The 60,948-nt window shown below is 39.8% G+C and overlaps 3 protein-coding genes and 2 long non-coding RNA genes across 10 annotated transcripts in view; 4 read left to right on the top strand and 1 right to left on the bottom strand.

Moving 5' to 3' along the window:
- Positions 1-5,419: 5,419 nt before the first annotated feature.
- Positions 5,420-9,434, top strand: LOC309688640 (uncharacterized protein). 3 transcript variants are annotated; one of them, XR_014271134.1, is made up of 6 exons: positions 5,420-5,538; positions 5,826-6,167; positions 6,305-6,589; positions 7,052-8,021; positions 8,100-8,125; positions 8,745-9,434. XR_014271134.1 is itself a non-coding variant. In XM_082504517.1 (6 exons), the coding sequence occupies exons 1-6, from the start codon at positions 5,484-5,486 to the stop codon at positions 8,826-8,828; spliced, it is 696 nt and encodes a 231-aa protein (XP_082360643.1). In that variant the 5' UTR covers positions 5,424-5,483; the 3' UTR covers positions 8,829-9,420. The 3 variants fall into 3 exon arrangements, 2 of the variants coding, with proteins under 2 accessions (XP_082360643.1, XP_082360642.1); XM_082504517.1 differs by having other exon boundaries at positions 5,424-5,538; positions 6,305-6,397; positions 7,926-8,021; positions 8,745-9,420; XM_082504516.1 differs by having other exon boundaries at positions 5,424-5,538; positions 7,926-8,021; positions 8,745-9,420.
- Positions 9,435-11,456: 2,022 nt separating this feature from the next.
- LOC309690068 lies at positions 11,457-18,962 on the top strand. Its single transcript, XR_014271601.1, has 4 exons — positions 11,457-11,618; positions 11,852-12,109; positions 18,365-18,460; positions 18,542-18,962. It is a non-coding gene; the product is annotated as an uncharacterized lncRNA (long non-coding RNA).
- A 12,325-nt stretch (positions 18,963-31,287) lies between these two features.
- LOC309689314 lies at positions 31,288-36,453 on the top strand. The gene is made up of 4 exons (XR_014271332.1): positions 31,288-31,473; positions 31,665-31,823; positions 35,261-35,350; positions 36,041-36,453. It is a non-coding gene; the product is annotated as an uncharacterized lncRNA (long non-coding RNA).
- A 1,638-nt stretch (positions 36,454-38,091) lies between these two features.
- LOC309688543 (uncharacterized protein) lies at positions 38,092-41,274 on the top strand. The gene is made up of 9 exons (XM_082504326.1): positions 38,092-38,203; positions 38,346-38,692; positions 38,802-38,827; positions 38,995-39,071; positions 39,219-39,287; positions 40,133-40,219; positions 40,294-40,322; positions 40,823-40,885; positions 41,062-41,274. Exons 3-9 carry the CDS (start codon positions 38,811-38,813, stop codon positions 41,155-41,157), a joined length of 438 nt encoding a protein of 145 aa, XP_082360452.1. The 5' UTR covers positions 38,092-38,203; positions 38,346-38,692; positions 38,802-38,810; the 3' UTR covers positions 41,158-41,274.
- Positions 41,275-49,696: 8,422 nt separating this feature from the next.
- The window catches only part of LOC309688896 (uncharacterized protein), an 11,332-nt gene continuing 80 nt past the window's right edge, over positions 49,697-60,948 (bottom strand). Inside the window, exons 1-9 of one of the 4 annotated variants that reach the window (XM_082504973.1) lie at positions 55,960-60,948; positions 54,406-55,796; positions 52,891-53,229; positions 52,482-52,769; positions 52,251-52,337; positions 51,812-51,907; positions 51,705-51,733; positions 51,427-51,483; positions 49,697-50,299 (exon numbers count right to left, since the gene is read on the bottom strand). The exon at positions 55,960-60,948 is cut by the window's right edge and continues 80 nt beyond it. In XM_082504973.1, the coding sequence (XP_082361099.1) occupies positions 50,177-50,299; positions 51,427-51,483; positions 51,705-51,733; positions 51,812-51,907; positions 52,251-52,337; positions 52,482-52,769; positions 52,891-53,229; positions 54,406-54,466 (1,080 nt within the window). In that variant the 5' untranslated portion in view covers positions 54,467-55,796; positions 55,960-60,948 and the 3' untranslated portion in view covers positions 49,697-50,176. Of the gene's footprint in view, positions 50,300-51,426; positions 51,484-51,704; positions 51,734-51,811; positions 51,908-52,250; positions 52,338-52,481; positions 52,770-52,890; positions 53,230-54,405 lie in introns of all 4 variants that reach the window. The other 3 variants (XM_082504972.1, XM_082504970.1, XM_082504971.1) reach the window with 3 other exon arrangements.

Here is a 60,948-nt window from a genome sequence, read left to right as displayed (position 1 = left end):
GCTGGTCCTCAACACAGCAGCTCAGGTAGAGTCCTTTGAGGTGCCCAACTTGGCCCACCACTGTGCATCGTCCTTGGAGGGGGGCAGGAAGCTGGAGTGGTGGTCCCCTCGCTACACCGCTCCCTCCTCGTTTCCCTGAGGCTGCGTAGTTCTGGTCTTCGGGGCTGGTGCTGGGCAGTGACGCGCCACGTGGCCAGGCTCATCGCACCGGTAGCAGCGGTCGGTCGACGAGGACGCCTCCGGGGCACCGAGGGTTGCAGCTGGGAAATCTCGGCGACCTCCCCCTCCCCGTCGCAGTCTGCGGCTCTGATTTGGGGGTAGTTTGGGGGGGGGGGGGGGGGCACCTGCTGGTTAGGTCGCGAGGTGAGCACTGGCTCGGCCCTTTCAGCCTCAAGGAGCGCCTCACGGAGGGTCTGAGGCATGGCCAGGCGGACGTGTTGGTGTAGTCGCTCTGGGAAAAGTCCTCGCAGAAAAGCATGCAAGCTAAGCTCCTCACAGGTTGCTGCTGGAAACTCCGGGTAGCCACGACGAGCATACAGCAACACGTCTGCTGCAAAGGTGCCCAGGCCTCCCCCGGTCGACGGCTCTGGTTGGTCAGCTGCTCTCTGCTCTGATCAGTGGAGTGCCGCTGCCCGAATCGCCTCTCGAGTGTTGCGGTGAGGGCCTGGAGCTCATGCTGCTCTGCCGGGGCTAGGTCGAGGAGTATCTGCAGTGCATCTCCCTCTAATGCTAGCGCTAGGTGTGTAGCAGTCTCCTCTTCGCTCCAGCCACTATGTCTGGTGGCCAGCCGCACTTGTGAGAGGTAGGGCTCTAGCGGGGTTAGCCCGTTGTATTTCGGTACCTTAACTGGCGTGGTAGGCATAACTGCTCATGGCTGGGGGCTCGGCGTGCGGGTCGACAGAGGTAGCCCATGAAGCATTGCCCTAGCATCTGTCGCGATGGGCCGCCGCCGCAGTGCGCTCGCGCCATCGGGACATGTCGGGGGACTTACATGGCCGCTCACATACTCTCTCTTCAATCGCCAGTTTCCCAGGCGGGGAATGTTCTCCTCGACAGCTTGCTCCAGCCTCTGAATGTCTCTCTCCATTATGGCGAGGGTGAGCTATCCCAATTCTGACACCAATGTGGCGAGCTCAGAAAAGGAGGAGACGGAGGTGTCGTTCGGTCTTGCTTCCGTGAGCTAGCCAGGGAGCACAGCCATTTATTAACAATTCCAGAAAACACTGCCGCTAGCTAATGCTCAGCGCGGCCACAGCACAGCGAAAAACAACAACAACACAGGGCGCCCTCTGACCCCCGGAAGGACACACCTTCGCAGCAAGAGGGCGTCACCTGTCACCATGGCAACACAAACAAAACATCACTGTACAAACAGAACCCCGAACAGCCCCGACCCGCTACAATATCTACATGTATCCAAAAAACCATTCAGTTCTCTGTAGCTAAAATAGCAATAAAATAAAGATCTGTCTCTGTTCTGTAATCCATTTGCTTTCTTTATGGACGTATTTTGTGCTACTAAGGTCTTACTTCATTACATTGATTAGCCAAAACATTTAAACCACATTTGTAATATAGTGTAGGTTTGCTTTGTGCCTCCAAAATAGCTCTGAAATACAGCAGCATGAATATGAACATCTAAGGCTTTTCTTGGCGTTCGTGGGACCAGAATGAGCATTTGAGCTGTCAGAGCTTTAGCAGCACAAATGCTCAGTCAGGCTGGGAAATTGGAGTGAAAATTTAGAAATGCATCAAAAAAACAACAACAACTCAATCCAATTTTTGTTTTAGTTATGTCTCTAAAGACACAGATGCAGCTATATTTTAAAGATATTATTATGTTAAAAATGCTTCATATGTCTATGTTAAGTTTTCATTTGAAACTGACATTATTATTTTTTTATTTAAGGGAACAAAACGGTTTTATAAAATAACATCAGGTATCAAAAGATTGTGTTTCTGATATCTGTTGTTTACTAACAACTGTAGATCTGTCTGTCAGTCTTCTGCTCACTGTCCTCAAGACCTCAAGGTACTTAAATTCCTCCACTTGGCAGCAACTTGTCCCTGACCTGGAGTGGGCACTCCACCCTTGTCCAGTGGAGAAGCACGGTCTCGGACTTAGAGTTGCTAAATCTCATTCTGGCCACTTCACACTTCATCATCTGCAAAAAGCAGAGACGAGATTCTGAGGCCACCAAAGTGGAAGCCTCAAATCAGTCAGGACTCGGTGAGATCCCACAGTGTTAAAACCACTTCTTCTTTTATGTGTTTTCTAAATATAAATGTATGTGACTCATTGTGAGAGAGTGCAAATGATAGAGCATATACATTATAAAATAGTGGAACAGACATTGAGTGTCGAAACCTTACGTCACAGGTCAAAACACGTCATGATTTTCCACACATTTCTTTACAATCTAAAGATTGTGACACTTTCTGAATCACCACACCAACTACATATGCAACTGGCTTGATCATTTAGTGATATAAAAAATGCATTTACTAAAGGGCACATAGCTCCAACAGAGGCATTAATGAAGAAAAAATATAATTCAACTGCATCTTACACAGCATTAGAAAAAAGAAACATCTGAGTGGCAGAACAAGCCTCCCAAACACAAGAGAAACGGTGATGTTAACTAATTTACACAGTAGTATATTAGTAGTAGTATTCTAAAAAGCTAAATCAATACAAAAATATAATTAAATAAAGGCAATAAAATGTGCACATTTATCAAACATGGTGTATAGCTTAGTCTTACATCTGTCAGAGATAACTTAGAGTGTTAACCATTTATGCTTTTGATATTGTCTGCATGTTATTATAGAGTCACACCACCAGAGCTCTGATGCTTTTGCTGCCACATTCTGATGAAAATACCTCAACTTGGCCTCATCATAAAGACATTTCTAAAGATTAACAAGGATAATAACTCTAGATAATGATCATGTATAGCTAATATTAAGTAATGGCATTAAACTATCTAAACAAATCATCTCTAGGTGGGTGTTAACAAAAACTTGACTTCCTCGATAGAGACTGTTTTCTTCCAGATGTAAAAGGACTCTTCCTGTTATTCATGGACTGAGTTTAAACCCTACAGATGAGGACATGGTGAAATCACACACTGCACCCAGAAATCAAACCACTTCTTCTTTTATATGTTTTCTAAATATGAACGCATGAGACTCACAAAACATACAGATGTTAGATGATGCATCTGGATAACAGTGGGACAGACCATGAGTTGTAAAACCTCAGTTCAGAGGTCAAGCACTGTTTAGGAGACTTTGATACCATAAAGCGTTCACTGTATGAAGAGATGTTATTGCTACATGACAGTGTCACATGTTACTGATGAGTCACAATGCTCTTGCCTACTCTGTGTAGGTGGATCCTGAAGTTTTGCGCCATCCGCTACACAGCTCCTCCCACTAGTGTCATTTGCTCTATACAGTGGGGCAAAAAAGTATTTAGTCAGCTACTGATTGTGCAAGTTCCCCCACTTAAAATGATGACAGAGGTCAGTAATTTGCACCAGAGGTACACTTCAACTGTGAGAGACAGAATGTGAAAAAAAAATCCATGAATTCACAAGGTAGGATTTGTAAAGAATTTATTCGTAAATTAGGGTGGAAAATAAGTATTTGGTCACCTCAAACAAGGAAAATCTCTGGCTCTCACAGACCTGTAACGTCTTCTGTAAGAAGCTTTTCTGTCCCCCACTCGTTACCTGTATGAATGGCACCTGTTTGAACTCATCATCTGTATAAAAGACACCTGTCCACAGCCTCAAACAGTCAGACTCCAAACTCCGCCATGGCCAAGACCAAAGAGCTTTCGAAGGACACCAGGAAAAGTATTGTAGACCTGCACCAGACTGGGAAGAGTGAATCTACAATAGGCAAGCAGCTTGGTGTGAAAAAATCAACTGTGGGAGCAATCATCAGAAAATGGAAGACATACAAGACCACTGATAATCTCCCTCGATCTGGGGCTCCACGCAAGATCTCATCCCGTGGGGTCAAAATGATCATGAGAACGGTGAGCAAAGATCCCAGAACCACACGGGGGGACCTGGTGAATGACCTGCAGAGAGCTGGGACCAAAGTAACAAAGGTCACCATCAGTAACACACTACAACGGCAGGGAATCAAATCCCGCAGTGCCAGACGTGTTCCGCTGCTGAAGCCAGTGCATGTCCAGGCCCGTCTGAAGTTTGCCAGAGAGCACATGGATGATACAGCAGAGGATTGGGAGAATGTCATGTGGTCAGATGAAACCAAAGTAGAACTTTTTGGTATAAACTCAACTTGTCGTGTTTGGAGGAAGAAGAATACTGAGTTGCATCCCAAGAACACCATACCTACTGTGAAGCATGGGGGTGGAAACATCATGCTATGGGGCTGTTTTTCTGCCAAGGGGACAGGATGACTGATCCGTGTTAAGGACAGAATGAATGGGGCCATGTATCGTGAGATTTTGAGCCAAAACCTCCTTCCATCAGTGAGAACTTTGAAGATGAAACGAGGCTGGGTCTTCCAACATGACAATGATCCAAAACACACCGCCCGGGCAACAAAGGAGTGGCTCCGTAAGAAGCATTTGAAAGTCCTGGAGTGGCCTAGCCAGTCTCCAGACCTCAACCTCATAGAAAATCTGTGGCGGGAGTTGAAAGTCCGTGTTGCTCGGCGACAGCCCCAAAACATCACTGCTCTCGAGAAGATCTGCATGGAGGAATGGGCCAAAATACCAGCTACTGTGTGTGCAAACCTGGTAAAGACCTATAGTAAACGTTTGACCTCTGTTATTGCCAACAAAGGTTATGTTACAAAGTATTGAGTTGTATTTTTGTTATTGACCAAATACTTATTTTCCACCCTGATTTACGAATAAATTCTTTACAAATCCTACCATGTGGATTCATGGATTTTTTTTTTTCACATTCTGTCTCTCACAGTTGAAGTGTACCTCTGGTGCAAATTACTGACCTCTGTCATCATTTTAGGTGGGGAACTTGCACAATCGGTGGCTGACTAAATACTTTTTTGCCCCACTGTATATGTCCAGTTCTACTTTTTAACAGGTTGTTGTTTGTAAGTGCTTCTTTGTCAGTTTTACATTTATCAATAACATACTTAAAGACAGTCTGAGTATATCTGGGCCGTCCCTCCTGCTCTCCTCACACGGCTGTAAAAGAACACAACAGATTGTTCAAACTATTAAACAGGTTTTATACTGTCATATTTTCCCTCTTATACTGAACATATAAGTCATTGTTTGTTCATAATTTCCTTTTCTTCTTTTTGTTGTTCAATCTAAATAAAGAAAAAAAAGAACAAAAATAACAGAAATTGCACAAGTTATGATGAATTAGTGACACTTCACTATTCCAAGGAAACAAGTTTAAAGAGTCAACAGTTCAGAGGGTGTGACAGTCGAGATCGAGAACAAGAAAGAAGTGAGACAGAGAAGCACGATGGATGAATTCAGATGGATTCAAATGTTTTTATGTCTGATGATTCAGATTGCAGGTAAGAATACAGGAAACATTTTAAACAGAAGTAAAACTAAGTTTTGACTCTAGTGATCAAACCTTACTAATAAGGTTTGATCACTAGAATAATCATTAACCTTTACAGGTTAGCGATTATTACAATGAATAACCTTTACAGCAAATAAGAGAGCTGAGCATGCTCTGTTGTTTTAGAGGAGCATGGGACATATTTATAAACTTGTGTCTGAAATGATCTTCAGTCTGACTGTAAAAACTTCTGTATTCTAATTTATTTTTTATATTTCTCTTCAATCTTCTCAACAGTATCTGTAAATGAAACATCGATTTTTATGAAAGTTGGAGATGACGTCACTCTACTTTGTCTAAATGTGATAAATGAGCAGAATAACTGTGATGGGACTACGTGGATCTTTACTTCAACAAACAAACCAAGAACAGTAGAGCTGATCACACTTGGACAGATTGGTGAAGAAGCCAAAACTCAATCAGACAGACTGAGTGTTACAGTGAACTGTTCTCTGCTTATAAAGAAGCTCACAGTCGAGGATGTTGGTCTTTATTCCTGTCAACAATACAAAGTCAAAGAAACACCATCTCAACACACTCTGGTTCATCAGTCTTTTGTTCATGTCGCTGTTATTACCTGTGAGTATTTACATCAAAATGTTTTCAGCTCAAACTGTCTTAATAGCATTGATTAGGATAATTTTTTCTGATTTACTCTGTTTTTCTCTCCTTATAGTTCTTTTTTTTTCCCATTTTTCTCTCATTATATTCACCAGTGACTGAACATAAGGACATTGATAAGGGGACGCTAAACTGCTCTGTGCTGACACATGGAGAGTGTCATCAGACAGTGATGTGGCAAATTAAAGGTAAAGATGTAGACAAAAATAACAACCAAACAGTGACTTCACACACTGTTTGCTCCACCACGGTGTCCATTCCAGAGTCAAACTTTCTTTACTCATCAAGATATAACATACTGGCATGTGAAGTGACTGACACTAAAACAGGAAAAGTGCAGCTGTTTACCTTCACTTCTCAGCTCACAGGTGAAGAAACAGGTGAGTTTATGATCAACTGTTTAACCTCCTAAGACCCGAACTCATTCACGGCATGCATTTTTAATTTCTCTTTGATATTTGGGCATATTGGGACCTGATGAATGTAAAAACAAAGAATTACCAGATTTTTTTTTTTTTTACCTAATTTTTGTTTCTAGGAAAATGAGAGTCGCATATGAGGATTTGTTTAAAATTTTGATATAACAGTAACGGTATAATGTCCTCGTAAGTGGATATCAGGCCCTTGTAGAGCAAAATTGAGTATTTTGGTCTAAATAACCCAAAATGTGGTGTCCACATATGTGGATGCCAGGTCCTAGGAGGTTAATGTGATTAAAATCACATAAACATATATTTGACTGATTTTAAGTTTCTTTTTACCACAATGTTTTTTTTCTTATATTTATAACACAAAAACGTTTAGTTGTGTCTTTTTTTAAATTATATTATACATTTATTCAGGTGACACAAAATCAACAAAGACACCATCCAGAAAAACTGAAAGCAACACAAATTCAGAAACAACCACAACAATAATAATTCACAAGGTAGTCACCCATAAATATATTCTTTTATCATCATCAGTAATCCTTCTTTTATTCATTATTTTTCTGACACTTAATAATTTAGATTAAAATGTGCCAGACTTGATAAATGAAGAACCTAAACAAGCACTACATGAGGAGAAAAACTGAAAAAAAATATTTCATGAGGTGCAAAAACTTATGCAATCACAAACTTTCGATGTTTTTAAGTGCTTGGCATTTATCAACAAAAACAATAGCATCTGAATATTTTAAAATACTTTCAAGGGGTTAGGTAAACATTTGGATCTTTAAAAAGACCGAATTTAAAAGGAACAGAAAACTTTAAACAAATTATTTAATGTTAAGAAATAGAGAGATATTTTTAATGTGTATCTGCTCATTAGATTGTTTTATGTACTTTAATAATGAAGGCTTGTAGAGCAAGGCCACTTTTGACTCACAAACTAAGTGCTCAGCCAAACTGAAAAACAGGAAGTTTTAGTGCACAGGCATATTAATAGATAAGACACAGAAAAGAGGAATTTTGCCATATAAGCAATGTTTGAAACTGTGTGATGTGCAAAGTACAGAAATAACACCATATAAGACATATGTGGAGCTAAAACTGTTAGAGATCCTGCAACTGGCGTTTGGGCTGTGCAGAGGTCTCCCTCTTTCAGAAGATGATTGAATAAAAAGAAATATAAATGTTTTAACACACTATGAGTCAGTTTTTCTCTGTTCTATCATGGGGACAAAAGAATCGGGGTTAATATTTAATAAGTTGACATTTTTATTCTTTTTTTCAGATTCTTCTGTATCTTTGAGGTCCGTTATTGTCTCTGTGGGGTTAGCAGCAACTTTAATAACTGCTGTGTCAGTCAACATATGGACAAGAACTAAAGGCAAATTTAATAATGAGAACTTTGAATGATTTAGAAATTTTATTTTAGACTGAAATTGACTTCCTTTTCTCATTTTAGGGAACACGACCAAGATGGATAAAACAGTAAGTAAAAAAAACATAGTAATCCAACATAAAAGTCAAAAGTCCTAAAGGTTGTTTTATGACATTTGTTATTTACTAATAGCTGTAGTTCATGATGTTCATGAGATTATTATAAATTTCTTGAGTTAAATGTGGTACAGCAGAGGATTCACAAGTTGTGTTTCCTTATATTTAAAACTAGAGGGTTGTTGGTTAGAACGCCAGTGAATCTGCATGTGAGAGTTCATTTTGGGAAAGTTATTGATGCTCTCTTCTCCTTATAAATTTTTACTAAAGCTATATTTATCTCACAGCTGTGGTAGAATAGTTAAGCTGGACCCAGCAGCTGACAAACTTAAAGCAGACCGGCAGGTGGCAGAGCAAAAGAAGTTAAAATAGATATGACAACTAAACAAACACGGCTGCACAGCGGTAACAAAAACTCAAAAACACAGACACAAATGAGACATGACAAACTAACCTTCAAAATAAAACAAGAAGTAACCTGATGAAAAGCCAACTGAAAATAAGACATGCAGACAGACAAATAAAAAACCAGAGACAATACAGAAGCTATTAAAATGCACTTGTCTTAACTCGCATTACGAAATGTTTTATTTTGTTTGTTTGTGTCCCACAGATACATTATGATCAAGATGAAGATGATGTTACAATTAACTATGAAAACATCGGGGTTTCTGCTGCTTCAGTCAGATTCAACTGATCAACTTGGCTTTTATATTACCAGTATCATCTCATCCAGTTTTATAGATTAAATAGTATAAAATAGAGAAGTTTATTCAATGTAAGTCGTTCCCATTAAGTTGATTCAGCTCATCTGCGTGTTTTGCTTTCAGTGGGTGAAATGTGTCATCATTCATCCTTCTTTACTCTTCTTCAGTCACTCAGATATTTGACGAAACATGTTCCCCTCAAACCGCTATGATCTGATTGAGCATGTATCAAGATCATATACATAGTTGTTTTGTGTTTCAATATTCTGATTATGGATTTATATTATGGATATTCAGGTCTTGAACTTGTATGAGTTTTATTACATCCTGTTCAGACCTTCACTCACATCTTTGATTGAATAGACTTAGAAGAAGAGGAGTCGAGGATGTACAAACCGAGAAATAGGTAGCCAATAAACAAGTTTCACAATTAACTCTCTTCTATGTATACCTATTCTCTAGCTCCACTCTAAACCTATCTACCCATTTGACCTACTTGACCACAGTTTCTCTTTTACATTCGTTAATAAACCACATAAAGACTGTTTCTGTGCACGTGGATCTTTTTATGCTCTCCTAATATATTTGTGACACAATACTTCATGGTTCTGTAAATTACTGAAATGAAACAAGCTGAGACTTGAGGTGAGAGAACAGGAAGTTGTGTGGTGAGAGAGGCTGACAGAGAGACTAGCAGCTGGAGGTGGCTGAAGTACAGACATTCCTTACTTAAATCAAAGTGCAGATACATGTGTTATAGAACATCCTGGAAAATGTTGAAGTACTGACTCAACTTCTTTTAATCAAGTTAAATGGAAAAGGTGCAGCATTTTAAATGTACTCAGTAAACAGTAGCTGAAAAGTAGTTTGCTTACATTTCTACCAGCTATAATAAAATAATAATAGAAACGGGAATACAGTTAAAGGGAAAAATGAGGACAGCCATTTGGTTAAAGTGGGATTTGGCACATTGGGAAAATCTAGTACTAGTTGTAGAGGCTCAGTGTGAGGTAAAAGAATGACTCACAACTCCAGTAATCTTCTTTGTATAGGCTATTTATCCTGCACTAAACTGCTGATTGTTTTCACACAACCTTTAAATAAAAGTTAGTTTAACTCACTTTACATTTAAATATAACCATTGTTCTTTCTCTCCTTTCCAGTCTTTCTTACATCTTTCTCCATCTCTAAGTGAAGTGCTCTCTCCTTCAGGGAAATACGGCAGCTGTACCTTATCATTTCTCTTTATGGTAATTTCCACTTATTGCAAATTTCTTCATGAATTTCCCTTATATGGGTACATTATGAGCAAACCCACTCCAGGTTTACCACAGAAAACTGTCACAGGGCCACAAAGGTTAAAGAGATGTGGGGCCTGCATGGCCTAACCTTCAGTGTGGGGGGGGAGGGAATTTTGTGGATTAGGCAGCTTTTGGAGCACCAAGGGGAAAAACTACTGGGGGCCTGTTTTAGTCCACTGACCTGGGGCCAATGTGGGGTGTAGGTTTGCCTTTCCCAACCTACCCCACAGGGCACAGTTTCATTCTGTTTGAAGATTGGTAGAGATAATTTACTGATATGATCAGTGCTAACCTTTTTTTTATGGTCTCACACCTCTAGAGCTTTGCTGCTGTTGTAACCACATTCACACCAAATCGCTTCCTCTTCCCTTCTCTGAAATGAAGTACCTCAGATTAACAATAAATACACGAGTCTCAGACCACTAAAATAATTTATCTTGGTTTTACCTTGGTTAAAAGAGGACCTAAATGCAGGACTTCTGAATAAAGACAGTGGATTTATTTACAATGAAAAAAGACCAAAAAGCAGTGGCAACAATCCACAGTGTGTGTGTTCTTCACGCACCCCTGCCCAATTCCTGTGCGGTGATTTTCCTCTAAGGTCCGTGGTGTTTCTCCTCCTCGGTGATATGTACATTAGTGTTCTGATCCCTCCACATGTTTCTGCAATTCTCCTGGAAACAAGAGATGCAACAGTGAGTACATTCCCATCCACCGGCCGACAAAAACACCTTCACCATTCAGACAGGAGAGTCACTGAAAAACACGATCATATGTGCTGGAGAACTAACTGTGTTCTTAGTGTAACACGTACGCCACTGCTGTCACACACACAAATGTGTACAAAGGGAAACAAGGGACCAGGAGCATATTACGCCAACAAACAACCATAAATGATCCAGAAAGACAAATAGAAGTCATAATATTCAATACACCCAAAAATAACACATGAGCACTGGGCCCCCAGACCCAGGCCCATGACATCTTCAGCTCTGTGTTCTTTGTGCTTTCTAAAATAAACAGAAAGAGGGACCGCATTATCACAAATATTTATCTTAACTTACAATCTTCACACATTCATCTTGTTCAGTCTTCTCTGCAGAGTGTCAATTATGTCATGGTCACAAATACACTCTGGCAATGTACACAATGAGTATCTGGTAAATGTTAATATAATTTATCTTTATAATAATTTCACTTTATAAAAAACACCTTCGTGAATTTCAGAGATGTAAAAAGATGATATAGTCCATCTATAAAACATGACATCAAAAGAAAATATAAAATAATATTGCTAAGGGCTGTGGTCAGGAAGTGTCAGTAATGACAGGAAGTACAAACAGTCTTAAAGATGCATCAGTTCAGAGACGGTGACAGTTGAGATCGAGAATAAGAAAGAAGTGAGACAGAGAAGCACGATGGATGATTTCAGATGGATTCAAATGTTTTTATGTCTGATGCTGATGATTCAGATTGCAGGTAAGAATACAGGAAACATTTAAATAGCAGTCAAACTAAATATTATCTATATTATTACAATATCAAAATTTTATCATAAACCTTTACCTAAAATGATCTTCACTCTGAAAAGTGCTATATTCTAATCTATTTTTGATTTCTCTCTTCAATTTTTACAATAGTATCAGAAAATGATACCTCAATGTTTATAAAAGTTGGAGATGACGTCACTCTGCCTTGTCTAAATGTGATAGATCAGCAGAATAACTGTGATGGCACCACTTGGGTCTTTGGTTCAACAAACAAAACAACAGTAGAGCTGATCAGACTTGGACGGGTTGGCGAAACTAAATCAGACAGACTGAGTGTTACAGCGAACTGCTCTCTGGTTCTAAAGAACGTCACAGTTGAGGATGTTGGTCTTTATTACTGTATACAATACAAATCAGAAGAAGCACAAGTTGAGGATGCTCGGGAACGTGAGTCACTGGTTGTTCTCTCTGTCATTACTGGTGAGTATTTACATCAAAATATTTTTTCAACTTAAACTATTTTTAGAATATTAAACAGATTTATTATATTAGACAGATTTAACACCGTTTGTGAAACTGGATTTAAGAAATACGTGTTTTAGTTGGGTAAAGCTTTTAGAACATGTTCAGCGACATCTTGTGCCAGTACAGAAGCTGATGTCACCTGGTTGGTTGCTCCAAATTCATTTTTGTTAGCTAACTAGTAACAGGACCAGTAACTCGGTGTAAAACAAGGACACTAAAATTGAAAAGCAGTCTAAGGTGATCACTGTTGTACTGACCTGGCAGCAACACATCCACTCAATTAGTCTCTTTAGCAGTAAGTGCTTTTTTGTTGTTTGGCTAGCTGCAGTGAAATGGAAAATCCACCTGTTAGCTGTAATGTTCAGGGTTCAGTGTGTAGAAGAGCCTGTTTGAGTCAGGTGACAGGTGTTTAACCGGACTGACAAGCTAAAATCAGAAACTTTGACTAACCGCCACAATCAGTTTACGTCACAAAACGCAATCAGGACTATTTTATGCAATAAGATTGTGTTTATTTTCCCAAGCACACCCAAACAGGTACAATATTATATGCAGCATCACAGTCCAAACGTAACTAGGTTTATTACATTTATTGCACTGGCACAAAATGGTGCTAAACTAAACTAAAATGTTCTAAACACTTAAAATTTAAACATGTTTTTCTTAAATCCAGCTTCACAGACACTGTTAAATCTGTGTCAGTTAATGAGAGTAGGTCTCCATAGTGTAAATTAGCCTTTAGACATGTAGAGTACATGTCATGATCGGAGGCAATAAGACGCAGGGTTCTCAAGCACGAACCGCTTTTTATTGAATTGTAGCAGCAGTGTACGTGGCTACATCAATTTCTGGAAAACACATATACACACCCGTATTCTAGCGACCTCTAGTGGCTAGCCTTACTAGGACAAGATAAACAGATTTCACAACATCTCCCCCTTTAACAAAAGTACTTTAAACATAAAACAGTGTTGTCAGAAAGCAGGACACCACGGGGGTAGACTACCCTCAGTCCTGATAAGGGATTATTCTGCCCTTAGAACATAGAAAGGAGATAGTCCTCAGTCTCTGAATCTGAGAGGTACTTTAATCTCCCGCCCCCTGGAAGTCACTCTCACAGGTGTGGTAGGGCAGAGAGGAGACCCCAGGACAGGGATTGGCAATGCCTGCCTTACTGGTGGTTCTTGGGAAGCAGCCGGCCCTTTATTTGGAGTAGTCGGAGTAGCTGGAACAGTGCTCTGCTGCTGCTCCTCAGGATCAGCGGTGCCTGGGACAGGCTGAAGGTGTTGTCTGTTGCGGCGAGTCACATTTCCATTCGCCATCTCCACCAAGTAGGATCTCGGCTCCTTAGACTTCCTGATGACCTTGGCTGGAGTCGTCCACCCCTTTTCCCCGTCAAGCTTCACTACAACATCCTGGCCTGGGAGAAGCTCAGGAAGTGGACGAGCTGAATGTCTGCGGTTGTAGAAGAATCTGTAAGAGTCCTTAGCTGCAGCATCTCTTTGGCACACCGTGTCCCTATTGACTGGACTGGGCAGCAATGTCTTTTCAAGTACTGGAACGGTGGTGCGGATTTGACGTCCTGTCATAAGTTGAGCTGGGCTTGCACCGGTTGCTGCAATTGGTGTAGAGCGGTAACTCATTAAGGCTAAGCAGGGGTCAGGCTGTTTGAGAATGTACTTGGCCGTTTGGACAGCTCTTTCAGCAGCTCCATTTGACTGGGGGTAATGACGGCTCGACGTAGTGTGGGTGAAGCCATAACTCAGTTTGAAATCTTGGAACTCTGATGATGTGAACTGCATCCCATTATCACTGACCAGTTCTAACTGGATGCCCCATCTAACGAACATGTGTTTAAGCTTGTTAATGACCTGTCTGCTGGTTGTTGTAGTGAGGGAAGCAATCTCAACGTCTCTTGAAAAATAGTCAACAACGACAAGAAAGTTCTTACTCTCAAGCTCGCAAAGATCAGCTGCAATCTTTTGCCAGGGGCCATTGGGCAGAGGAGTAGTCACGAGAGGTTCCCGTCGCTGTGTAGGCTTGTGCTCTCTGCAAAAGTTGCATGACCTCACCTTATGTGTCATTTGAAGTCCAATGTTGGGCCACCACACTGTTGATCTTGCGCGCTCTCTACATTTAGTTAGTCCTTGGTGGCCTTCATGTAATTGCTCAAGGACACTGGGTCTGAGTGCTGTGGGAATTACAATGCAATCGTGGTAGAGCACTAGACCATCTGATTCTGAAAGGTGGCTTCTGGCTGCATAAAAGCCTTGCAGTGGTGAGCTCTTTGCCATTCTTGTCCACCCTTGTCTGATGAAGATGATTGCTTTTTGAAGCTCTGGGTCCCTCTGTGTAGCTCTACGAATTTCCTCCAACTTATGTGACTTGATAGGTTTGCTTGTCACTACATTGCTCACATATGCCTTGACCTGGCTGTCTGTCTCGGACGGGTAGCATCCGTGCAGTGGCTGTCTGGAGAGTGCGTCCGCCACCACTGACTGTTTACCGGGAACATGCTCAGCAGTGACATTGAATCACATCAGTTGCATCAGCAGTCTCTGACATCTCAGTGGCGTTTTATCAAAGAGTTGATCAAAGGCACCAAGGGCCTGCCCATGGGAGTTATGAACGTGGTTAGTTTTTGACAGCTGGGATCCAGTGGTATTTGCCAGAACCCACTGGAGACGTCCAAAGTGGAGAAAACTTTAGCCCCTGCTAACTTGGGAGTTATGTCATCCAATGTGGGCAAGATGTACCGTTCACGCTTTACTCCCTTATTCAAACGTTTTAAGTCCACACACACCCTGACCTCATCCTTGTTGCGCTTTGGAGCAGGCACCATTGGTGCATACCAGTCTGTTGGCTCGGTGACTTCCTCAATGATGCCAAGTTTGAGCATGCGCTTTATTTCCTTTTCCACTTTTGGGAGGAGAGGAAAAGGCACCCGGCGTGGGGTGGTTACACTGTACGGCACTGCATCTTCGGTCAGCTCGATTTTTACAGGTTCACAGTTCAGCAGGTCAATTTCTCCGAACACATCCTCTGTTAAGTCACTACTGATTTTGTTAACTCTAGCGACTAGTCCCATGCGCTTTGCCACTGTCTTCCCCAGTAGGTTACTTGCGTATTGCCCTTTTATAACTGTAATCCAGTACTGGTACTTTTGGCCTTTGTACTCTGTAGTAGCAAGGAATTTACCCATGCACTTGACTTTTCACCAGGGCTGTACACAGTTGGCTTACACTGGATAAGTTTGGGTCTCTGCTTTAGCTTATTAAGGGTAATTTCTGTCATAACAGTGGTGTCTGCACCTGTATCAATTTTTAAATCAACTGGACTGCCATTCACCAGTAGCTCAATGTCCCAGTCGGCATCTGAGCCTGACTCCTCGATGACTGTTGTTTTTGGCTCAGTTACTGCTCCCAGGAAAAGCTCCCCTATGAAGAATGAATCCTCATCTGAGTCCTCTACAGACTCAGCCCTGACCTCTTTTAGCATTTTGGTTTTGCATACAACTTCAAAGTGTCCCAACTTATTGCACTTTCTGCATCTTTTATTGTGGGCTGGGCAGTTTTCTCTTTTGTCATGCACCCTGTTGCATCTTTGGCATTTTGGTTTACTCTCACCATGTTGTTGCTCACGTACCTAATGAGGTTGGTAGTAACTCCTTCTCATGCTGTTATAATGCCTCTGTTTCACCTCATTCACCGTGCTTTCCACTCGGTCTGCACTTTGCTGTTTGACTTGTTCACTCTGGCGTGCTAGTTGAATGGCTCTATCCAGAGTTAAGTCTGCCTCGAGCTGGAGATTTGTGAAACATCTTTGTCAATTAATCCAATGACGATACGATCCCGGATCTGCTCATCTTTACTGTCGCCGAACTCGCAGTGCTGCGCGAGCTCGTACAGGCTCCGCACGAAAGCCTCGACCGTCTCCCTGGCCCTCTGGCTCCGTTTGTGAATAACGTTTCTCTTTAGGACAAAGTGCTCATCGAACTTTTGTATAACCAGATCATACTCAAACTGTGGACTTGGCCTGGCCACCGTAGCAGCAGGAAACACAAATGAGCCATATATTGGTTCAGCATCTCTCCCCATGGAGTAAAGAAGCGAGTCACCTGCACTTCGCCGCTCTCCATCCCTAGCTTGGACGCCACTCGAAAACGGGAGAATCTCAGGCGCCATATCGGCCACTCTGCCGGCTGTGTAAAGTCGAACGGCTCCGGGGGTCCAAATTTAGCCATTTCTTCGTGTAACTCGGCGTGAAGTTCTCAATTCTGACACCATGTCATGATCGGAGGCAATAAGACGCAGGGTTCTCAAGCACGAACCGCTTTTTATTGAATTGTAGCAGCAGTGTACGTGGCTACATCAATTTCTGGAAAACACATATACACACCCGTATTCTAGCGACCTCTAGTGGCTGCCCCCATAGTAGCCTTACTAGGACAACATAAACAGATTTCACAACAGTACAAGTTATCAAAATAACATGACTAATTTGTGCCGTTTTTGTCACAAATTATGTTTGACAGTAACTGAACATGAGGACACGGATCAGGTCATTTTAACCTGCTCTGTGTCGACATCTGACGAGTGTCATCACACAGTGAAGTGGCAGATTAAGGGTCAATATGTGGACAAAGACAACAAACAAACATGGATTGCACAAACTGACTGCTCCACCACTCTGTCCTTTCTGGAGTCTCACAATATTTACCCATCAAGATATAACATAGTGTGTGAAGTAACGGATACTGACACAGGAAAAATGCAGCAGTTCACCTTCAAGCATCAGATCTTGGCAGTTGAGGAAACAGGTAACATCATGATAAACTGTTTACTACTAAAATCATCAAACACATTGCTTATTTAGATCATTATTTTATTATTTATTTATTTTTTGTCTTTAATGTTTTTTCAAGGTGGCACAAAAGTAACAAAAACCAAGTACAATATATGTACAATATATATGTCATGTCCAGACGATAGAACTGAACAAAGGTGTACAACGAAGGCAAAATAGCTGTTGTACAAGCATCTCTCCCGTTAAAAAGGCCCTTGAGGCTGATATTCTCCTGGTGGAGTTTGCTTTTATAACCTGTGGGAAAGCAAAATCTGGTGCTCTAGGCCAGTGAGATAACCTTCATAATCTAGTGAATGAGCCTCTATTTAAACAGGGCTCTAGATTAACAAAGCAGGGAAGCAACTGGTCGCATAAACATGTATTCTAAGTGTGGTCAATGTTGTTATGCAGTAAATAGGCTTGACACAGAGGACTCCATCTTCAGCTTCTAAGATGTGAAGGGAGGGTCGCAAAAACTCAGAGGCTAACCTGAGAGAGCAGGTCCCTGCAGAGAGGAAGCTGCCAGGGGCTTGCTGCCAACAGACTGATTATCTCTGTTTACCACTGCTTTGCTGGTCACTGAGGGGCCGCTGCAATCAGAGAAAGGTCCTGCAGCTCTGTCTGGAACTGGTGTAATCATTTCCACTTAGAGAAAGGCATAAAGGAGCATGCTTGGCAATGCTTGCAGAGAAAGGTGAACAGCTAGCTGATTGACGTGCAGCACTTTAGGTGAGGCATTGTTATCCCAGTGTATCTGTGGTAAAAGGCATCCGCTGCCTGACTTGTAATGTACACAAAGCATTTGACCTGTAGGCTTAGGATTTGCAGTTGTTTCAGAACAATATGCGTACATTCACACAGCCACTCAAGGCCATCTCCTCTCAATCTCACTGCTAGGAGGATTGAGGCTTCTTTCTCTTGGGGGCAGGTCCCTCTGGAGGCCTGTAGTTGGACCTTCGCTCCAAGCCACCACGTGTGGAACTGTATCCGTAGGCTGTGGCCTCACTGGTGGTGCCCCCATTCCAGCAGTGAGTGTATTGTATTGGCAATAGGCAAAGAAATGGCGGGCCTGGGAGAGCTAGCTGCATATCATGTCTGAGGATGGTGTTACGCATTGTCTGGTCCTTCCTCAGCTCAAATTTAGCCTGGACAGCTTCAAGAAACTGACAAAGTAATCCACAAGCAGATACTACCTAATAGCTAGCTAACTGCATGCAACATCCAGTAGTTACTCCTCACCTTCAGACTGAGACAAATATGGGTCCATAGAGTTGGTACCTTACTTCAAAGTAAAGAAATTTAAAAATAACTGAAAACTGTACCCAAATTATTTTAATAAATATAAGTTTTCATTCTTTTTTACAGATTTTTCTGTATCTTCGAGGTTCATTATTGTTTCTGTGGGCTTAGCAGCACTTTCAATAGCTGCTGTGACAGTCAACACATGGACAAGAACTAAAGGTAAATTTAATTTAATCATGTAAAGTTAAAGATTTAGAATTTTCACTTGTAACTGAAATTGACTTTCTTCTCTCATTTTAGGGAATAAAACACAGATGGATAAAGTTGCCGTAAGTGCATAACTCAGTAATGCAGTATAAAAGCTTAAAAACCTGAATGTTGAGTTTCTAATGTTTGATATACTTGATATCACTGCAAGTGATTATGCTGAAATTACTTTAGATTTCTTGTACTAAATGTTGATTCAGCAGAGGACTGAGGTTCAGAAGTTTAAAACGCAAAAGGTGCGGTTTTTACCCAACAAGCTACACACAAAACTAACCTTCAAAATAAAACACAAATTAACCGGATGAAAAAAAAAGAAAATAATAGAATTACAAAGACAAACAGTGAGATACAGATTAGGCAAACAAGGAACAGAACTTTAAAACAGGAAGAGGAAACTAACAATTACAACTTAAACCAGAGATAATTACAAAACCATTATTACAAGATTATTTGTCTTAATCTCACATCTTATGCATTTTATTTTATTGTATTTTATTTGGTTATTTTCTGCAGGTGCATTTTAATAAAGAAGGGGATTAAGTTTCAAAAAATAATAAGCATCCGAATCTCTGCTGTTTCTATCAAATTGTGCTGATCGACATCAACTCAACAGAAAAACTGCTGTTATATTATCAGTATCATCTCATCTTGCTTTATAGGTCACATCCTTAACCCTATAATGCCATTTGCATCATATTTGCTACATGAGTTTCTGAGACCGCTATCTCATCAACATGATCAATACTTGCCATAATTTCAAAATGTAATGAACAAAACTATGTTTTTTGTCTAAAATTGTCTAAAAAAAACTTGCTAAAAATGCCTAATGTATTAAATGTGATGCAACAAATAATATATCATAAAAATATATAACAAACAACATGATGTAGCAAAAAAAAGGATTGTGTTATAAGGGTTAATACACAAAATAATAAAACAAAAAATCAGAATTTTCTGGGGGTTTTTTTTTGACGAGTTGGGTGTTACAGGGTTAAAACAAGTAATAAGGTTATTTTAATATGAACAATTGGCTGTGTGTTACAAACTATTTTCCTTTCAGTTTGACTGAAGATATATTTAATTATTGATCTCGCACCACTTTGGGATTCATCTGTATGTAATGTAATCTCCAAATAAAATGTATTTGTGTTCAGTTTTAAGGTTTTCGTGTGATTGTTTGTTTTCAGGGAACTTCAATACACTACATTTCACTAGAAAGAAAATAAAAAATAAACAAAGTTGGGTTTTTTGCCAGAAATAAACACCAACTGTAGTTCTAAAAAAAAAGTCATGAACATCATCAGACAGCATGAAAAAAGCACCTGATGTCTGTGGTGTTAATATAGAAACGCACAGCAGTCACACTGGTGTGAATCAAACCTGGTTAGCACTATAACTTTTCCCAGCTTTATGGCATAAAATTTACATCCTTTTGAAAAGCTCCAGCAAAAAATAAAATTTAATTTAAAGAAAAGAATATAGTCAAGATAAGTACTGTGGCTCAGCATAACTGGAGATGACTCAGTTAGATCATCAGCGTGTTGACTATTCTTGTTTAGGGTGTTCATATGGTCATTTTCAAAAGCTCAAATGTGCAGGCCTCTACTGCTGTTGTAAGACACATCCCCTTTAGTTCACAGTAATAAGTCTTTCTGTTCTTTTCTACTTCATTTTATTATTCTAATATAAGGTAGTAACAGAAAGAGGAACTGTTGATATTTATTTTGACTGACAGTTTTCACACATTCAACTTCATCGGTCATCTTATTTTTGAAGATGTCAAACACGTTATTGCCACAAACACACAGCAGGAAATGAAACAATGTTCACCTTTCTTCATCTGATAAATGGATTAACAAGAAACTAAAAACATAGTAATAATAATAACAATAAATTAGATTATTTTTTTACCAAGGGTTCAACATAAGGGCAATGATACGATGATTTCAAGCTGGTTTATCTTGAGCTATATAAAGAGTGTCCTTAGACTGTGATGAGAAATGAGTGACTGTTTATTTATACTCTCCAGCATGTCACTTATTCAAGTGTGAAATGACTATAACTAACACAGGAAGTGCCACTGTCTACCTTCACCCCTCAGCCCACACATGAAGAGGCAGGTGAGATCATGAAGAAGATTAAAAAAAACAGATGAAAAATATTAAAACATTTTTGTTTGTGTTATTTTGTTTATTAAGATAAAACAAAAACAAACCAGAAAAACTGAAAAAGCACACTTACAAGGCACACAGTTACCTGTTATATGTACATGTCATTTTTCATTTTGTTACTTACATATTTTCATGTTATGTTCAAATCAATTTCCCAAAATTAGCCACTTTATAAAAAACATGACAACATGGCAACTGTCTAGGATGGCTGGATGCCTCCAGGGTGAAGTATTCTGAGCATGTTCTAGCAGGAGGAGGTTCTGGAGCAGACCCAGGACACAGTAAAAAGATTATATTGCTTGGCTATCTTGGGAGCAACTAAATGAACCGGAGCGGGGCCAGGATGAAGAAAGTCGTCTTCTCTGCTGACACTTTTGCTCCGACGAACCAAACCCTGATAAGTTTTAGAAGATGAATGTTTTTTAAAGTGCGTTGCCTTTCCTCTGTACTTTCTTTTTTCTAATAGACTCTTTTAAAAATTAAAGGAAGCTGCATTGATGCACACGCACACATTCAGCCTCCTCAGTCATTTTTAATTCTTCGTGGTGTCAAACACATCACTGAGGGAACGGAAACAACATGCACCTGTTAAAAATAACTTTATGATTTTGAAATGTGTTGCACCATTGGTGTGTTAACATCAGGGAAGTGACATCTCACTAATCACAGGAAACACAAACGATCTTAAAGAGCCATCGGATGCAGCCCCATCAAGATTAAGAACAAGAAAGAAGTGAGACAGAGAACCACAATGGATGAATTCATATGGATTCAAATGTTTGCATTGCTGCTGATTCAGATTACAGGTAAGGTTGTTGGGTGCTGTTTTGGTTTATGGAATTTTGGACCGTGTTTATTGTTGTGGTGATCTTTTTCTTAGTCTTGGTATGTAATAGTTTAGTTTTCGTGTGCCTCTTTGTTTCATCATTTTCTAGGTACTTGTTTGTTTAGTCACTTTCCATGGGAAATATGTGCAGCAAAACACAATTTTATATGACGACCTTTATTCTACAACACAGCCTAAACTCTCTTAGACAAGCTTTCTTGCAAATTTTTGAAATATTTCTCCAGGCTTCTTGAAAGACATTCAAAACTCTTCTTTGGATGGTGGCTGCCTTTTGCTCTGTTTTCTGTCAAAATGATCCCACACTGCTTGTCCAAAGTCTGGGGAGGCCAGTCGTGATTTAATTATTTCTTTTAACTATTTTTATATTTTTCTTTTTTACATAGAGCCTCAAACATGTAAATACACATAAATCTAAATTTATCAGGAGGGATTTTGGCCCACTTCTCTTTATACACACTCTCTAAATCCTTTGTTTCTTGGCTGCTGCTGGGCAACTCAAAGCTCCAGCTCTCTCTACAGATTGTCAGTAGGCAGGGACGTGCAGAGAGGTTTAAAGGGGCGAGTGCTCAAAGTTAAAAAGGGGCACATTGAACCATGCTGAATAACAACAACAAACATTCATCAAGAATCTAATATGGGAAGGGCAGGGCTGTGTTGATCTGAGACTGTAGACAGTAAAAAGTCCACAGGAGAGATGGTAGCTGATTAAACAAGTGTCATGAGATAATAACAAAATGCAAAGATTGGTGACAGCGCTTGGAACCATAAGGCAACGAAAAACTGTGACATAAACTCGGCTCTGCCTGTGAATCACTCTTTGCTTCTCTTCTTCCTTCCTTCCCATCATTTCATATATCACTCTCCACTTGCTGTCTACCTGAGAACAAGGCACAACTTGCTATTGCAATAAACTATAATCTAATTATCCACACCTAACAACTCTTGCACTTAATCTATAATAAAATGATGACAGAAAAATGTTATAGCACTGCCTTTAGTAGCCTCACACAGCTCCTACTGTTTCCTCCTCATGTCCTTACCAGCCATGTCTGCACAATGTTATATCATGAGTAATATTTTTTTAAATCCAGCTAAATAAAACACACACATGCACACACAGTGACATTTTAGACCTTCTTCAGAATACTGTATATACTATGGGCATCCTTACATTATTATTTATTACTAGAGCTACAATAATAAAGCAATGAGGAGGGGGAAGTAATAAATATGAAATAATGTATTTATGATGATTCCATTTGTTTCACTATCCACTCTGTGCAGGGCAAAGCTTATTACATTTTTAAACTGTAGAGATACAATCATTTTACTGCTGTAAAATCCAACTTTTGTCTTATTTAAAATATAAATCTAATATAATCTGCTTCTTAATGTATGTTCTTTAAAATACAGCGTGTGTTTTTTAATATATTCTAATTATAATAATTATTATGTGGACATGCATATTAGATCGTTTTTTAGTGAAATATAATCCCTCCAGAAAGGCAGGAAATGCCCAGAAACTTACTTTAAAACTAAATATGTTCTAAATACTTTAAAACTAAATATGTTCTAAATACTTTAAAACTAAATATGTTCCCTAAAACGGTGACAGAGCTACAGACCCATGACAGCCTTACACAGGTAGCCAGCAGCTATGACCAGCACTACTTGTGCAGTTAATAAAAGGACAGGTAATGTTTGTCGCGCTGTTGCACACACAGCACGCTCGTTTGTTTCAGTTCGTCAGTTGCAACAAGACAGCTTACCAACGTGTACGTAATAAGCTAATACTCCTGGGTGCTACACACTACAGTGTACGCTGTACACCTACTTACTGGTTTTGTCGCATCAGTCTGTGTCTCTGAGTTAACTTGTGTTTCTCCTACAGCTCCGGACCGCAAAAAATGCGCGTGCTCTTTGTGAGCTCGTTCCCGGGTCGTAACCAGCGCGTTCTGCCGTCGAGGGCGATCATTGGTTAAATGTGATCATGTGACTGATGCAAGCCAGATCCTTTTATTTAGCAAAACTGTGATTAATAGTTAAATATTATTGTTGAGGGGCACAGACAGGACTCCGCACGCACACACACATAAAAATAAATAAATAAATAAATAAAAAAAATTTAAAAGTTGCCTCAACAAAAGGGCACTTTGGGCACTCATCAGGAAAGGGGCGGGTGCTCAAGCCCTTCTAGCCCCCCCCCTCTGCACGTCCCTGTCAGTAGGACTGAAGTTCAGCAAACTCTTTTGTTGCCTTGGAGAAGTGTTTTGGTCATTGTCAGATACATAACTGTATACATTTTCCATGGTGCTAGCCTCAGGTGTGCCCAGACCTAACCCCACCCAAGCCCACAGTGTGGGTTTCATATGTGTCTTAAGGTAAATAAGATATGTGTAGAGTGTTTCTCAAAAAAACCCAAAAAAACTGCTACTTTAAATTACTTGCTTATTCAGATTTTCTGGCAGATTTTTATACTGTTTTATACCAGGTGTCTTTATGGCTCTTCACGAGATCTTTTGTCACTTATCCTCAAAGACAACCAGCCCAGCCAAATATGAAAATGTTTTCCATTTTCGCAATTGTCAGAATATTTTTCACTTTTTCAATTCTTTTTGCATGGAAGCCAAATGCGTTCCTCTTTAACTTCCATTTTACTAAGGTTCTGAATCAGTCGCCTTCTCTCAGACTCATATTTGTAATCAAATTTGTGCTATGTTTTCATCTACTGCACAGTAATCCACTTCATTATTATAAATAGTGCACAGCAAACAATACCATGGTATGCCTGTACTCTTGGGCTGTGTGAGTCAGGCAAACCCATACTTATCCCTCTTTAAGGCTTCTGTGGTGGGAGGTTTGCCTGCTGCTTCCGGTTCCCTGACACTGCTGCTCTTGGCTATGCAAACTCCACCATGGCCTCCTCCTTCTGGGGTGGACGCACATCATCCTGATGTGTGGCCTCAGGTCTGGGGTTTCCTCAGTCATTCTCTGCCCACCTGGGGCACTTATAGGCGAGCATTGTTGCAGTTTCCCACCCACCTAAACACACAGCAAAATGACATGTTTGCTTGTGTACCTTTCTCTGTTTTGTCTTTCAGGTTTGATATTTTGTATTTTGTTACAGATGCAGCACTTGGAGACACAGCAAGTGCTGATGTTTGCTTCATCATCGACGTTTCCCTATCTAACTATCCCCCTTTTGTTTCCCTTCAGGGTTTCCCCCTAACCCTTCTGTCCCTTATTTTTTCTATTCCTTCATTTTCTTTTCCCATCTTTTGCCAACCTGGTCTTCACTCCCTGTCCACTTTAGCATAATACCCACAAGGATAATTATATGAATAATATAAGAAAGTAAAAGAAATAAAGGAAAAAATAACACTAGGCGCCTACACAGGGTCTACAGTGCTGCTTTTGGAAAAGGAAATATGTGTGGCATAAAAAAGCATTGTTCTACAAAAAAGAGTGTTGGACACGTGCATAATATTGTGTCTAAACTATCTTAATTCTTTTTCTTTAAAAAAAAACCAACTTTTGTATTTAACTTACTTTCTTATTTCTCTCCAATCCTGTCAGCAAGAACTGCAAATGTAACATCCATTGTTATGAAACTCGGAGATGACGTCACTCTGCTTTGTCTGAATGCGATGGATAACCAGAATACCTGTAACAATACAATGTGGGCCTTTGCTTCAAGAAACAAACCAACAGCAGAGCTGTTCAGGTTTGGGGAAATTGGTGAATATGCCAAATCTAAATCAGACAGACTGACTGTTGCTGTAAACTGTTCTCTGGTTATAAAGAAGCTTACAGCTGAGGATGTTGGTCTTTATTTTTGTCAGCAATACAAGTTGGGGGAAAAACAAGCGCAACACTCTCTACTTCATCAGTTGGTGGTTGATCTCTCTCTTATTACTTGTGAGTATTTACACTTAAAAAAAATATTGTCTGCTCAAACTGAAACTTCAGGCATAAAGATTCCAGCAATGTGGTTGTTTAATTTCTTTCTCTCACATTATCTCCATCTTCACCAGTGAATGAACATAAAGACAATAGTAAGGCAATTTTAAACTGCTCTGTGCTGCCATATGAAGAGTGTCATCACACAGTGAAGTGGCTGATTGACGGTCAAGATGTGGACAAAGATAACAAAGAAGTATTGACCATGCAGACTGACTGCTCCACCACTGTGTCTTTTCCAAAATCCCATGAATTATACTCATTAAAATATAACTCAGTGAAATGTGAAGTGACTGATACTGGCACAGGAGAAGTGCAGCAGTTTACCTTCATCAGCAATCAGCGCTCTGGCCAAGACACAGGTGAGCTCATAATCATTTACTGGATGGATTTCAAGTTTTTGAAGTCCAAAGACATGCAGCTTGTGGGGATAGGTTAATTGGATAATCCAAATTGCCACTAGGTGTGAATGTGTGAATGAAAGTGAGTGCGAATGGTTGTCTGTCCCTGTGTGTTGGCCCTGCGACAGACTGGCGACCTGTCCAGGGTGTACCCTGCCTCTCGCCCTATGACAGCTGGGATAGGCTCCAGCACCCCCCGCGACCCTGAAAAGGATAAGCAGAAGCGAATGGATGGATGGATTATTTTAAGACATATTTTAAGACATTTGCACTAAACAGGAAACTGCAACCAAAATCTTTTTTTTAATCCTTTTTACAGATTTTTCTGTTTCTTTGAGGCCCATTGTTGTCTCTGTGGGTTTAGCAACACTTTTAATAACTGCTGTAACAGTCAAAATATGGATAGAAGTTAAAGGTAAATTTAAAAATGATAAGTTTGAATAAATTTTCATTTTTATTTTAAACTGGAATTGACTTCCTTCTCTCATTTTAGGGAACAAAACACTGATGGATAAAACCACAGTAAGTACAACTAAACTCAACAACTTGAACTAGAAATTACAAGTTAACAAAAAAAGGCTGCTCAGTGGTAGCGGAAAAGTAAAAAGCTAGACACAACATAAGGAGAACAAAATTGAGTGAAAATGGTATTCAACAGGAGAAAAGGACAAAGGAAACTTACAACGTCCACATGATAGGAAGAGGAATAAAGAAAGGTAGAAAAAGGCACAAAAAGGCACGTGATAAATTAGCCTTCAAAATAAAACAGGAAGTAACTGACTAACTGAAGAAACAATAGATACCAAACAAACAGTAAAGCACAGATTGGCGGAAAACACTGAGAAAAGTACCAAATATTCAAAAACACAAAAGAAGAGAAAAGATTTATAATGGAAACTAAAGATAATTACAACAATGTATTTATCATTATTACATAATTTATGATCTGATGCATCTTATTTTGGTTTTGGTTTGTTTGGGGTTTTTTTTTCTACAGGTACATTTTGATAACAAAGAAGATCATGTTACAATAAAGTCTGAAAATATTGGAGACTCTGCTACTTCCATCTGACTGCAATGATCATCATCAAAATCAATTCCAGTTGCTGTTCAGTCATCGGTATCAACTTTTATAATTGGTTAAACGTTAGATATAAAACAGATGCTAAAGTAATTTTACTAAAAATGATTGGTTCTTTGTTTTACTTCAGTCTAGACGTGTATTTAAATTTTCATTTCATTTTTTATAAAAGGATGTTGGTTTTGATAAATGACAGAATCTGCATCAATACTGTTGCTCGTGATATAGTAATCATAAATTAAAATGTATTTCTATTCAGTTTTGGTGTAATTTTCTTCTAATTAATAGACCCCCGGAGAGCAGTCATTTTGGTTTTCTACCTTAGACCCCTGCGGAGTCATCATTTTGCGTTTCTACCTTTAAAAGCCGGAGAGCAGTCAGTCAAATGCTGGAGTCGTTCATATGTATATTAGGTCGTTACCTAGGAATTCTGGAGGGAGGGGAGTGGGGGTGAGTGATTGAGGGGGTTTGGGAGTGGAGTGTTTCAGTTTGCCATCTTAGGGAGAAATCAACACATGTCCTTTGTATGTCCTTTGTTGCTGACATTTATTGATGAAAACAGTACAAAAAACCAACCATTTGTACACATATTTACAAATAATGATAAAAAGTGAGTGAGTACATTTCAACATTTTCAGCAATCACTCACAATCCTGGCACTGCCACGGTATCTGTCGTCTGCATTTACCACATGTGTACCTGTAGCAGTGAACACATCGCACAGTGGCCTGATTTTTTTTGCATCTGTGTACTTGGATTTTAGGTCGCAAGCCACCCAAAACTTGCTCCATGCACCACTCAGCAGGCCATTTGTAAATATGTGTACAAATGGTTGGTTTTTTGTACTGTTTTTATCAATAAATGTCAGCAACAAAGGACATACAAAGGACATGTGTTGATTTCTCCCTAAGATGGCAAACTGAAACACTCCAAGTTGGTGACTTTTGGAGATTTGTTTCCCTGGATGATTGAGAATGCATCAAGATGAAACACAAAAGGAAGCTCACCGCTTTTAGCAGCTCCCCCACCCCCTCAATCACTCAGTGAGTGATTGAGGGGGTGGGGGAGTGGAGTGTTTCAGTGTTTCAGTTTGCCATCTTAGGGAGAAATCAACACATGTCCTTTGTATGTCCTTTGTTGCTGACATTTATTGATAAAAACAGTACAAAAAACCAACCATTTGTACACATATTTACAAATGGCCTGCTGAGTGGTGCATGGAGCAAGTTTTGGGTGGCTTGCGACCTAAAATCCAAGTACACAGATGCAAAAAAAATCAGGCCACTGTGCGATGTGTTCACTGCTACAGGTACACATGTGGTAAATGCAGACGACAGATACCGTGGCAGTGCCAGGATTGTGAGTGATTGCTGAAAATGTTGAAATGTACTCACTCACTTTTTATCATTATTTGTAAATATGTGTACAAATGGTTGGTTTTTTGTACTGTTTTCATCAATAAATGTCAGCAACAAAGGACATACACCCATGTGTGTTGATTTCTCCCTAAGATGGCAAACTGAAACACTCCAAGTTGGTGACTTTTGGAGATTTGTTTCCCTGGATGATTGAGAATGCATCAAGATGAAACACAAAAGGAAGCTCACCGCTTTTGTTGCTGCCATAAATGCCATTAGTTCAGGGAGGTCCATGAACCAATGAACATGCTCCATGCACCACTCAGCAGGCCATTTGTAAATATGTGTACAAATGGTTGGTTTTTTGTACTGTTTTTATCAATAAATGTCAGCAACAAAGGACATACAAAGGACATGTGTTGATTTCCCCCTAAGATGGCAAACTGAAACACTGAAACACTCCACTCCCCCACCCCCTCAATCACTCACCCCCACTCCCCTCCCTCCAGAATTCCTAGGTAACGACCTAATATACATATGAATGACTAGCCAATTTAGCTTCCACTTCCACCATTTGACTGCTCTCGGGTTTTATAGGTAGAAAGGTAGAAGCCTGGGGATGCTAGTGTTAATCCTTTATTCAATACTTTATACATTAACACTTGTGCATAGAGCAAGATTACTGGGCTGAACAGGGTCAATGGATTCCCTGTAAAGAGATTTGTAGATGTGGGTAAAAGAGGGTCTTAGGCATAGGACACTCAACTTCTTTAAGTTGCTTGAAGACGTTTCACCTCTCATCCGAGAAGCTTCTTCAGTTCTATGGTCAAATGGTTGATAGTCCCAGATTTAAGCCCTGTGGAAGTGTCCCAGTGTCTGAGTGTGTTGCTGGGCCTGAAGGACACTGGGATGTTGTGCTTGGAGAAGACTCTCCTGAGTTTCTCTGATACACCGGCTACATAGGGGATGACAATGTTGTTGCGTTTGTCTTTCTGATCCTCCCTAGTTGCTGTCTGATCTTCTTTTCTGTGCATCTTTGCTGACTTGATGAAAGCCCAATTAGGATAACCGCATGTTTTAAGAGCCACCTTCATATGTGTTCCCTCTTTTTCCCTTCAGGCTTAGAGGGAACATTTTACATTCAGTGTTGTAGGGTCCTGATTACTCCAGGTTTGTGCTCCAGAGGGTGATGGGAGTCAAAGACGAGGTACTGGTCCGTGTGTGTGGGCTTTCAGTAAACTTCAATGTTGAGGTTTCCTAGGGTGACTAACCGTCCTCTTTTCCCCGGACATGTCCACTTTTCACGTTCTGTCCGGGGCGTCCGGGGGGATTTTGGAGATTGATGAAAATGTCCGGGTTTTCCTATAGTCCGACAGGGACCCATGTGTTTGAAGTCATCCCCAAACTGCTGCTTTGTGAGTGCTTGTTTTGTGCTCACAGACGGGACAGACGGTGCGCAGCAATGCGCCTAATGATGTTTAAAAGATCCCAAAGCGCAAGTCATCATTTGAGATGAACTGCAAAAGAAATTTTCCTCGTACTGACCCAGTGCTGGTAATTTTTCTTATGCAGATGAGGCATTATTTCTGTACCATTATTTAATTCCAGAGGCTTTTAAGTTGTTGTTTTTTTGCGCTCGTTGACTTGTAAAAGCCTATATGACAATTTTTTCCACACTTAAACGGTGTTTCAAATCCCCAAAAACAGAGATTTTTTAAATCTCCGCAAAATCTCAGTTTTTGTGTTAACGTGTGGACGAGGAATACGGAGTTCATCACGCAACGTCAAAGGTATGTGCCTTTTTCCACGCTGTGTGCCACGTTACTGTTATCCTTTGTGTCTTCCCTGGTCAACTTTATGTTTTTATCCACAGCGTTAATGTGAGCAGTGAAGGATTCCACTTCTTGGGTTTTGATTTTGAACCAGGTGTCGTCCACGAATCTGTACCAGTGGCTGGGTACTCTCACTTTAAAAGAGCCAAGAGCCTTTCTTTCCACTTCCTCAGTGTAAAGGTTGGCTACAATAGGTGACACCAGGGAGCCCATGGCACATCTATGTTATTGTCTCTAAAAACCCTCGTTGTATTTGAAATATGTGGTGGTAAGGCAGAGGTCTAACAGTGTGCAAATCTGATCAGGGGTGAAGCTCCACCATTTGACCCTAGAACTGAAGAAGCTTCTCGGATGAGAGGTGAAACGTCTTCAAACAACTTAAAGAAGTCCAGATGCTTTACTTTCCAAGCTCCTTAGACTACAATGACCTGGATGACTGAGAACCTTCAGAGACATCAAAGCAGACTGTTTTTAGGAATCTATTGTAGTGAAATATCTGACTGATATTCTTTTTAATTGATGACATTTTGTGTTGTCACAAAAGAAAAAAAACATTACCTTTTAATTTTTTAAAAATCGCACCCTGCTTGTGCAGAACACAGTTTCTAAGTGTCACAGTTTAGCTCTGAGCACTTCTATTCATGTATTACCCATTCTATCCACCAGAGGTCCTCAGTCTTTCAGTAGGCCATCCACTCGGCCCACTCACTTGTAAACTACAGGTCTGAGCAGGTGTTTAAAATCATGTATGGATTTATGAACAGCTTTTATTTCTTGTTTTATTAATTGTTAATGAACTAACTTGTAAACAACCTGAACTGTATTTTTGGGACTACAACTGTCTGTTCTGCTGTGCTGTCTGTTTTCTAACATTAGAGGAAAGAGGGGCTGTATTAATGGAAACATTTATCTTGACTAACAATCTTCACAGATTCAGCTTCCTCGGTCAACGTCTTTTCAGGTTATTAAACACATCACTGTCACAAATGCACTGTGAAAACAGACACAATGTGCACTTGGTAAGTCTTATAATTGCTTTGTGCAATAATATCCCTTCATAAAAACAAATTACTTCATGCGTTTCTGAGAAAATGAGAAAGACTGCACCTATGGAATGTAAACATGAAAAGAAAACTGCTAAAGTTGTGAAGAGGATGTGACACCTCAGTAGTGACAGGAAGTACAAACAGTCTTAAATAGTCATCAGTTCAGAAACGTTGACAGTCAAGAAAAGAAATGAGACAGAGAAGCACGATGGATGAATTCATATGGATTAAAATGTTTTTATGTCTGATGCTGGTGATTCAGATTGCAGGTAAGAATTCGGGAAACATTTTAATAGCAGGAAAACACCTTTACAGTAAACTGCTGAGCATGCTCTGTTGTTTGAGGGGAGCTCAGGACATGTTCGTTAACTTGTGTCTAAATTGGTCTTCAATCCGATTCTAAAAAATGCTGTATTCTATTTTTATTTATTTTTATGTTTCTCCTCCATCATTTCAACAGTATCTGCAACTGAAACCTCGATTTTTATTAAAGTTGGAGATGACGTCACTCTACCTTGTCTAAATGTGATAGAGGACCAGAATAACTGTGATGGTACTACGTGGACCTTTGCTTCAAAAAACACAACAGCAACAGAAGTGATCACCTTTGGAGAGATTGGTAAAAAAGCCCAAATGAAATCAGACAGACTGAGTGTTACAGCAAACTGTTCTCTGCTTATAAAGAAGCTCACAGCTGAGGATGTTGGTTTTTATTACTGTCAGCAGTACAAACTGGGAGAACGTAAACATCTAGTTTCTGAGTTTTTGGTTGATCTGGCTGTCATCACATGTGAGTATTTACCAAACAGTGGTACGCAAAGGTTTGGGCACCCCTGATCATTTTAATGATTTGTCTTTTTAAATCATTGGTTGTTTGGATGAGCAATTTAATTTAAATATATTATATAGCAGATGAACACAATGATATTTGAGAAGTGACATGATGATTATAGGATTTAAAGAAGGTGTGCAATAGTTATTTAAACAAAATTAGGCAGGTGCATATAAGATAAGATAAGATCACCTTTATTAGTCCCACTCGTGGGAAATTTGTTTTGTTACAGCAGAAAGTGGACAGTGCAAAGTTACATAGTAAAAATTAGAAAAACACTGGAATAGCATAAGAGTAAGAATAAGATACTGTACACTGTTAAGTCAAATTGTTGAATGTGTCATTGTGTTTCTTAAATTTGTAAAGTCTTAGTTCAAACTATAGGATCAAGACATTCCTTTGTCCCCCTCCCAAGCCTCTCGAGGTTCTGGGGTGAGGTTGTAGTGTTTTATCACAAGCACATCCCATGTAAAGGTTTGTTTGATGTTTGGTAAGCTTTCTGCCCTTTTTATGGCTTCACTGTGTTGTGTATGGTGAACCAATACAGGAATTGAGCCATGTGTTGGGTGTGGGTGTGTGTGTGTGTGTGTGTGTGTGGGGGGGGGGGGGTTACCTTTTTATGACCAAGGATGTTGTTAGAAACAGTTGTGATCAGGAGGTCACACAAACGCACCCCCATGACACACACACACACATTATCACACACATGCTTACACAAACACACACACACACACACACACACACACACACACACACAGTGCATTGTCTTTGTAACCAAGGGGGGTTGTACGAGGGGAGGTGCTTGTGTACACTATTGTGTATTGTAACTATTTTTCCAATAAAAGGCAGCGAGCGGAGGCTGGAGTCGGGGTCATTTTGTGGTAGGATTCGAAGTGCGTTCCTGAGATACCGATGAGGCCTCCCTTGCGCAAGTAAATCGATCAACCGCTGTTGCCTTGTGTTTTTCCTTCATGGGAATAAGTCCCTAGATCAGCGGGGTCTGAGTTTAGACCCAACATACACAACTGTACACAATAGAATAGAATAAAATATAATACTGTATACAATACAATAAAATAGAATACAAATACTATACTGAGTATGACAACGTTGTCAGAAAAAGAGTATTGCACTTAGTGTTAATGCTATTGCACATGTGTGGATGTGTGTGTTTGGTCAGGTGCAAAGTCTTTGTTGTCTGACAGCAGTGGGGAGGAAACACCTACGAAATCTCTCCGTCCCACACCCTGGGTGCCGCAGCCTGCCACTGAAGGAGCTGCTCAGTGCTGTCAGAGTCTCCTGCATGGGGTGGGAGATGTTGTCCAGCAGGGATGACAGCTTAGCCACCATTCTCCTGTCACTCACCACCTCCACTGGGTCCAGAGGGCATCCTAGAACAGAGCTGGCCCTTCTGATCAGCCTGTTCAGTCTCTTCCTGTCCCTACCAGAGATGCTGCCACCCCAGCAGACCACACTGTAAAAGATGGCTGAGGCCACCACAGAGTCATAGAAGGTCTTCAGGAGTGGGCCCTTCACTCCAAACGACCTGAGTCTCCGCAGTAGGTACAGCCTGCTCTGCCCTTTTCTGTAAAGGGCGTCTGAATTATGAGTCCAGTCCAGTTTATTGTTCAGATAAACACCAAGGTAGCTGTCCACAGCCTTAATGTCCATACCTTGAATGCTTAGTGGTTGCAGGTGAGGATGTTTGTGCCTGTGGAAGTCTACCACCAGCTCCTTGGTTTCACTAGTGTTTATCTGGAGGTAGTTCTGCTGGCACCAGTCCACAAAGTCATGGGTCAGTTCTCTGTATTCCTTGTCATCCCCATCAGTGATGAGGCTGATATAGCAGAGTCATCAGAGAACTGAAAGAAGCACTGGGTGGAGTTGTGGGAGAAGTCTGCCGTGTAGATGGTGAAGAGGAACGGAGCCAGAACTGTTCCCTGTGGGGCCCCCGTACTGCAGACGAGCCTGTCCGACAAACAGCCCTGAGTTCTTACATACTGAGGTCGGTCAGTGAGGTAGTCCAGAATCCATGTAGTGAGGTGATGGTCCACTCCTGTGTTGTCCAGCTTGTCCTTCAGGACTGTGAGAAGAATGGTGTTGAAGGCACTGGAGAAATCAAAGAAAATGATTCTCACAGTGCTCCCAGCAGTCTCCGGGTGAGAGAGGGAACAATGTAGGAGGTGAATGACGGCATCATCCACTCCAATGCCTGGCTGTTAGGCAAACGGAAGTGGATCCAGTGATGAGCTCACCAGGGGCCGAACCTGAGTCAGGGTCTTAAACAGGTGGGATGTCAGAACCACCGGCCTGTAGCTGTTGAGGTACTTGGGACATGAAGTCTTTGGCACTGGTACAACACAGGAGGTTTTCCAGAGCTGTGGGACTCTCCCCAGCCTCAGGCTCAGGTTGAAGATGTGCTCCATCACGCCATGCAGTTGATCTGTGCAGGGCCTGACCACCCTTGAGCTGATTCCATCTGGACCCACTGCCTTCTTGGCTTTAATCCTCCTCAGTTCCCTCCTAACCTGGGTGGTTGAGAGAGACAGACTGGAGCCTTGTGTTGAATGTGTATTGGATGCTATTGTTGGGGATGGGGAGGAGTGAGCAGGGTGAATAGAGGAGGTGTGACCAATGATTTATAAAGAAAAATCATTAAAATTATCAGGGGTGCCCAACCTTTTGCATACCACTGTATTTGGAGCTGAAACTGCATTTTTAGAATAACCTTGCAGTATAACAGTAATTATCATAATAGTGATTAATTTGTCTAATCTGTGCTATCTTTGTCTCACATGTATATGTATTGGAGTCACAGTAACTGAAGATAAGGACACTGATGAAGTGACGTTAAACTGCTCTCTGCTGACATATGAGGACTGTCGCCACACAGTGAAATGGCTGTTAAATGGTTACAATGTAGACAGAACTAACAACCTAACAGAAAGATCACAGACTGACTGCTTCACCACTGTGTGAAATTCTCACAATTCAAACGTCTCAAGGGATAATATAGTGAAGTGTCAAGGAACTCATACTAACACAAGCAAAGTACTCTTTACCATTATCCATCAGGCCTCTGGTGAGGAAGCTGGTGAGATTACAATCAGTTGTTGAACATGAATGGCGGGATACAAAGTTTGGATGCAGATTTCTTTTTCTTTTTTTTCACAACAAATGAAAAAACTGAAAAATGTTTTGATTATGATTTTTCATTTATTTAGTTGGGACAAACAAAACAAAGAATCCAGCCAGAAAAACTGTAAGCAGCACAACATCTGTAACAACCACAGCCGTGAAGGATATTTCAAAAGGTAGTCACTCAAACATTCATCCTTTTGTCATGAATTATCGATTTTTTTTGATTAATAATGTTTTTGTACACTTAATTTAGACATGTCAGATTTGATAAATGACAAACCTAAGAACTACATAAAGAGAAAAGTGGTCTCCATCCACTCATCCCCAACTGGTTGCAGCCATCTGGCTCAAGAGTTGGGAGTTTGCCTTGTAATTGGAAGGTTGCCGGTTCAAACCCCGGCTTGGGCAGTCTCGTTTGTTGTGTCCTTGGGCAAGACACTTCACCCGTTGCCTACTGGTGGTGGTCAGAGGGCCCGGTGGCGCCAGTGTCCGGCAGCCTCGCCTCTGTCAGTGCGCCCCAGGGTGGCTGTGGCTATAATGTAGCTTGCCATCACCAGTGTGTGAATGGGTGGATGACCGCTTGTGTAAAGTGCTTTGGGGTCCTTAGGGACTAGTAAAGCGCTATACGAATACAGGCCATTACCACGATCGAAGTTAAAGTTGTATGATTTTTTTAAATGTAATGAATCAGAACAGTAACAAAGTGCAGCCGTTTCCTTTCAGCCCCCAATTGCCAGGTGAGAATATTAATCTTAATAACACAAAATAACACATCTCACATGTTTTTTGTTATGACTGCTCTAAAGGTAACAGGCTTTGTCTTAAATGCACAAGCTCACCCCCCAATTTGTGTATTTGTTTAGGTTTACCAATGCTGCTGAAGGTCATCTCATCGCATTTTGTATGTGAAGAATACAGACTCACAACATCTCTCCTTCTGCCTTTCCTCTTTCTCTCGCTCCTCTGTTTGTGTGTGGGACAGTATGAGAGATTCATCTTCTGCGTCCCTGCTCCATTTGGCTGCCACATATGTCTCAAATCCCTAATCAGAGCCTTTAAACATTTGATCATAAATTCACTCCTCTTCAGATTGTTGTTAGGTTTGTCTTTAGCATCACTCAGTCTCCATCAAAAAAAAAAATGCTACTTGAGTTCTTTGTTTTTCACTTGATTTTTCCAGTCACTAATTTTAAATGTCCCGGGCCGTCTCCTCCAGACCAAATACTTAGTCTTGGTATCCCTGCCTGCTCTGTTTCTCCATCACTCTCCAAACCCAGATGCAAGACCCAATCCCCTCTAGCTTGCACATACTCCCTGATTCCAGTGCTAAAGCCTGCCTCAGAGTCCACCTCTTTGTTTTACCATAATAATTTTCAATATATAATATTAAAAAAATGAAATGTTGATGTTATTTTTTAAGCCATTTTCTGCAATGACTGAGATTGGAATAACACAACGGCAATCATAGTTCAGTGTTGTAACATCTACCTGTCAAAGTTTGAATCGCTGACAGCTAACCGAAATCATCACTCTGTGTTGTCCGGTTTGTAATGATGTATTTTGTTATGGCTAATGATAATATAACTTGATTTGTAAAAGGTTTTCGATTGTGTTTTTTTACATTTGTGTATATTGTGTGAGACTAGGGTCAGTGGGGGTCTGAAAACAGTAAAACAGTACGCTGGTGTTTTAGCTTCACTGGTGTTAGATTAACTCCTGATGGTGATACAGATGTTGCTTCTCGCTGCCAACAGACCAGGAAATAAACGCTGTGAATATTTCATCTTTAAGTCTACTGCTGCATATTTAGATGTGAAAAATCAGAGATTTTGAATTGGTGATATTCCCACACATTAAACTGCTGCAACAGTGCTAAAGGACATTAAAGGCAACTGCGCCGATGCCTGTTCAGAAATGTCTGGACCCATGGCACATTTGTCATGGGTCACGAGTTAATCTGGAACACCAGGAGCAGGCTGTTTCTGCTGGCATTTTTAACTCTCACAGCCCACTCAGCTGATAGTGGACAAGATTTTTATAAAAAAGCCACTTGTTTCAAAAAATAAAAAAAAAATACAACAACATAAATGTGTGAAAAATAGTGGACATAAAGACTTGAGTGGGAAAGTTTGGTGGCAAACATGATCACGAAGATGGTCTGTTTTCTCAGAATAAGCAAAGACTAATAGCCTTCACACCTTTAACCTCATTTTCCTTTGTTTGATATTTAAATGAAAAGAGAGGGAAGTTTACTAAATTCATTCAGTAAGTGACCTCACTATGATATCACTATGTGATAATTCATTTTAAAGGTAACAACACAAAACATATTATAAATGAACAACCTACCCATTAATGTTACATCATTCATCCTCTAACTGAGGAAGGCATGTTTTGCAACTTGAGTTTTGCTGACCTTGGAAACCAGAGGTGAGCATCCTGTAGACTACAAAACTATTTTTTCTGTCCCTCTGAGTGTGTGTGTTTGTACATGTGCACGCTCTCCCTCATGTTGGTTGTCCTTGGAAATTCTGTAAAAAGCTTACCTCTCGCACACATTAGTCACTTAAGTAGAAGCACAGATACTTGTGTAAAAAAACAACAACAACTCCACACGGATGAATAATGATTCAACTTCTTTAACTAAGTAAAAGTAAAAAGGTGAATCAGGAGTTTGACACTTCAACTGTTTGTTCCTATGTGATGTTTGTTTTCTAACAAACATCTTAGCTAAAACTCTTGACACATTCAACTTCCTCAGTCATTTTTTTTAATATAATGTCAAACACATAACTGTCACCAATGCATTGTAGGGATGCACCTCCTGAGGTCATTTGCTAAAGTTGTGATGAGGAAGTGATATCTGATGAATAACGGGAAATACAAACAGTCTTGAAGAGTCATCAGCTCAGAGACGGTGACAGTCGAGATTGAGAACAAGAAAGAAGTGAGACAGAGAAGCACGATGGATGAGCTCAGATGGAGTAAAATGTTTTTATGTCTGATATCAATCATTCAGATTGCAGGTAAGAATACAGGAAACATTTTAATAGCAGTAAAATTAAATATTACAATCCAAACCTTTATCATAAACCTTTGTCTAAAATGATCTTCACTCTGACTGTGAAAAGTGTTGCATTCTAATCTAGTTTTCATATTTCTTTTCAGAATTCTCAACAGTATCTGCAAATGAAACATCCATTTTTATGAAAGTTGGAGATGATGTCACTCTGCCTTGTATAAATGTGATAGATGAGCAGAATAACTGTGATGGGACTACGTGGACCTTTGCTTCAAGAAACAGAACACTAATAGAAGTGATCAGCTTTGGACAGCTTGGAAAGCCAAAAATGCATCAGACAGACTGAGTGTTACAGCAAACTGTTCTCTGCTTATAAAGACTCTCACAGTCGAGGATGTTGGTTTTTACTACTGTAAACAATACAGATACCTTCAAAAGCACAGACACAAACGTCTGGTTAGCGAGTCTTTGGTTGATCTCTCTGTACTCACCTGTGAGTATTTTACATTATATTTTCAGGCGGACGATTTTTAGAATAATAATGACAGCAGTAATTAATTTTTCGAATTTGTGGTGTCTTTGTTTCATGTTATCTCCATCAGTGACTGAACATGAGGACAATGATAAGGTGACAATAAATTGCTCTGTGGTGACATATGAAAAGTGTCATCACACAGTGAGGTGCCTGTTTAAAGGTCGAGCTGTGGACAGAGATAACAGTCAAATAGTGACTTTACAGACTGGCTGCTCCACCACTGTCTCTTTACTCAAGTCTCACCATGTTTACTCATCAAGAGATTACCTTTTGGACTGCGAAGTGAATGATGCTCATACAGAAGGGAAGCTGTTTACCTTCAGCCCTCAGCTATCAGGTGAGAAAACAGGAGACAAAATAATCAACTGTTTAAGATGATTGAACCCACCCAAAACATTTATTTGTTTGCTTTTGTATTTATGCAAAAAAAATTTTAAACAACAGATGAAAACATGTTGGTTGTGTCTTTTTCATTTTATTTCAGGTGACAGACAAAGGACAAATAATCCAACCAGAAAAAATCCAGCAGGCTACAGTCAGTCCAATACCCAAGGTATTTATTCAGTAATGTACTTTTTACTTGCATGCATGGGTATACAGTCACATGAAAAAGAACGTTTTCACAGAGCTCGATTCAGTCCTGTGAAAACTGCATAAACCCCATGATTCAATATCTTACAGAGTCAACTTTCGCAGCACTAACTTGAAGTAATAGTCTTTTATGACTATATCAGTCTATCATAATTTCTCCTGGCAGCCCTTCCAAAGAAACTATTCTTGCTCAGTCTTTTTGACTTTTTGATATGACTTTGGTGGAATTAGACCAATGCTGGTAAGGTTGTTGCTGTATGTTAACACCTATCCGAGAGCTTCAGACCTGTAAACTGTCAAAGTTTCTTCTTCTATAGAAATGCCCACTCTTGATGATCAGTTAAGTCCATTTGATTAGTAGCATCTGACTCCAAGTTGCTCTCTTAATTCCTATGGAACGATTAAGGATGTATTTAGTTTGTGCTTAGGACTTTATGCATGATGTATTTATTTTATTTTTGATTTTACATGTTTTAAGTTATGTGTTCAAACTGATTTAAATAAAAGAAATAGCCAAATACCTTCAGAAACAACATGTGTCTGTAAGTAAAATAACACGTCTGAACTAAAATCTCCTTACTGTTTTTCTTCCATACATCTGAAACGCAGTGACTATGATTCACATTGTGCTTTTGTGTGTTTCTGTTTTTGCTATGGTAACAGTGTCACAGTTTAAAATAGAACACAATGTTAGGCATATTTTGTGTGTCATGTAGACTTAGTTTAAGATACATAGAAAGTTTTTTAAATGTTTGAAAAAATATTCACTGAAAATGGTTTTAAGTTTGTTTTTTGGGTTTGTTTCAGCTATCCATTGGTACGTCGTTGCAGCTGTGGGTTTTGTCTTGCTCTTGATAACAGCTGCATCTGTTATCAGATGGAGAAAAACAAAAGGTAAAAACATCAAAAGTTAAAACACATGTGCTTTTAACAGTAAATGTTACAGTTAATTGTTTTTGTCTTTCCAGCAAACAAAACACAGACAGATGAAGATACTGTGAGTTTTTTTTTTAAAAAACCCCAATATATATATATATATATATATATATATATATATATATATATATATATATATATATATATATATTTTTTTTTTTTTTAAATGGTTGTAGGAAATAAGAATGACAAATAAACACCAAATCAGCTCATCTCTGAGGAGTGTTAACAAGAACTAAACTGTCTTTATAAAGGACAGTTTTCCAACAGATGTAACTGTCTATTTTCCAGGGACTGAGTTTGAACTCTACAGAGACTCAGACTGCTACTTAAAAAAGTCCCAGCATGGGAAATCCCACACCACACCCACAGTACAGTCAGAGCACAGTTAAAACCACTTCTTCTTCTATGTGCTTGTTAAGTGCATGCGACTCAATGAGATCTTATAAAAGATAAGGAAGTTAGACTGAATAACAGTGGGACAGACCATGAGTTGTAAAACCTGAGGTTAGAGGTCAAAACATGTAAACTTTTTGAGATATTTTGCTCTTCGCTGTGTAGGTAGAGCATGAAGTTTCCTATGCCACCGTCAGCTACAGAAAGAAAGCCAAGAATAAAGCCCAGGTAACGTGTCTTTCATAGATGCTTATGTTGTATACTGATATATTAATAGGTAATGTGTGCAAGCTGAGATTATAATTCATACTTACCTTTAAAATTTGTTGAGCTCTATCTCTCTTATTTTAACAGAGTGTTAATTTATGTTTATTTATGTATCCGACAATTCTCTTTGTTTTCAGGTTCAGGGTGATGATGAAGGTGATGCAGTGATCTACAGTGTTTTGATGGTTTCTTCATCTCCTGCAGCCACTGTCAACCCCAGTAACCCACAATAAAAAAAGAAAATAGAGAAAATGGCAAAAGGATTTGATCTTTTTTTAAGAAAAATAAAAATGTAAATGGATGTGTGATTACAGACTTCATGCTGTTGAATGGCAAGCATAAAACTATTATAGCAAATGCTGGGAGTCAATCGAGAATCAAGGCCATCCTTGGGTCATTCCCACTATTCAGTGTCATTTCAAGATAGTAACATTGCAAAAAGTACATTTCTAATTATCCATAATGTTATAATGTGATCTGAAAGAATGCTTGTTAAACTTTTAGAGAAATATACCAGTCAAGCTCAGAATATTAATACATTTTTCCAGGTTTTCCACATGTGGTGCAGGCCAAACATCCCACCTGTTACGGTACAATCTTATCTCTGTTACTGCGTTATTAATGTACAGTCACTTTTCTATTTACATTTCCTAAGAGCTAAAATGTCCCTGTGTTTACTCTGCAAATGTATTTCAGGGGAGTGCTAATAAAAAAGTATTATCAAGAAAAGGCACAATTATTTTGAAGCATGGTGTAATTTCACTTAATTAGATTAGATTAGATTAAAAATGAATTTTAATGAAAACTTGTCCAATTTTGCAATTATAGATGTTTATCTTACGTTTTTTTAATTACTTAATTTTGAAAAAACAAACACAGGTAACAGGTAGACATCACAGGGTGACTTCACACCCATGAAAGCTTGTACCCGTAAATTTTCAAGAAAGGCACGTTATTTTTGGTATAAGACATTTGAGGAGAAATTATTTCTTCACTGTCCATCTCCAAACCACAATTTGAACGTATACAGAGATAATCATAATGCACAAAAGACAGTACGATTTGTTGTTGGTGCATTTTTTACGCAGACGACATAGAGATGAGATTAAAGAGAGCAAAAAAAAAAAAAAATGATATGAAACATTTGTGCTGCAAAAATGTTAGTTTGTGCCGCTGTCATTTTAAAGGTAATAATAAAAATATGCTTCTAGAGGCCATCAGAGGTCACTCTGGATCACCAAAGTCCAACAGTTTTGCTGCCTCTGATTCTCTCCACACATGGGCTGCAGTCTGCCTTCACAAAGTTCTTTTGTTATGTGTGCCCACAGATTTCCGAACATGGCTATCTTAGGAAAACCAGTGTGCATGGATTCATCCATATTTGCCATCACACACTTCAGCACCATTGGCAGTGAATTTCAGGTTCTGGTTCAGGCCACAACACGTTTTACAAAAGCCTCTGATTTTTATGAAACAAGATAATGTTGTGGGATTTACGTTGGCTCGTTTAGAAATGTGCATGTACTTTTAACCTGTTTCCAGATTCCCTGGTTTACTACATGAGTCCATCTACCTGGCTTCAAAATGGTGTAGTCCCTTTTTTGTGAAAAAAATCTTTTTGTATGTGACTTGATCTGGAACCATATGTATCCACTGTTCAAATGGGAGCTCAACATTGAAAGTGTTGCAGTCTTTGTTTTGAAAAGGAGAACTACTTGGTTCAAAAGCACTGACATTGGCACTGCTGCTGTGTCATCTTTTCACCAAGTTGTTTGCACAGATTTCCCCATATGTCATCACTTTAAGATAAGATAAGATAAGATACCTTTATTAGTCCCATGAGTGGGAGATTTCATGTTAAGGCTGCCGACCAATTGCACGCAATGGCGGCGCCATCATACCCTCCGACCATACATACATTGCACGAAAACATCACATGGGGAAGACAGGTCAGAGAGGTATAACAATGGAAAATGCACAACACGAGGAAAGATAAGGAGAAAAAAATAACTCCCCCAGACTAAGATCCAACAGGAAGATCAGTTTGAGAACAGAAAAAAACCCCTACTCTGCACATAGCAAATGAAAAAACTCTTAATACACCAAAGAAACACAGGGATGGGTAAAGGGTGAGAGACAGCCAGTGTAGGCAGTGCATCCGGGCCTGCAGCCTGTGCACTGGTGTCCTTGATCCACCATCTGCATCGGAAGGGAATAAGCGTCGAAGCGTCTGTCTGTGTGTATGTGTCCAGAGTTCAGCTGAGACAGTGTCCTTCACCCTGCCAGGCGAAGTAAACAGTCTTCCAGCCAACCCGGCCTTGCGTAGGATAGGAAGAACAGTCAAAGCACAGTCTGTTATCAGGGTGTTTTTGTTCAGCTCCAGCCTTGATACCACAGCTGGCACTGAAGTGGTAGCTGCATGAAGTGATGATGGTTTTTTACTTTAGTGCGAACAACTCATGTGAATTTCAAAGCTGTTCTAACAGTGCGACACTGGTCTCTCAATCTTCCGTTGGAGAGCCGCGAGCTTCTCCATGATGTTATCAAACTTACACTCCGTGATGTTGTCATTCTTGTGCTCAAAGAGCCGATTCTGAGAACTCACGACCCCAGTGAGCTTCTCCAAGATGTAATCCAATTTGCGCTCAGAGGTGTTATTCTGAGTGTTCACGGCAGCCGCAAGTTTCTCCAAGATCTTATCCGTGCTGCACTTAATGAGCCCATTTTAAGAACTCATGCCTCGTCCCATCGTTTCAATTCCAGCGGGCAGCCTTGTGGGGGTTTGAATAGCCGGTTCCGCTTTCTTAATTCTTCGATAAGCCAGGGCCAAGCCAGCTCCAATCAGCCAGAACCCTGTTATCATGGTTCCGAATAGATAGATATCTTCAGTAGGGATGGGTACTGCTATCCGACTCCATTATGGCACGCACTTTGAATTCTAGCCAATCATTTTACCTTTCCAAGGATAGTAGGCGGGCCCAGGTACGTACGTTCTTTTAGAGCAGAGCTACAGATTAAAAAGGCCCAAGGCGAAGCGGTCAAAAGTCTGGCTGTACTTCACAGCAAAAGATGCAAACTCAGCAGCCTGCAACAAGTGCTTTAAGGTGATACTGTGCAAAAGAGTTAACACCTCGAATCTGATGAAACACCTGGCCACGCATAGCGGGGTTTTTTTTAAAGCCAAGAAATGCACCGTATTTGATAGCTTGCTGCAAGAGCCCACACCGAGCACATCTACTGCGGGTGTGGTGCCTGTTATCGACCCGGAGTTAGCAACATCCCCCAAGAACCCGAAGAGCTTGAGTTCTGGCCCCTAGCCCTGCCAGTGTAGCAGAAATGATGATGGATGATGATGGCAGCAGCAGCAGCTGTTCTTCTCTGGGTGAGTCGCTTAATGTTGTTCGTGTGTAATTTACGTTGAGTAGGCTAACCACGTTATTACATTAATGCAGATTAGGTGAACTAGCAAACACCGTCGTAGTTACATGCGGCTGTCTTCTTGTTTGATGGCAGATACTCCCTTCACCCTGACCAAAAAGGCTAAAATGACCAAAGAAAAAGTGGGAAACAGCTAAACATGAGATGTTTTTGGACAAAGTTTGTGTTTTTTCCATTGATTAAGCACTGCTTCCAGCCAAGAGTGATACCATATATCCCCTATAGCTGCAGAAAAGGCTAACATTGTTATCTTTTTGCAAAAAAACAGCTAAACATGAGAGGTTTTTGGACAAAGTGTCTGTTCTCCATTCTTTAAGCACCGGTTCGAGCACCGTTTAAGCACCGGCACTGTTTCAAAAGTACCAGTTTGGTAGTAAAACCTAAACGATACCCATCCCTAATCTTCAGCATCTTCGATCGACAGCCCCGCCAGGCACAAGACCCTCCAATTCTGCCACCCGTCCATATCCGGCAGGGAAAGTACCTCCAGGACACTCAGGCTCACCCGAGCCCATACTTCTCGTTGAGAAAAGGGTGTCAATTGCATTCAGGGACAAGTTGATCAAATCCGTAATTCCTCTTTTAGGTTTTAGAGAACGACCGTGAGAGAGTGTTCCAGGGAAAAGTAATACATTGCTTAGATGAAGGGAAGTTGTTTTTTTTTCTTTGCAGTAATCTTTCCAATAATAATACATATGCACTAACCTCATGCTTGCGGTTAACAAAAGCCTAAAGACACAAAATCAAGTTAAGTTTTTTTACCTGAAGTTTACATTTTTTTTAAGGTTGGCATTTATTTTGTTTCTTTTTAATAATTATATTGATTCTATTGATTGTTTGCCAAGCACTGAGGTCTCTGCTTAGACTGTGCTACTGGGATCACTGATTTAAAAATGAGGCAAAAGCACCAAAGTTGTGCTCAAAAACAGTACAGTGAGCTACAACCTGTTGCTTTAATAACTCTAACACACTTATTGTTTTTTAAATACATACGTATTCAGTTTTCTAAACCTAATTATATTAAAAAAAAATTCAAAAACATCACCTTAACACCCAAATATACGTAATTCAAAACTTACTTTATTTATTACCCATTTGGCTGGTAACATGGACCCAGTCTGATGAATAGTTACTGAATATTACTGCTGGAGTCTCAGCCATTGACTGTATGTAAGCTATATAATAATAATAATAATAATAATAATAATAATAATAATAATAATAATAATAATAATGGATTGCATTTATTGGGGCCCTCAAAGCACTTTACAATGCCACTATTCATTCACTCTCACATTCACACACTGGTGGAGGCAGCTACAGTTGTAGCCACAGCTGCCCTGGGGCAGACTGACAGAAGCGAGGCTGCCATATCGCGCCATCGGCCAGCCGGGGCTCGAACTGGCAACCTTCCGGTTACAAGACGAACTGCCAACTCTTTGAGATACAGTCTTTTCTTTAAAGGCTGAAGTCAAAGCAAATCATTGTAAAAACAAGACAAGTCAATAAAAAATAACCAATAAATATAATACTAAACTACATCTAGCCAGGTGGAAGGTCGATATTATGGGACTTGCCACTGGACGGCGCTGTTTCTTTTGGGGTACCTCTGAGAGCGCAGGGGATCATGGGGATGCTAGCTTGCATTGGTTTTATGTGGGTGTGCAATGCCTTTTTTTGCTGCATGATCTGTTTTAAATGCAAAGTGTGCAACAGTTTAGGCACCAGGAGTTGCTGCAACCAACTTCGCCGTTCATCTCAGAGGGATCTATATTCCGTTTTCTGCTGGATTAATGCACTGTATGTATTTGAGTTCACACTTGTTCACACTTGGAAAATGTACCTTGTTAACTGTTCAGCAGCAGAAATATATATGGTCAGCTGGTTGTGAGTTAATGAGCATGTGAAATCAGTGTGAACATTTTGAAACAACAACTCTCCAACCTCGTAATTGTAAGACTGCCTGTGCAGCCACAGGAGCCTTCAGAGAGTCTTTGGCTGTATCCCAATTCAGGGTCTGCAGCCTTAAAGACCACATTCTAAGGCCGATTACGTCACAGCGACGCAACAAAGGCTGTCCCAATTCAAAGGCTGCTCGAAATGTGGCCCTCAAATGCATCCTTCATTTCCCTGAATTTTAAGCATGGGTCTGTGTAGCCTTCATGGCCCAACATATCCCAGACTTCATAGCACGGCGGTGGGTGTGGATAATTTTGCCGAAAGAAACGGCAGACGGCTAAAGAGGGGCGGCCGAAGAGTAAACTCTTAAAAGTAAGTACTGAATATTATGTCACTTATTTATGTGCAAATGTTTTTATAACAAAGTTATGTGACATTAGCAATGTTTGTACTAACTTGGTTTTAAAGCCTTTACTTCAAAATATACGCCGTTCAATAGTCGACCTTAATCTTACAGAGAATGTGATGATTTTGTGGATAATTAAAGTCAGTCATATATCCACAAACACAACAAGCTGAAAGTCAGTGATGCTGCTCGGTTTGCAGTCCTGAATATCACAGCACAAGCAGGATTCACTGCACTGTTAATGTGAGCTATGTTATATTGCTGCCTCTGTTCGGTGATGTCGAGCCAAACGCACTTTAACGTGTGTTTGAACGAGCTGACGGTTCACTCGTTAAACTGAAAGAAAGATGCTTTAATCGCAGGAGTCACACATGTGTCCACTGTACCATCTGGGAACTCTTCTTGTTTAGCACTCGTAATAACACAAACACTAAATCCTCCTTCTCTTGTGCTGTTTTGTAGCAGTGTGTACACCTGAGACTTTCACCTGTCTGTCTGTCCTGCACTCTCTCTCTGTTTCTTTCTCTCTGATTGTGGAATAAAAGTATGAACATGTATTTATAAGTTACACTTGTGTTTGAATCCTGCAGCTTATCACACATTTGATTTCCATGTGTGACAACTGCAAGTGTCCAGAGTGAGGACAGACTGAGGGACCCACTGCTGCACATCATCTGTGAGGCTTTGCACCCCTGATGATCCACCAGGACAAACTCAGCAGTGTGTGAGGAAGAGGAGGAGGAAGAGCCAGCAGCAGCTGACAGATGGAGAGAATAGACAGACTGTTCCCTGTTTGTGAAGGACTGCTAGGAAAGTTTAACATAACTAATTGTCTGTCCTGAATCAGTCTTATTAGGTAATGTTCAAATAATTTTATCATTCCAGTGTTTCCAGTGTGGGAGAAAGTACTCAGGGCCTTCAAGTTAAACACTATGAAAGGCAGCAACAAGTTTAATGTTCAGAAACCTGAAGTATGTATCAGCAGCAGAATGGACCTAAAAATAAATGTTTGTTTCAGTTCTATGAAGCTTTGAGGATTTTGGATCAGTAGCACTGCTGTGTTTGTTGCATCATATTGCTGTAATTGTTTGTATGCTTTATATATTCTGAGGTAAGTTGATCTATAGTGTTACATCATATTCTATAAGGATGTTATGTGTTGGTTTACTTTCTGCCCAGTTTGACCCATTTAGCAGAAGCCAGCCTGTTTAAGGCTCTGATATCTATTCTGTATGACTTAAAGCAGTTATGACATGGTCTGATTTTCTCACCCAATAAAGGAATATTTCATATATCAGTCTACTCTTCATTTTTATCAGAAACAGTTATCTCAGCTTGTACATTTTCACTTTACACATATTTGTAAGCACTTTTGATCATCATGTGACCTGATATGTTTGGGATGGATGGGCTGTGAATTATATAGTGAATTGTCTTATTTTGTCACTCTGTGCAGGCTTTCTACTTACAGGGTGGTGGGTCTCAGAGGACAATTGCTACCCCTGTTGAAGTGAACAACGTGTGGAGTGCAACTGGCTTTGTGGCATAGCTGGCTCTGGCCTTGGACTGTGTGTTTTTACTTTGTACCTAAACGGGACACTGGACTTTTTTAAATATTATTCATTGTTTATAGGCACGGTGGTCAGCACTGTTGCCGCACAGCAAGAAGGTCTTGAGTTCAATTCCAACATCAGGCCGGGGCCTTTCTGTGTGGAGTTTGCATGTTCTCCCCGTGTTTGCGTGGGTTCTCTCCGGGTACTCCGGCTTCCTCCCACCGTCCAAAGACATGCAGCTTGTGGGGATAGGTTAATTGGATAATCCAAATTGCCACTAGGTGTGAATGTGTGAATGAAAGTGAGTGTGAATGGTTGTCTGTCCCTGTGTGTTGGCCCTGCGACAGACTGGCGACCTGTCCAGGGTGTACCCCGCCTCTCGCCCTATGACAGCTGGGATAGGCTCCAGCGCCCCCCGTGACCCTGGAAAGGATAAGCGGAAGCGAATGGATGGGATGGATTCATTGTTTATAAATTAAATTTTAGAATTTAGAAATTGACTGTCATCATGGCAGCACCCCCTAGTGGCCTTGAAGCAAACAGTCTCCTAACTAAGCCATGGCATCTCCGGTCTCTCCTACTTTTGTGTGCTCTGCTGGAGGAGCAGCATTGGATCTAGTGATACTGAGTAAGCTGATTAGGACAGGCCTGGAGAAATGTGGTTTGCATGAAGTATCAGAGGAAAAAAACAACCTTGTACAGCTCATACTTTTTATTAACAAAAATAATAATACACAAATAATAAATACTTGATTTTTACTTTAATCAGATTTGACTGGTTTTTTAAACATTCATTTCTTTGTTCCTTCAACTATTGTATTTAAGCTTATGACTCGCTCACAGTATGTTTATATAACTGTCTAAATAAACGGTGAGGATGTGGCCGCAGTGGCTGAGAAGCAAGAAATTTGCTTTTTTTTCCATTGTGAAGCATAAATAAACATACCACGAAACCCTGCACAAGGAGCCATATTTGTTTTTTGTGTGTGCATAAGATGAAGCTTTAGTATTATTACACATATGATAATGATGTTAGCATGCAACACACAAACTCAAGTGGTGTTGCCAAGATAGTTGCTGACTGGCAAGAAACTTCTAGAAGAAATCTGGTGACAGTCCAAAGCACAAATGAACATGTTTAATACTCGTGCAAGACCCTGTGGGAAGGTGCTGTATTTTGTGTGAATCAGGAAAAGTGCACGATGATGACGAGAACTTACAGAATTTTAAAAATATAACGGAATTAAAAGATAGCAGGGAGTTAGGTCGCTACTTTCCATCTAAATATAATATACAATGTTCTGACTGAGGGATTTCTGAAACAAATTAAAACGTACAGTGCTGCTATGACTTCTGAAATAAATGAAAACAGGAAATGAAACAGCAGTGACATTTGTAGGGTTACTGAAGTTTGGCTAGCTGGTATATAATGATGTGCTACGTGATTGCTAGCGACACAGCTCTGTTAGCATAACATAAACAGTGAAGCTGGAGGATGGGTGCTAGCTTTTTTCTACTCTGTAAAAGTTAACGTGAGGGTTTGCGATGGTTAGGGACAAATGCAACAACAGCGCAACAGTTTCTATTGCTTTTAATATCGGACAGTTATTCATTAATGAATACAAATGGTTATTGAAGTTATTTAGACAGGACATTAAACAATAAACTACTTTGAGAATATGGCAGCATAAAACCAGTGTAAAAGATATATTTCAACTATTTTTTGGTGTATTTATTGATGATTATAACAGAAATTTTGATCAAGCAACCAGGAAATGTGCAAACAGGTTGTGAGTTTAAAATTTTCAACACTGGGGAAGAGGTACATATACACAGACTAGTTAAAGATATATACATTTTTTTTTAAACTTAACCTTTATTTATACTAGTGGTCACATTGAGACTCAATGTCTCATTTACAACAAAGACATTTATTTTTTTTTAAATCCCCACTTTTCAGTGAGCTAAGTGACTGGAAAATGTACAGTAGAGCAGGCTGCTGGGATCAGCTGTACCAGAAGAGGAAGGAGCCTTCACAGTGCTGCACGTCACTACATCAACTTCGTCATGACTCTGGACCTGGGCAACAAAATATAGCATGAACATAAAATGAATGTGAACATAAAAAATAAATGCAGCATCATACAAAAGGGTACTTGAAGAGCATATCCCAGTGCCTTATTTTGCATTTTGAATGAAGTGATCTGAATCAACTTTGCCCATGATCAATCTGTTCACCAAGGTTGATGATTTATTTTTTATTTTTAAATAACCTTGCTGACAAACAAATCAATAAGACCATCAAGCATAACTTAAAACTGTAACATACTAAGAGCTGAGGTGGAACTGAATGTTAAAAATAATTGAAGCATCCATTGCGGTTTCTGCTTTTACTTTATAAACTGTACTTATTGATCTTTGATAATAATCAGAAATGGATAACTTTTCTAACTTCTCTACCTTCGCTGTTCTGGTCCATTTATCAAAAATTCCATATTCACAGACGCACAATTTCATCCACGTCATGGGATTTAGGAGAACTGCAGCATATTTGTGTTGGTTGAAAACAGCTCTTATTCAGCTCTTTGTAGACAAATACCTCAGTAAATACACACAATCACAGTACCATAAATTACACATTGGCTGTGTGTTGCTCGCCTTTCTTTTCATACATTTGTTAACAGCTGACTATACTCAGTTAATTTTGTCCTCTCTCTAATTTCTTTTGTTTCTTTTTGAAACCCCAAATGTTCTGCCTTGGGGAAAAAAAGGACTCATGATGGGCTTAAGCAGCCATCTAAATAGCACTAAATGCCTAATGTTTATGAAGGTTAAGCAACATCTAAGCACCTCCATTAATTTTTGGAATCAAAGTTACTCAATAAAATTATCAAATTAATTCAATTATTACAGTATAGTTAAAAAATTACAAATGCAAACAAACTATTTGTTCCAGGCTTGTTATGGCCAATGATAGTCAGTTCCACTTTAACTGTAACCCCCTAAGACATCTCATTCAGTCATTCAGCATTTCTTTCAGTAGTATCAGTATCATGACATCATAAATGATGTCTCTAAATGTTGTTTTTCTGTTTCGACATCTCAGCTCACATTTTGCAACTCCTGGTCTGTTTCACTATTGTTCAGTGTATGTTCTTGATTTTAACTTTCTCACGGTGAAATTATGAAGTAGTGTGTGAACTCACCAAATCTGGAACGGTATGAGGAGCAGACTGAGTCTCTGCAGGGTTTAAACTCAGTCCCTAAAAAACAGACATAGTCCAGTTACATCAGGAGAAAAACTGTAGCTGTGAAGGCAGTTTAAATTTTGTTAAAACCCCTGAGAGATGAGCTGATTTGTTTATTTAATGCCAATATTTATCATCAATTGTACATCGTTGTCATATATTAGTAAATAGCATACCAGAAAAAACAGCATTTTGATTTTTGAGTTTTTATTTTTGATTACTGATTTGGTACTTACTGTGGTTTTAATCGTCTGTGTTTTGTTCCCTAAAATAAGAGGAAAAAAGTCCATTTCAGTTTAATTGACAATTCAAAGTCATTCAAACTTCTCATGATTAAGTTTACCAGTAGTTCTTGTCCATATGATGACTGTCACAGTAGTTATTAAAAGTGCTGCTAAACCCACAGAAACAATAATGAATCTCAAGGATGCAGAAAAATCTGTCAAAAGAATAAAAACTTCAAATTATTAAAATCTTTAGTAACACTTTTAAATTCCATTACTGTAAAGAAAAGGAATTTTTACCTTTTAAAATGTGTTAAAATATTTGGAATCTGTTGTTTACAGCTTTACTTTTTACATGTCTGGTATATAATACTGTCTTTCAATGTAAAGCTTGCAATGAAAAACACTTTACCTGAAGCTTGGGGCCATGTTTAATATTTTATGTCAACCAAAACTTTTATGACATTTTCCACTTTTTCCCCATTTAAGGTGCCACTAAAAATGCTGTGTAAAATGCAGTAGTATTGATCTTCAAAGGGTACAATTTTGAGTGACCACCTTGTGAAGCATCTTTCATTATTGTTGTTTGTGTTGTTGTGCTGCTTTCAGTTGTTCTTGTTGGTCTCTGTGTAGTTTTTTTGTGACCTGAATCAAAATGAAATGACACAATCAAAAAGTTTCTCTTATTTTTCATTTGTTGTAAGTATGCAAAAATATTTTGTGTAAAAACTTGAAATGAGCCAAACAAATGTTTTAGGTGTTTTAATCACCTACAACAGTTGATCTCACCTGTTTCCTCGCCTGAGGGCTGATGGCTAAAGGTAAACAGTTGCACTTTCCCTGTTTTGGTGTCAGTTACTTCACACTTCACAGTGTTATATCTTGAGTTGTGAATATGGTGATAAATCAGAAAAGACAGAGTGGCGGAGCAGTCAGTCTGTGAAGTCAGTATTTGTTTGCTATCCTTGCTATCCACCTCTCGACCTTTAAGCAGCCACTTTACTGTGTGATGACACTCTCCATACGTCACCACAGAGCAGCTTAACGTCACCTTATCAGTGTCCTTATGTTCAGTCACTGGTGAACATAATGTAACAATATGAAGCACAAAGGTTATCTTAATCACTTTAAATATTATTCATGTATTTTTATTTTTTTTAAATAGATCAAGGTGAAAATATTTGGTGTAAATACTTACAGGTAATAGCAGATAGATCAACCTTTGCCTGATGAAACAGAGTGTGTTGAGTTTGTATTTCTCGTAATTTGTGATGATCACAGGAATATTGACCAACTTCCTCAACTGTGAGATTCTTTATAACCAGAGAACAGGTTTCTGCAACACTCAGTCTGTCTGATTTAGTTTTGGGATTTTCACCAATCTGTCCAAGTGTGATCAGCTCTGCTGTTTGTGTGTTTCTTGAAGTAAAGGTCCACGTAGTACCATCACAGTTATTCTTTTTATTTACCCCATTTAGACAAGGCAGAGTGACGTCATCTCCAGCTTTCATAAAAATGGAGGTAATAGTTACAGATACTGTTGAGAAAATTGAAGAGAAAAATGAATTAGAAAACAGTACTTTTTTGCAATCAGTGAAGATTTACCGTATTTCCCGGACTACAAAGCGCACCCGAATATTAGCCGCACAAGCTAAAATCAGGGAAAATCCTGTTTTGTACATACATTAGCCGCACCTGACTAAAAGCCGCAGGTGTTTCAATGTTGACTTATCATATGTAAGAGAATATGCACAAAGGGAATTGTCAGGAAAGAGATGGCTGTTTGGAGACACACCCCTTTTATTAATATTTTGAAAAACAAGTTATGGGTACATATTTGCATAACCTTTTAGGTATATGTACAAGTAGCGGTAATTACAAGTAGGAAACATGTACTGTGCTTCATAAATGAGTAACAAATGTAGTACATAACAATAACCTACAGCACACCAGAAAAATAGATTCGGCCGACCTTTTAGGCTCAGGTGCAGCGACACGGCTTTAACAAGAAGAAAAGTCAGTCATTCACCACCATCTTCCTGCCCACTAAAACCACCAAAGTCCTCTTCTCCAGTGTCGGAAACGAACAGGCTCAGGATGGCTTCGTCATCCACTCTCAGCTTCTTTCCTTCGTTGTCACTTTCAAAACCAAAGAAATCCTCGTTGTCAGTGTCAGAGTCGAACACCCTCAGAAGGGCCGTGGCGGTGTCCTCCTCTCCATCATGCAGCAGTCCAGCCCTTCGAAATCCGTTGGTGATCGTGGATGTTTTCACACTTTTCCACGCTGTCAGATGCCACCGGTGGAGTTGAGCATAACTTGCTTTTCGCATTGTTTTTCGCGCTACTTGTACGGCACTATGTTGTCTGGCGGATGGACACGTGACCAACACACCACTCTTGAACCCCGATACTGTGTGTCTGATCACATGCCCTTCCGCCAGGCAACGTAGTACCGTACAACAGCGGAACAAACAAAACAAATCGCCTTACGATATGACAAAAATCATGGATAATCCATAGAAAAGCCGCACCTGACTAAAAGCCGCAGGGTTCAAAGCTTGTGGAAAAAGTAGCGGCTTATAGCCCGACAATTACGGTAGACACAAGTTTATAAACATGTCCCACGCTCCCCTAACATCACAGTGCATGCTCAGCTGTGTAATTTACTGTTATTGACTTTAATAATATTTAGAAATGTTTCCTGTATCCTTACCTGGAATCTGAATCATCAGCATCAGACATAAAAACATTTGAATCCATCTGAATTCATCCATCGTGCTTCTCTGTCGCACTTATTTCTTGTTCTCAATCTCAACTGTCACAGTCTCTGAGCTGATGACACTTAAAGACTGTTTGCACTTCCTGCCATCAGTGAGATGTCATTTCCTTACCACAATTATATAGTAATTTTAAGTTCTCTCTTATTTTCGTGATTTCTTAATGTTCCATAAGTGGACTGTATGAGCTTTTCACATCTTTGAAATTCTTGAATGCATTTTTCGTAAAGTTAAATTATGATAAAGAGAAAGTTTACACTGTGTCCGCTTCCACGGTGCATTTATAAAAACAAAAAAAAGAAAGGGGTGTTCGAGGTGTGAAGGTTGTAATTTATGATAAATGACAACATCGATTCTGTTCCTCTTTCCTTTAATAGTATTGTCACTCACCACAGTTTGACAAGATGCTATACAGCTGCAGCTATAGGAAATATGCCAGATAAGATATTTTAGTGGTCTGAAGTGGTCTCTAAGTCTGTGATCTGTAAGTATCACTAATAACTCACTGCATTTTTGATTCTTTTCAGATGTCTTTCAGGAGCAGTTTTTCACAAGAATGTAAATTTGAATGATAAAACTGGAAGTATTTACTGCACTAATCAATGGGTCATTGCTTCTGTGTTTGAGAGGTTTATTCTGGTATAACTGTTACATATGTATATATCTGTAGGTACTCATTTCTGAATCCAGCTCTCATTCAGCACATTATTGTGTCTTTTTTCTTCATAATAATATATGTTTAGAGGTATTTTGTGCTACACAAAGATGTCATTGACACCCCCAACACCACCACCACCTCTCTCCGTCTCTCCCACTCTATATGTGTGTATTGTGTATTAACGTCATTTAAAAGAAGCAGAATGTGTGAAGATAGCTGAGATAAATGTTTCCATTATTGCAGCTTCTATTTATATTTTATTCTTTAGCAAAGAAGAACTGACTGCGAGAGTTTGGCTGCAACGATCGTCTTTTTAAAAATGCTGCCTGAGATACATCTGAATTAAGAATATCAAAAATCTAAATCAAAATTTATTTATATAGCACATATAAAACAACAATGTTGACCATAGTGCTTCACAGTCAGTAAAAGACAAAACAATAAAACAGGACAACAAACAATAGGTAACAACACAACAAGCTAGAACAGCCAACTTAAAACTAAGTTTTAAGACATGATTTAAAAGACTGGAGAGACTCGGCTGTACGAATATGAACAGGGAGGTTATTCCAGAGTCTAGGTGCCACGGTTGCAAAGGCCCGGTCACCTCTCAACTTCAGTCGAGACCTAGGTTGTGCTAGGAGCCTGTGATTGGACGATCTAAGTGCTCTGTTGGGATTGTATAAGTGGAGTAGTTCAGAAAGATAACTGGGCGCTAAATTATTCAGAATTTTAAAAGTGAACAAAAGAATCTTAAAATCTATACGATATTTAACAGGGAACCAATGTAATTTGGCTAAAATTGGAGTTATGTGTTCATAGATTCTCGTACCTGTTAAAAGATGCACAGCTGCATTTTGAATTAACTGAAGCCGGTAAAGAGAAGAGTGTTGGAGGCCCGAGTAGAGGGAGTTATAGTAGTCCAATCTGGATGTGATAAATGCGTGGATAAGATTTTCAAGGTCCTTTAACCTCCTAGGACCTGGCGTCCACATATGTGGACATCACATTTTGGGTTATTTAGACTAAAATACTCAATTTTGCTCTACATGGGCCTGATATCCACTTACGAGGACATTACTGCTACTGTTCTATCAAAATTTGAAACGAATATTCTCATATGTTCGGGTCTTAGGAGGTTAAAGGAAGGAACGGCTTTGCTTTAGATATCTGACGCAACTGGCAAAAGCTGTTTTTTACCACAGTGGAGACCTGTTTCTCAAGTTTAAAAGAGCCATCCAGGAACACTCCGAGGTTTTTTACAGTGAGCGAGAGATGGCTAGCGAGAGGGCCAAGGGCATCAGCTAACTGGTCTGAGTGTGACTACCAAAGACTACGATTTCAGTCTTATTCTCGTTCAGTGTAAGAAAATTATGTGATAACCAAATTTTAACTTCATGCAAACAGTTGAACAGAGGTTGCAAAGAAGCAGACACATCGGATGTCAAAGGTGAATAGATCTGGATATCATCAGCATAACAGTGAAAGGAGATGTTTTATTTTTAAAAAATGAATCCCAACAGCAACATGTACAAAGAGAAAAGCGCAGGACTGAGCACGGACCCTTGAGGCACACCACAATAAATAGGGGCAGAAGCCTACGAGTGTTGCCCCATAGCAACAGAGAACGTATTGTAGTCCCAGGGTAACTGAGGGAGGATTCATGGTCACCCAATTCAGTCCTAGCTATATGCATTAGCAAAAAAGAAACTTTGAAACTTAATCTTAAACGTAGAGATATTTTCTGTCTCCTGAATTTAAACTGGGAGCTGGACCCACAAATCATAAAAGAGACACACTAACTCACACACACCAGAAAGTGCCAAGAGTTGTACAAGGTAATTATATCTGATTTAGTTTTGCGTTTCTTTATAATGCTTTCCTAAATACAAATAAGACACTTTATGAGGGCACCTGAGCCTTGTAGACACAACAAATATTGAACAAACCTCGTTCCTGTTGTTGACAAAACATGAAATATATAGAAAAATATATCTTGATGCATTCTCAATTATCCAGGAAAGTAAATCTCCAAAAGCTGATTCTGTTCATCTGAACGTAGCGTTTTGTGGGAGAAACGTTTCGTCACTCATCCAACTTAAAGTAACCCAACAAAGTAACTTCTTCAGTCTCAGCTGACTGCAGGTTTCCCCAACTTTATAAACAGTAAATTTGCATAATGACTGAAACCAGCCCACCGAGGGAACAATGCGCTGGGAGGAACCACCCGTTGGTAGGCAGCTCTGAACACCACATCCAGAACACCCTGGATTTTGTTGAGAAGGTGAGAGATGTCATTATGGAGGCAGATGAAACCATGGTCTCGTACGACGTTACATCTCTCTTCACTTACATCCCGGTCACGGAAGCATTGGAGGTACTACTTCACATACAAGGGTCAGTTCTACAGGCAGAAACACAGGTGTGCCATGGGCTCCCCAGTTTCACCCATCATTGCTAATTTGTACATGGAAGAAGTGGAAAAGAGGGCTTTGCTATCCTACCCTGGAACACCACCAAGCCATTGGTTCAGATATGTGGATGACACCTGGGTGAAAATCAAATCTCAGGACGTACTACATTTCATGGATCACATTAACTCGGTGGACCGACACATCAAATTCACCAGGGAGGATATGAAAAGGGGCAGGTTAGCCTTCTTAGACTGTGAGATTTCCATTAGTAATGGGGGACATCTAAAAGCTGACGTGTACCGTAAACCTACACATACGGATCAGTATTTAAGGTTTGACTCTCATAATCCACTGGAGTACAAACTGGGTGTCATTAGGACGCTACAACACAGAGCAAACACCATCCCCACAGACACAGCGGCCAGGGAGGCAGAAGAACGGCACATCAAGAAAGCCCTGAGTAAATGTGGTTATCCCAGCTGGACTTCTGTCAAAGCGGGAAAGGCACCTAAAGAAAGCTCCAGCTAATCCAGGAGAGAAGGACAACCACTGCCCAAGCAAAAACCTGCAGTGATCCCATATGTGTCAAGAGTATCAGAGCAGTTGAGACGCATTTTTTCTAAACACCAGGTCTCTGTGGCTTTTAAAGCCCAAAACACACTGCGCCAAAAATTGGTCCACCCCAAGGATCGGGTCCCCCGACACAAACAGAGTAACATAGTGTACGCTGTTAAGTGCCAGGAGGATTGCCAGGATTTATACATCGGGGAAACCAAACAACCTCTGGCGAAGCGGACGGCACAACACAGAAGAGCTACCTCGTCTCGCCAGGACTCTGCGGTCTATTTACACCTACAAGCCAGTGGACACTCTTTGAAGGATGAGGATGTGCACATTCTGGACAGAGAGGAACGCTGGTTTGAGCGCGGAGTCAAGGAGGCCATTTACGTGAAAAGGGAAAGACCATCTCTGAATCGAGGAGGGGGCCTAAGGGTACATCTTTCGCCATCTTACAATGTTGTGATAGCAGCCATTCCCCAACTCTCCGTGAATGGTAGTCATGGCCATTGATCAGTGGTCTTTGATCAGTGGGTTTTGGTCAGTGGTTGTTGATCAACGGTCATGAGAATTTGCATAATTATGATTAAGGAACTGACCTCCCAGCCCATTGTTCCTTCAGTGGGCTGGTTTCAGTCATTATGCAAATGTACTGTTTATAAGATTTGGAGAACCCTGCAGTCAGCTGAGACTGAAGAAGTCACTTGGATGAGTGACGAAACGTTTCTCCCACAAAACGCTACGTTCAGATGAACAGAATCAACTTTTGGAGATAGAAAAATATAGTTTTTCATATAAACTTGATTATTGTCTGTAGTAGGGCTGCCACAAACGATTATTTTCATAGTCGACTAGTCATCAATTATTTTTGCGATTAGTCGACTAATCAGATCATGTATCCATTGGACGTAAAACATACGGCTTATTGCACCAGCATTCATCTGCTCCTATATAACTATAATTAGCTTACTGCTTGAAGTGTTTAAAGTATGTGCTAACTAAAAATAAAGACAAGATGATAGATTAGACTTTTAATGAAATTTGAAAATTGTCTCAGTGGTTTAATAAATTAAGTTGTCTGCTCTTTGCTCCCTAAAATTTAACAGGACATTGGAGTAAATTCTCGACCATCTCAAACTTCTGTTTAATCAGTTTTCTGTTTGACGTTTATTCAGATGTGTAAAATCTATAACTTTAATCTCAGCCAAACCGAATTACTCCGGAACAAATAAAACACTGAAAAAAGCCAAACAATAAAATTTTTAGGTTATCTAAGTGACTTGTATATCATGTTTAACCTGAGTAGCAAAAGACCGCGGGGGTTTGAAAACGATGTGCCGGGTGTTCGCTGTTCTCCACGGATCTAGTGAGCCTTACCCCGGCTAGCTATCAAGCTGGTGGGTAACAGACGTCGCCGAAAACGTCGGTGCACTTTTGCAAATATGTGGTGTCTTGATAAACTGAGCAGATGTTTGAGGTTTAACAGCTACATTCTCTCTGAAAATATGTTAAACGTTTATTTTGTGACCCAGAAACAGTAATAAGAGTAATATTAAAACTAAGTAGCTGCCGCCATTGTTGGAAACTGGAATTGGCTGGGCCGCGCTATGAATCGGGTTTGGCCACAAAGGATACACCCGACCCATCCTTCAAATCTGGGGAAATGAAGAACGCATTGTCGACCGCATTTGGAGGCGTCTTCGAATTTGGACAGCCTTCCTCCCGTCGCTGTAACGTAATCGGCCTCGTAAACAGCTACGATACCGGAGACTGCTGCTTCTTCTTCTTCTTCTTCTTCTTCAGGGTTTAACTGCAGCTGGCATCCTTGTACATGCAGTGTTGCAATCTTCTGTTTCAGTCTGTTATTACACTGCTGTTTACCTACTGTTTATTCCTGCGTCTTTCGGGATCTTACAAAGCTCTAAATGACGCGTCGACTAGTGGTGCAACCGATCGAAAATCTCTCGGATCGGATCACTGTTTTAAGTCACGGATCGGATCAATTTTCGGATCAGCAAAAAAAGAAAAAAGACAAAAATTGAACATTTACTTATTTAGTTATTTAAGTATTTTTTTGCCTGTTAAAAACATTCAACTCTAGACTCATTCCACGCAATTATTTTTAAAACAATTATGGTACGATATAGGACAGTATAGGGCTTTGTATCTACCACTCAATTCAGTTTTATTTACAAAGCGCATCCCCTTTTACCCTTTTTAATTTTTCATATTTATTTCCTATCTTATTCATAGCCTTTTCCTTTTTTGTTTTCTTTAGGTCACGAGCAGTTGTCCAAGCATTTCACTACATATCGTACTGTGTATGACTGTGTACGTGACAAATAAAATTTGAATTTGATTTGAAATAGTTAAAAGTTGAAATGTGAATAGTTGATTTTTGTATTATATGATTTATTTATTACATTTTATGTGGAGTGAATAAATAAAAGTATATTTACGGTGGCCACTACAGACAAAGCACATACAAACTTCAAATCACGTACAAACCCTGAAGCACGTACAAACTCCAAAACACGCAAAAACTCCAAAACACGTAAAAACACGTACAAACCCCGAAGCACGTACAAACTCCAAAACACGTAAAAACTCAGAAGCACATAAAAACTCAAAACACGTACAAAAAACAACAGAAGTGCTTCAGGATGCTAGGGGCAGTGTTGAACTTTTGTTACCTAGCGGCTACACAAGTCCGCAAGTACCAACGACCGTATTTTGTGTGTGGTAATAACAGGTAAATGAACATTTTTTTTAATCTTTTTTTTTTATTTCACTATATATGAATTCTTGTGTATACATACACAAACAATACACATATGCTTTCAATTGTG

This window comes from Aulonocara stuartgranti, assembly GCF_965226115.1.
Source record: "Aulonocara stuartgranti genome assembly, chromosome: 15".
Lineage (NCBI taxonomy): Eukaryota > Metazoa > Chordata > Actinopteri > Cichliformes > Cichlidae > Aulonocara > Aulonocara stuartgranti.
Note: the sequence above shows the minus strand (reverse complement) of the source record. Positions and strands in the feature narration are given on the sequence as shown.

Bases quoted from the DNA above. Each gene is read 5' to 3' on its own strand.
- LOC309688640 (XM_082504516.1), top strand. From the start codon at position 5,484: ATGGATGAATTCAGATGGATTCAAATGTTTTTATGTCTGATGATTCAG. The intron at 5,539-5,825 runs GTAAGAATACAG...TCTTCTCAACAG, and splicing joins TCTGATGATTCAGATTGCAG to TATCTGTAAATGAAACATCG. The intron at 8,022-8,099 runs GCAAATTTAATA...TTCTCATTTTAG, and splicing joins CATATGGACAAGAACTAAAG to GGAACACGACCAAGATGGAT.
- LOC309688543 (XM_082504326.1), top strand. The intron at 39,288-40,132 runs GTATTTATTCAG...GGTTTGTTTCAG, and splicing joins CAGTCAGTCCAATACCCAAG to CTATCCATTGGTACGTCGTT. The intron at 40,220-40,293 runs GTAAAAACATCA...TTGTCTTTCCAG, and splicing joins CAGATGGAGAAAAACAAAAG to CAAACAAAACACAGACAGAT.